General features: G+C 38.1%; 2 protein-coding genes and 2 non-coding genes across 4 annotated transcripts; 2 read left to right on the top strand and 2 right to left on the bottom strand.

Annotated features, from left to right (window-relative positions):
• Positions 1 to 30,661: 30,661 nt before the first annotated feature.
• LOC140009842 (uncharacterized) lies at positions 30,662 to 36,004 on the top strand. The gene is made up of 5 exons (XM_072056177.1): positions 30,662 to 30,901; positions 31,655 to 32,209; positions 32,324 to 33,410; positions 33,669 to 33,761; positions 34,926 to 36,004. The coding sequence occupies exons 1-5, from the start codon at positions 30,662 to 30,664 to the stop codon at positions 36,002 to 36,004; spliced, it is 3,054 nt and encodes a 1,017-aa protein (XP_071912278.1).
• Positions 31,199 to 31,305, bottom strand: LOC113713097 (small nucleolar RNA R71). Its single transcript, XR_003453430.2, has one exon. It is a non-coding gene; the product is annotated as a small nucleolar RNA R71 (small nucleolar RNA).
• Positions 36,005 to 52,224: 16,220 nt separating the features above from the next.
• On the bottom strand, positions 52,225 to 57,567 carry LOC140009841 (uncharacterized). Its single transcript, XM_072056176.1, has 5 exons — positions 57,328 to 57,567; positions 56,020 to 56,574; positions 54,819 to 55,905; positions 54,468 to 54,560; positions 52,225 to 53,303 (listed from the first exon to the last, which is right to left on the bottom strand). Exons 1-5 carry the CDS (start codon positions 57,565 to 57,567, stop codon positions 52,225 to 52,227), a joined length of 3,054 nt encoding a protein of 1,017 aa, XP_071912277.1.
• LOC140010078 (small nucleolar RNA R71) lies at positions 56,924 to 57,030 on the top strand. Its single transcript, XR_011817345.1, has one exon. It is a non-coding gene; the product is annotated as a small nucleolar RNA R71 (small nucleolar RNA).
• Positions 57,568 to 72,089: the final 14,522 nt, after the last annotated feature.

Below are 72,089 nucleotides of genomic sequence, written 5' to 3'. Positions count from 1 at the left end.
ATGTTTTGGAAAAAGCTAAATCAGTACGGATCCTAGTGAATAAACGTGATAAACTGGATAAACTGACCAAACGGACTACTGGGAAAAACCTTAAAATAGTGAGGGTATTTTGGTCTTTTCACAGACTACGTTGCTCCGATTGAGCTGAAATTTTTTAGGCACCTATAAAATACCATTCTGTACAACTTTTATGTTTTAACCTAAGGCCAATTCAGCCTCTAACATGCAGCAACAAAACCGGGCAGAAAGAGGGGAAATTTTCCAGAAATCTGGAAATTTCAGTTTTCAATGCAACCTTCCTTGATTTCTTACTTCCAACACTACCAAAACCCCTTATATAACCTTAAATACAACCTATATGAATCATACATCAAGTTTGGCAGTAAATCCCCAAAACCCTAACTTGTTTATTTCATCCAATAATCATCACAATCACTTGCACATCTTGAAAGCAAGCCAAAACTTAAGCTAAATAACATCTTAACGCAAGATTTAAAAGATCAAGGACCATGATCAGATTTAATACCTCAAAGACAAGCTTGGATGAGTGATAATCCACCTCCTTTGAAAATTTCTAATTCCTCTAGCTTCCCAACTCACAATTAACACTTTAATCGGTTTGGAAATCGATTTTCTCACTTGATTTGGCTAAGATTCAAGAAGAAAGAAGTTTTCTTTTGCTCTCCCTTTCTCTCTCTCTTTTGGTCGGCCAGCAGCAGAAAAAATGAAGAGGAAAGTGCAAAATTTGGAAATAAGAAGAAAGACCAACTCTTGGTCAAGAAACTCTAGGTGTCGCCACCACCACTTTTCATTTTTCTCTTTCCTTTTCCTTGTTATTTTAGCCTCAATTTTCGGTCAAAGGCAGATGACAATTAAGAAGATATTTTGCTCAAATATCAATAAGCTTGTATGGTAAGAAAGTGGTGGTCAAGTGGTGCGTTCAATCGGTAGTGCACGGTACCCGTCGGTTCGCGCCGTTTTTCTTAAAAACACACGTACTAGGGTTTTTACTTCCTATTCACCAACTCTATATCATTGCTCCTAATCACATATTATTTCTCACTTAAAAGTCACTTTTAATCACCAAATTTGATCCTTGCTCAGTACCGAAAATTCATCCGGCGATAAATCACGAAAACCCTAATTTTGCTCCAATCTTGAAACCAAAAGTGAAACCCTACTTTCTAGGTTTATTTACACTTATTGTGGAATAATTGGGTAGTAGGGCTTTAATAAATAATAATTTCCAAATAAAAGGGCATTTTTGAGAAAAAATATGAGAAATTTGCGGGTCCTCACACAGGCAGAGGAGCTCAGTCCAGGGGTGGTTCAGCCGGAAGTGGCCAAGGCGGAAACTTCCAGAAAGGTTTAGATTCGGCATCCCGTGGGCCTTGTGGGTACTGCGGAAAGCCGAATCACTCTGAAGATAATTGCTGGAAGAAGGGAGGTAAATGTCTGCGTTGCGGAAGCGTAGACCACAAGCTTGCTACCTGTCCACTCTTAAAGCAAGACGAAAAGGGAGCTCAAATCACGCCAAAGACCAATACGGGACAGGACAAGGGGAATGGGATGAAACCTAAGGTGCCGGCTCGAGTATATTCATTAGAACCCCAACAGGTCCCAGATTCCTCAGAGGTCGTAGAAGGTACGATCCCTATTTTCCACCGTTTTACCAAAGTTTTAATTGATCCTGGTGCCACTCATTCCTTTGTTAACCCTGATTTCATGTGTGGCATCGATATAAAACCTGCTAGTTTACCATACGATCTAGAAGTAAGTACACCTACGGGGAATCAACGTTTGGTTACTAGTATGGTTTATAGGGATTGTAAAGTGTGGATAGGAGAGAAGAGATTATTAGGGGACTTGATAAGTTTGGTCATTAAGGGGTATGATGTGATTTTGGGTATGGACTGGCTAGCCAAGTATAATGCCCAACTGGATTGTAAAACAAAAGCGGTAGAATTCCGCATCCCTGGTGAGGCAACTTTAAGGTTGGACATAAGGGGTAGGTTAGCCTCATCTGCTTTGATTTCGGGCATTTGGGCTAGGAAACTGCTAAGTAGAGGGGCGCAAGGATTTTTGGCCTTTCTGATCAATACCCCTTCGGATAAGTTAAAGATGGAGGACGTGCCCATAGTGAAGGAATTTTCGGACGTGTTTCCTGATGAGCTAGTAGCTCTACCTCCGGAAAGAGAGATTGAATTCAAAATAGACCTGCTATCGGGATCCTTACCTATCTCAAAAACACCCTACCGAATGGCTCCTGCTGAGCTCAAGGAGCTAAAGATGCAATTACAGGACCTTCTGGAGCGGGGATTCATTCAAGAGAGTGGGTCTCCTTGGGGAGCTCCTGTGCTATTTGTGAAGAAAAAGGACGGTGGTTTGAGGATGTGTATCGATTATCGGGGCCTGAATAATATTACGGTGAAAAATAAGTATCCACTGCCCCACATAGATGAGTTGTTTGACCAATTGCAAGGAGCGGTGGTTTTCTCGAAACTAGATCTCCGCCAAGGGTATTATCAGCTATTAATCAGGAAGGAGGACATTCCGAAAACTGCTTTCAACTCAAGATACGGGCATTACGAGTTTGCAGTTATGCCCTTTGGATTAACGAATGCTCCTGCCGCCTTCATGGATTTAATGCATAGGGTTTTTAAACCCTATCTGGATCGCTTTGTCGTGGTCTTCATCGATGACATTCTAGTCTATTCCAAGACGCGTGAAAAGCATGAGCAGCACTTGAGGATTGTTTTACAAACCCTAAGAGACCATCAACTGTACGCCAAGTTCAGCAAGTGCGAATTTTGGCTGGAGAAAATTGCTTTTCTGGGACACGTAATTTCTCAAGAGGGTATTTCAGTTGACCCTGCAAAAGTAGAAGCTGTGACTAATTGGAAGAGGCCAGAAAATCCCACCGAGGTCCGCAGCTTTCTAGGACTGGCTGGCTATTACCGGCGTTTCATCAAGGACTTTTCTAAACTAGCTGGTCCTCTAACCGACTTGACGAAGAAACATGGTCGATTCATTTGGAATGCCCAAAGTGAGACAAGTTTTCAAGAATTAAAGAAAAGATTGACCATGGCTCCAGTGCTAGTCTTACCAAACGGGATGGACGGATTTGCTGTGTATACTGACGCATCGCGGGAAGGTCTAGGATGTGTGCTAATGCAGAACCGAAATGTGATATCTTTTGCCTCGAGAAAGTTAAAACCCCACGAGCAGAATTATCCAACCCACGATCTGGAGTTAGCCGCAGTTATTTTTGCTCTGAAGAAATAGAGACACTACCTATATGGGGTAACCTTCGAGGTTTACTCCGATCACAAAAGTCTTAGGTACCTCTTCTCACAGAAGGAATTAAACATGAGGCAGCGACGGTGGATGGAATTTCTGGAGGATTACGACTGTACCATCAACTACCATCCAGGAAAGGCGAACGTAGTGGCCGATACTTTGAGTCGCAAGGCACAAGTAGCCGGGTTAATGATTAAAGAGTGGAATTTACTAGAGTCGGTTTGCGAGTGGAAACCCTACCTTAGGAATCATAAAGTGATTTTTGGTAACATTAAGATAACCTCCACTCTCTTGGAGAGGATTAACGAAGCTCAAAAAGAAGATGTGATGGTACGGAAGTGGGGAGAGAAAGTGGAAAAAGGGGAGACGACTGATTTCAATTTCAGTCCTGAGGGTATTTTAAAATACCGGAACCGAATAGTGGTACCGAAGGATGAGTCGTTGAAAACAGAAATTTTGGCGGAAGCTCATCAGTCCAAGTATACAATCCATCCGGGTAGCAGCAAGATGTATCAGGACCTGAAAGGAACCTATTGGCGTGATAATATGAAAAAGGAAATCGCTCTGTACGTGCAGAAATGTCTCATTTGCCAACAAGTTAAGGCAGAGCATCAAAAACCATCGGGTTTGTTACAACCCCTTGAGATACCCGAGTGGAAGTGGGAAAACATTACCATGGATTTTGTCTCAGGTTTGCCGCGAACGCAAAGAGGGCACGATGCCGTTTGGGTGATCGTCGATCGATTAACCAAATCAGCCCATTTCTTGCCAGTAAACATGAAGTACTCCATGGACAAATTGGCTCAACTGTACATGGACGAGATTGTAAAGCTACATGGTGTTCCTGTGAGCATCGTCTCCGATCGAGATCCATATTTCGTATCTCGATTTTGGCAGAAATTCCAAGAAACTCTAGGAACGAAACTCAACTTGAGCACGACCTATCACCCTCAGACGGATGGACAATCGGAGCGAACAATCCAAACTCTCGAGGACATGCTACAGACTTGCATTCTAGATTTTGGAGGCAACTGGGGTCAACACATGACCTTAGTAGAGTTTGCATACAACAACAGCTACCATTCGTCGATTCAAATGGCTCCATATGAAGCATTATATGGACGAAAATGCCGGTCACCAATTTACTGGGATGAAGTTGGTGAGAGGAAGGCACTGGATCCAACAACTATTCCATGGATGGAAGAGGCTCGAGAAAAGGTGAAGTTGATACGACAACGACTCCAAACCGCTCAAATCCGACAAAAGAGCTACGCCGATAATCGAAGAAAAGACTTGGAGTTCGAAGTTGGAGACCGTGTTTTCCTCAAGGTTACACCGTTACGGAGTGTCACGGCGGGTAGAGGAAAGAAATTGCAACCGAGGTTCGTCGGACCTTACAAGATCCTGCAGAGGATAGGTGCGGTGGCATATAGACTAGAGCTGCCGTCAAGTCTCTCTAGAATTCACGACGTCTTCCACGTCTCGATACTAAAGAAGTACTATCCCGACCCATCCCATGTCTTACAACCAGAGGAGATCGACGTAGACGAATCGCTTGCTTACGAAGAGAAACCTGTCCAAGTGCTTGACCGGAAAGTCAAAGAACTCAGAAACAAGCAGATTCCGTTAGTGAAGATACTATGGAGAAACCATGGGATAGAGGAAGCTACTTGGGAAGTGGAAGAAGAAATGCGAAAGAAATACCCTAACCTTTTCGTGAGTTGAGGTGAGAAATTTCGAGGGCGACATTCTTTTAAGGGGGAGAGAGTGTGAGAACCCGTAATTTTTCCCATTTTCTAGGTTTTATTATCTTTCATGGCTTGTTTTCTGCATTTTCGTGATTAGGAAAAATTCTAGATACTTTTAAGGAGCAGATATAGTTTTTAGATGATTTTTCTAGTATCGAATAGGTTTTGAGAAATTAAGAGTGTATACCGGACGTGGGACCCACTAGTGCGAAAAGTTCGGAAAAATTCGGCCAACTAGGTTAAGTTTTGGATACTGGAATTAATTTACCGGGTGTTAAGAGATAAGTAGAGGTTGCAATTTGGATTGGTGTGAGAGGAAACAAAGTGATAGGCTTGCATTAAATAGGGTGACAAGTGTCACCATTTGGTTGGATTGACTTGTATGACCACTATTCATTTTCTTACCAATTTTCAAAAATTTATCATTCCAGTGGATTTTGTGGTATTAGATATGGAAGAAGATATATCTATGCCAATTATTCTAGGTAGACCATTTCTAGCTACTGCAGGTACTATTATTGATGTCAAAAATGGCAAGCTTAAGTTTCAAGTAGGTGAAGAAGAGGTAGAATTTAATTTGAATGAAATGGAAAAATACCCTTCTTTTACCGATCATGCTTATTCTATTGGCACAATTGATAAACTAACCCAAGAGATGAGTCAAGTCAACTTTGACTTAGATCCTCTTGAGTATTGTTTAATGAGTTTAGGTAAGCAAGAAGATGTTTGTGAAGAAATTGAAGAATTGGCCAAGTACTTGGATTTTCAAGCACCTTATAAAAGGGGTAATTTGTATGAAAGTCTTGGCCAAGGAAAAGGGTTTTCACAACCTTCAGAAATTGAACCTCCAAGGTTAGAGCTCAAGCCACTTCCGACTCATCTAAGGTATGAATTTCTTGGAGAAAATAAAACTTTACCTGTAATTGTTAGTGCTGACCTTGATGATGAACAGTGTGCAAAGTTGTTAAGAGTTCTAAGAAGGCGTAAGAAGGCAATTGGATGGACAATTTCAGATATTAAAGGTATAAGTCCTTCTATATGCATGCATCGCATTTTATTGGAGGACAATTGCAAACCAGTGGTGGAAACACAAAGAAGACTCAATCCAAACATGAAAGAGGTGGTAAGAAATGAAATTCTTAAGTGGCTTGATGCAGGTATAGTCTTTCCTATCTCCGATAGTGTTTGGATTAGTCCAATTCATGTGGTACCAAAGAAAGGTGGAATAACTACAATCGTGGGTAAAAATGATGAATTGATTCCATCTAGACTTGTGGTAGGGTGGAGAGTGTGTATTGATTATCGTAAGTTAAATACGGTAACAAGAAAAGATCATTTTCCCCTACCATTTCTTGATCAATTATTGCAGCGAATAGCTGGATATGAATTTTACTGTTTTCTTGATGGTTTTTCAGGATATAATCAAATAGCTATAGCTCCAGAGGATCAAGAAAAGACCACATTTACATGTCCTTATGGCACTTTTGCCTTTAGAAGAATGCCATTTGGTTTATGCAATGCTCCTGCAACTTTTCAACGATGCATGATGGCTATTTTTTCTGATTATATTGAGAAAATTATGGAGATATTTATGGATGATTTTTCTGTGTATGGTTCATCTTTTGATCAGTGTCTTCATAATTTGGAATTGATTTTGCAGAGATGCGAGGAAACAAATCTTGTACTGAATTGGGAGAAATGTCATTTTATGGTAAAAGAATGAATTGTCTTAGGACATAAGATTTCCTCCAAGGGAATTGAGGTGGATCAAGCCAAAATAGAAGTCATCGAAAAATTGCCACCCCCAAGCAATGTCAAGGGGATAAGGAGTTTTTTAGGACATGCTGGCTTTTATAGACGTTTTATTAAAGATTTTTCTAAAATAGTAAAGCCATTATGTGATTTATTATGTAAAGATACTCCTTTTCAATTTAATGACAATTGTTTGGTTGCATTTGAAAGGTTGAAGAAGGAATTGATTTCGGCCCCAATTATAACTTCACCCGATTGGTCAATACCATTTGAATTGATGTGTGATGCAAGTGATTATGCAGTTGGAGCAGTTTTGGGACAAAAGAAAGAAGGACGATTGCACGTCATTTACTATGCTAGCAAGTTGCTAAATGAGGCACAACTCAATTATGCAACGACAGAAAAAGAGCTATTGGCAGTGATATTTTCTTTGGACAAATTTAGATCCTATTTAGTAGGATCTAAAGTCATTATATATACGGACCATTCAGCTCTTAAATATTTGCTGCATAAGAAGGATGCAAAACCTAGACTAATTCGGTGGATTCTTTTATTGCAGGAATTTGATGTGGAGATAAAAGACAAAAAGGGATCGGAGAATCTAGTTGCAGATCATTTATCACGTTTGGAATATATCCCAATCAAAGATCAGGTTCCAATTCAAGAGAATTTTCCGGATGAGTTTGTCCTAGCACTTAGAAATTCTCCATGGTATGCAGATTTTGCTAACTACTTGGTCAGTGGAGAGATTCAAAAGGGGTTTAATTATCATCAAAAGAAGAAATTCTTACATGACGTCAAAAGTTACTTTTGGGAGGAACCATTGCTATACAGACATTGTGCTGATGGTATGATACGTAGATGTATTCCTGAAGATGAGGTACATAATGTTTTATATCATTGTCATAACCTTGAAACAGGTGGTCATTTCAGTACTTCAAAAACGGTGGCAAAGGTATGGCAATCAGGATTTTATTGGCCAACTATGTACCGAGATGCTAGGGAATATGTTAAAAATTGTGATGCATGCCAAAGAACTGGAAATATATCTCGAAAAAATGAAATGCCCCTGACTACGTTCTTGGAAGTTGAGTTATTTGATGTATGGGGTATTGATTTTATGGGACCATTTCCGAGTTCATATAATAATAAGTACATTCTCTTAGCAGTCGATTATGTTTCCAAATGGGTGGAGGCCATTCCTTCACAAACTAATGATGCTAAAGTTGTATTTAAGTTCCTTAAGCGGAACATATTTTGCAGATTCGGAGTCCCAAAGGCAATAATAAGCGATGAAGGTAAGCATTTTTGCAATAAAATCATTGACACTTTGTTGCTTAAATATGGATGCAGGCATAAAAAGTCACTCCCTTATCATCCTCAAGCCAATGGCCAAACGGAGTTGGCCAACCGGGAAATTAAGCTCATTTTAGAGAAAACGGTTAACCGCTCGAGGAAAGATTGGTCAAATAAGCTTGAAGACGCTTTATGGGCATATAGAACGGCATTTAAAACTCCATTGGGAATGTCTCCATATAAGCTGGTTTATGGGAAAGCATGTCATTTACCTGTAGAAATAGAACATAAAGCTTATTGGGCTGTTAAGGCTATTAATTTTGATTTTAAATCTGCAGGTGAGAAGAGAATGCTTGAGTTAAGTGAATTGGAGGAATCGCGGCTAATCTCATATGAGAATGCCAAGATTTATAAAGAAAGGGTGAAATTTTGGCATGATAAGCACATTCTTCCTAAACACTTTGAAGAAGGGCAAAAGGTGTTACTATTTAACTCAAGGCTAAAATTATTCCCTGGGAAGCTTAAATCTCGATGGTCCGGGCCATTTGAAGTGGTTAGCATGTTCCCATATGGAGCAGTGGAAATAAAGGGTGAAAATGGTGCCCCATTCAAAGTAAATGGCCAAAGATTGAAGTTGTATTTGGCCGGAGAACAGGTTCCTAAAGGAGTAATTTACTCCTTAGAAAATGCAATGGAGAGTTGAAGAAATTATAGGAGAGCCGAGCCAACGACTATAAACAAAAGCGCTTGTTGGGAGGCAACCCAATAATAATAGTGTATTTGTTTTTTTTTTGTGTTTCTTACATTTTGGTGTGATTTAATGGATTAATTAGATGTATTTCACTTGTTTGTAGGAGATAAGGGAGTTTTATCATCCATCTTGGAGGTGCACTTGAAGAACATGTTGGCAGGGAGTTTTTCTTACCAAATCGCGTTTTAAGTGCTTAAAATTTCTATGCCTATACATACATTGTGCAATTCAAGTGAGTTTTGGTGATACCATGGTTATAAAGGTTCATGGATTCATTTGATGTGTATTTAATGCTCAAAAATGCCATTTTGATATAAAAATGCAAAAATGATCAAAGAACCTCACCCCTTGATTTTCAATGTAAATGTGTTTGTTGTGTTTTGAAAGGATGGATATTGTGTTTAAGGTATATTGCATGTGCGTGGGAGGTTAGAATTGATAACAGGTTTGTCCAATGTGTATTTTGGATTTGGCCGGAAAAAAAATAAAATTGCAGTTTCTGCAGTAAAGTGCAGAGAAATATGGATCCGAGCTCGGATCCTAAAAAACCCAGACAGATATGACCTCGGATCAATAGATCCGAGCTCGGATCTTTGCCAACCCAGATAGATCCGAGGGATCGTCTGTGTTTCTGTTGAGACTGATCCGAGCCCTGTCGGATCCGAGGCCTTCCAGAAAGGATCCGACCTCGGATCGGTTTGCGATATGTGTGGAACCGAGGGTTCGGTTCCTCATTTTCCAGCTTTCCTCTCATTCTCTCTCCCCGAAACCCTAGTTCCCCTTTCTATTCTTCCATTTCATCCGTTTAACCTCTAATCCTTCAACACAAAAACATCCCAAACACTCTTGTGAATATAAATCCTTAACAATTTTGTAGCAAAAACATCAATTTTGTGGGTTTTGATCTTCGAAAAGGGGATTCTGGCCGAACGGAAATTCTTCAATTTGGGGGGTATTTTGGCTCGTTTCTGTGTCAGTTTTTGCATCATTTTCATCCTCCACCATCAATCTACACATTTGAGGTAACAATTTGCGAATTTCTTTGACATTTTATAATTCTTATTTTACATATTTCTAGTTTTTGGGAATATTATGATAAATGCATATTTGTTGGAATTTCTTGATACAATTGTGCTACATTGTGCTTAAATAGATTGTTACTAATATCTTCATGCTTATTTTTGAGAAAACTATGGATTTGGTGATATTTTGTAAGAATTTTTCTCAATTTTTGGGCTTGAGCATTTTAGTGATTTATACTCTTGAATTTTGCTTTCATTAAATATATGAACTTGTTCTGAGGAGCATAAATCACTGTAATATCAATTGAAAATGATATATCATCATTCGAACAATAGCTCATGGGGTAAAAGAGTGTGTTTCCGATCAAGTTAAGCACATTGAACCACTTTTACTTGAGATAAGTAGCATTTGTTTGGATGAATTGGAACTCATGTGAATGTAAATTGAGTGTTATGAATTGGATTGGAGATATTCTCAAGTGTTTGAGTCTCATTCTTGCAAACGGATACACTTTTCAATTGTTAGCACTTAATATGCATGAAATGATTCCTTTATTGGGAATATCCTTTCTAAATGTGGGAATTGGATTTGAGAATTGTTAGGAAGTTATTTGTTTAATTTTGGGTACATTTTGGCAGGGAGTTTAACCCTTTTTCAAGGGGAAACTCTGCCGAAATTTTCTTAAATTCTCATTTCACATGTGTGAGCAAGTTTCTATGATTTCTAATGAATGTTCATCTTATTTTTGAAGAGGAACTATGACTCGCACAAGGAGGGCTCGCATTCGTACTCCTACTCCTTCCTCAAGTGAGGAACACACACCCTCTTTGCATGAGGAGTCACCTGAGGAAGAATCTCCTTCGCCGGAGCCGCCACCTCGCTCTCGCCGGAAGACCACGTCTACTAGCCGTGCCGAGCCACCGCCGGACTACGATACCACACGTTCACCTCGCTTGAAAACCAACAGTGGTATGAAGCCGGACTGGACAAGGAGATCATAATCGAAAAACATTTGGCAGCGGAGGTGGATGCGCATTATCACATTTCGACAGCATTCAATCGACTTGGATGGAAGAACATCCTTCAGTTGCCCAAGTACTACTACCCCAACTTGGTGCGGGAGTTCTACGCCAATGTGGAGAACAAGCAGAGCCACAGTGGCAACCTCATCGTCTCATGGGTTCGAGGCAGGAGAGTGACTCTCAATCGAGATACACTGAGAAGCTTCGTCCAACTCAAAGATGCAGGCGAAGATGTCAAATTGACCAAGGAGTTCACGGCTCGAGACCCTTGGCAGGTGGGGGAGGCGGTTGGACGCCTAAAGGGCCAGTATCGAGAGAGAGGAACTGCAAAGAAGCTTACAGTTTACGCCGATTCTTTCGAGCATAGGTACCACTTGATTTTCTACCTCTTTGCCTTCAATGTGGTACCAAAAAGAAGTGGAAAACGGGAGCTCCGCAACAGTGATCTCTACTTCTTGGACAAGATGATGAATGGTGTGGGTGCGCAGTTGACCGGTATTCCTCTACCCAGCATTATCATCAGCTATATGCGGACCACAGCTCGCATGAGGGCCGGCGAGACTTGCTTCGGATTCCCTCGACTGCTATCCCTCGTGTTTGAGAAGCTCAAGGTTCCTCATGGAACCGAGAGAGCGGTGGTAACTAGGTCTGCCGAGGAGGTAAATGCTTCTATACTCAAGGCTTTGGGTATTTCTACGGATTTTGGAGCTGCTTTGATCCGGGACACAGGAGAAGCTTCAACTTCCACTCAACCTCCGCCTCACAGTGAACCACAAGCAGAAAATCAAGAGACGGAGGCACAGCAGACTCTTCCTCCTCCGATTCCGCGACCACCTCCTCAACCGCGCTCCAAGTGGCAAGAGCTTCTCAATGCTATTTGTTGTATGGAGACGCGAGTCGTCGAGCGCATTGACCAGACGGAGCGGATGATGACTGAGCGCCTCGACCGACATGATCGCCGCCTTCGTGCGATCGAGGATCATTTTCATATCCGACGGTCTCCTACTCCGACACCTTATCAGGAGGAGGGCCATATTGGTACCTCACAGGGTTCTCATGGAGCCGAGGAGGCAGTAGACCCTCGTTCCGAGCAACCATGATACTTTTTAGCGGATTAGATCTTTTATTTCTTTATTTTTCTTTTCTTTTGTTAAGACAAACTTTGTGATTTCAGTTTTCTTTTATTTGAATCATCTTGTGCTACTTATGGTGTTTGGTACCCTTGTTGTCTCAATTTGGGCAGAATTTGGATGATCGTGATGATTAAGGGCTTCAAATTGCATCACCACCTATTTGAGGGAAGTTTCAGTTCTTTTACCTTCCTCTACAATGAGGACATTGTAGATTTTAAGTGTGGGGGAGGGATCACTTTATCGTATGGGTGATTGTGTCTTGAAATGCATGACTTTAGTTGTTTAGAGCTTAAAAATGTTGGAATTATATTTGGAGATATTGTCATGAGGACAATTTTTGTGAAAATGAGGTTGTTGGCAGGGAGTTTCATCCATTTTTATGGGGAAACTCTGTCAAAATTTTTCTAAAATATCTTCCATTTGGATAACAAGCTATGTGTATTTTGGAAAAGTTTAATTCTTATTTGGCTTGAAATGAATTATTATGCAAGTAAGATTTTTACATTTTAGAAAGTATATTTGCTTAAATAAGAAAAGTTATGCTTAGAGTTTTGCAAGATTAATGATATTTATCATTTTTACTTAATTTTATAAGTAAGTGATTGATATAGTCAAAGAAAGGCCAAATTCTTCCTTTAATTATACTTAGAGGGAAAAAGAAATTGAATTTGATTGTTAAAAAAAAAAAAAAAAAAGAGAAAAATATTATTAGTAATTTTCTACTCCAATGATTCACATACTGAGTAACCGGGGGTTGGCATTTACAAATGTCGACATTCGCGTAAAAAGGTATTGGAATTAAGAGTATGATTGGCAATTTAAATGAGTGAAATGTCGAGTAACCGGGAATTTTCACCTAAAAGTGTTGATTTTCGCGTAAAAAGACGTTTTCACTATTTAAATAAAATGAATTGTGAATAAATCCCTCTAAATTGTTAAGTTTTGGGATGAGGAAGGCCATAAAATTGACTATGTGATTTACTTATTTGTGGAATTAGGATAGAATGAGAGAATTGATTTGAATTTGTCAAAATTTAGGCATAATTATTTTTATTTAATTGAATATTATGAGTATTTAGTGTAATCTGAGAAATGGCATAATAATTGGTTTCTAGGTTTTTGAGGAATTAAATTTGACAAGAGTACGCATACTGTTTTCTCTATTGAATATTTGAAGTAAGTTTTGTGTAAAATTGCTTGAGGACAAGCAATGATTCAAGTGTGGGGAAATTTGATAAGTGAATATTTAACGTACATTTTGTACGAATTTGGCATGAATTTTTGGTATGTTTTGAGAAGATTAAAGCCATATTTGAACTCTTTTGGTGATAATTGCTTAAATATTGTTTAAGAGTTAAGAAATTGATAAATGAGTGGATTAATGCGTAATTTTGTGAAATTTTGAAGGTAATTGATGTATGAAATTCATGCACAAGTTGAAAGAAATGTCAGGGTCATCCAGAGGACAAAGTACACAAGAAAGTGGGAGCAAAAATGTAGAAAAAGGGAAGAAGTGAAAAACTGGAAAAATGCTCAACACAGATCCGAGCTCGGATCCGTGTGTACAAGAGGGATCCGACCCCTCGTCTATACTTCTGGCGGAGTGTATCCGAGGTCAGGACGATCCGACCTCGGATCCATCATGGGAAGGCCTCGGATCCTATAATCCGAGCTCGGATCCATTATCACTCCTCGGATCCGAGGCTCGGATCTGTCTCTCTCCTCAGCAAGTGGCACAGCCGTTTTTCTTTACCTTTCTCACAACTTTTACAGCTATTTTGAGGGACAGAAATCGGTGGCACATGCTTCTGCAATAAAAGAGAAGACCAAATGAGTGTGGACAAAAGGAACATCATATCTTTGACTTCTTTTTACAAAATCTAAGTGGAGGAAATTATGAAGTGAGAGGAATGGAATTTCTACCACCTTTTATGCAGAAACACAAGGGAGAAGCAGGGATTACCATACGTAGCTAGTTTTTCATTTTGTAACATTTTTTTCTCTCTAGATAGGAGTACTTGGAGAAGCATTTTTTGGAGAGTTTTCACTTGTAATCATATTGTGCAAGAACATAGCAGGAATTGGAGAGCTTCACCTTCAATTGGCTAAGCTTTCTTTTATCTTTCTTATACTTGTACTTTATGATGTTTTGCATTAATAAACTTGTGAATTTGATTGTTAAATCATTCATGAGTAGCTAAACTCCTTCATCTAGGGAGTAGATGAAACTTATGGCTAAATAATACTAATTGAATGTGATTTACACTTGTTATATCTTGAGTTAACTTGTCTACTTGTGTAGCTGTGATTTCTTGTTATTGATTGATCACCAATAACTTGTTTACAGTTGTTATTGTTCAATGAGAATTGGTAATAACAATGGAAACACATGAGTAGAGCTTGAGTTGTATGTTCATGAAAATAGAAATACACTTAAGTGGATTACTTAGTATTTCATGAATTAAAACAGAGTTGTAGTAGTATTTCACCATGGAAATAGGGAAATCTATATTGCTCTAAGCCATTTCATCATGGAAATGAGACTTGGTAATCTTGGAAATAAATCTCTGGTTAAGCAAGAATAATAGCAAGAAGTAAATCCATTTATTTGTGTAGTTTATGCCATAAGTGGAATCTACATCCCTAGAATCTTCATTAAGTGAAATTTCTCTATTTGCATTCAGCATTTGTTAAACTAGATTTGTATATCAGATTTGTAGATTACAGCATTAGATTTTCTCTGCTCAAAATTAATTGTAAGTCTAAATAATAGAGAGAACAGGGGCTTAGTAATTGTTTAAATTGCTCCTCGTGGGATCGACCCGATACGCATCTTGTACTAAAATTGCGACCTGTATACTTGCAGTCCAACGGGTGTAAAATCGGAATTAAACTTGCATTGATACAAAAAGAACCCGTCAGCTAATTTGGTCTTTTATCATCTTGTCCGGCCTTCCACTTAAGCCCTCATTCGTAGACTACTTCCAAAAGTTCACCCCAAATGAAATTCGATAGCCTACTAGAGTACTAGTCTCGCATAAATTAAATTATCAAGATTCAACGTCCTACGTGTAATTATAAAGGTTTCGACCTAAAATCAATTTCGTCTTAATTCTAGGTTCCCGATGACGCTTAACATCATTAACACTTAAAACTAACTATCGGTATTCCAAGAATTAATATTAAAGCAATAAAATACTCTACATCAGGAAATATTAATTTAACTTGGCAAAAATCAAATAATTCAATAGCCTGCACAATTAAACTATTTGTGACCTAAAAAAAATTATTTTTACATACTTATTTAAGATCAACTAATAATAAAATTTATTAAAAATCAAAAATGCAAATGCGATAAGTATATATATATTCTTTTTTTTTCAAGGTTCTCACAACTGTACTCTCAAATCGATTATTGCCTTCAAACACGTATTCACTAAATCTCACTAAACAAGCTTCGAAAAATTAAATTTAGTAATGGGACATTTTAAAAATATACGTAAGTCATAGTTCCATGTAAATGGTTCTAAAAGGGTTGAAATAAATTATTCGGAGAAAACGGATGAATAAATATTCAAATAAGATAGTAATATTTGATAAAATAAGAAAATTTTCGGGTCCTCACATCCCCCCTGATGAGAATATAAAGATCAAGACCCATTCAAGCACATGGGGAATTGGAAGATTCAAGTGAAGACTAGTTGATTGCACGAATGCTTGAGTTTAGTAGGATTATTTGATTTTCCTCATTGATTTTGGTTATTTCTCGTTTTAAAAAGTCTAGGTAATTAATATAGTTTAATTGCGCCCCATTTGTTAGTAAGTAAGGCCCAAAATCTTTCTTAAGTATGTAGGGTAGTTTGGTCAACTTTTGGATTAGGGTTAATGCTTGTAAGGGCTATAAATAGCCACTTCCTCTTTCTTTGGGATCAGTTTTTGACTATTAAATACAATTAGTGAGTTTTCATTTTCTCTTTGGCAAGAGAGTTGCCTTTGAATACTTGAGAATCTTCTCAAGTTATTCACCCGAACTTATCAATCGAGTATCTCCTTGATTGTGGCGTTCTACTACCTCCAATTTGGTTCGTTAATTCGAGTAGTTACGGGTTGAGATAATATCAAAATTGTTCGTGACTTCTAGGGATTAGTTGGGTCAAATTTCCGCTGCCTAAGCCATGGTGTCTTGGTTGTCTAGATCGGGGTTTCACATCAGTTGGTATCAGAGCTAGTCGACAACCACCAGGTTATATCTTTTTTTTTTCTTTTTTTCATTTATTTCGAGTCATATATGTTTATCCCAATCTGTCCGTTTGTTTAGAACCCAAAAAAAAAAAAAATTTATTACTGTTCATCGTTACTGTTCACTGACACTGTTCATCGTTACTGTTCATCCGAATACAAATCTGTCCAGTCTTGGACACTCTTTCTCCTACCTTTTAGGAAACTTTCCCAAACTCTCTCATCCATTTTTTTTGGAAACTTTCCTAAATTCTCTCATCCATATTTTAGGAAACTCTCCTATATTCTCTTCCTAGATTCTAGGAACACTTTCCTACATTTTCTCCTACATTCTTGTGATTACACTTGTGGAAAGGTTGGTAACGGTTGTTGGACTTGAGCAGCATTTCTCAACTACCTGACCCAACAGGTAAAGGTATTTGGTAAGTCCATTAGAGTGACATCCATATACACGAGTGCGGGTGGATACACGTAAGGGAGCGTGAAAGGCAATATCTTCGGTTTCGTTGCTAACTTTTTACGGGTTCCCTCATACGTCATGGCGAGTATAAGACGCATAAAAGCTAGCCCACAACATTGTCTTCCTGATCCTAAGGGAGTCAAAGAAGTGGCATTACGTGGTGTAGATGAGCAATTGGACCTCGTCAAATCTCAGTTGCTTGGTTGGTTTTATACTCGTTGCGGTGTCAAAGATAAAATTTGTAGCTTGGCCATTGATGGTAGTTGTGAAGTCAATCTTGCAAGTGCTATCATGGTTGAGAAATTAAATCTTCCAACCATTGATCATCTTCAACCGTACAAGTTGACGAGCACTCATGGGGATGTTTGGGTTACTAAGCACACACTTGTAACTATTCAAATCGGCAAATATGTGGATGAGGTGTTGTGTGATGTAGTCCCAATTCAAGTGACACATGTGTTGTTGGGCAAAGCATGGATGTCGAGGCGAGAAGTTCAAATTGACGGACATACTAATAAGTATTCCTTCTTATTTAATAGTCGTCGTCTTGCACTTGTATCACTTACTTATGACCAACTTTGTATTGATCTAGCATGCATGAAAAGTGAGCTTGAGCGTTATAGAATGGAGAAAAAGCTAGATGAGGGAATTGTGCCTGCAGAGGTAAAACCCGAGGAAGTTGAAAGTAATGAGATAAAAGGGTCAGCTGTTGAACTAGAAAAAAAGATGGAAAAATCTAATGAGATGGGTGGTAAAAAGGAAGAAAGAAGAGAAAGTGGGCTGATCTTGAGCAACCCGGTGAAGGCCTATTATTTTCTTAACAAACTTACTTTTGCTTTGTTTAGTGTTTCTTCTTTTATACAGATCAAGCAAAGGCAAGTTGAGCTGATCTTGGTGTTTTCTATTCCAAAATCAATTGTAGACGTTGCAAGCCTCCATGGAGTTGGTACTCCAAGAGTTAAACCCCCTTGGTATCCATTCATGGAACAATGTCAACTCAAATCAGTCCACACCAAAGGGGAGTTGATTCGAGCTCATCTTTAAGGGAACACTCCATATTTTAGGAATGGTTGTGTACCAAGGGTTCGTTTAAAGAACAAGTACCCCAATGACCATTATGATTTTTGTCTTGCTCTTAGTCCACATGCAGCTCCAACATCACCAAATCCGCCTTTGTGCCTTGCAAGTGTGTTCGAGCCGGAGTTCGATTTCACGGGATACACTTCATACCACTTTGAGGACCCTTACCTCATGACCACAAACAATAAAGTTGAGCATGCATTGAAGATGGTTTGTGAGATTCAAGGTTCGACGAGGGTTATTTCCAACTTAGCACATGGGCTTTGCATTGGATGCCATCTGTAGCCATCATAACAAGATTGAGTCGAAGGCATGTAACTCGTCTTGTCACCATTCGTGCTTCAATTTGTGGGCAAATTGCTTTTAAGAGGAGGGGAATGATGAGAATATAAAGACCAAGGCCCATTCAAGCACATGGGGAATTGGAAGATTCAAGTGAAGACTAGTTGATTGCACGAATGCTTGAGTTTAGTAGGATTATTTGATTTTCCTCATTGATTTTGGTTATTTCTCGTTTTAAAAAGTCTAGGTAATTAAGATAGTTTAATTGCGGCCCATTTGTTAGTAAGTAAGGCCCAAAATCTTTCTTAAGTATGTAGGGTAGTTTGGTCAACTTTTGGATTAGGGTTAATGCTTGTAAGGGCTATAAATAGCCCCACTTCCTCTTTGTTTGGGATCAGTTTTTGACTATTAAATACAATTAGTGAGTTTTCACTTTCTCTTTGGCAAGAGAGTTGCCTTTGAATACTTGAGAATCTTCTCAAGTTATTCACCCTAACTTATCAATCGAGTATCTCCTTGATTGTGGCGTTCTACTACCTCCAATTTGGTTCGTTAATTCGAGTAGTTACGGGTTGAGATAATATCAAAATTGTTCGTGACTTCTAGGGATTAGTTGGGTCAAATTTCCGCTGCCTAAGCCATGGTGTCTTGGTTGTCTAGATCGGGGTTTCACATCACCCCCCTCCTTAAAAAGAATTTCGTCATCGAAATTCACACTTAGGATATTATCATACCCATTAATAGTCATGCTTATCAGATCAATCAATAACTTACACTCTCCAATCCATATCTCACAATTTCTATCCATCCAATTAGAAATCACACTTTGATTTCCCCAATAGACATTTTAACTTCCATGTCATAGGGCAAGCGATCACACTTTACTTATACCATTCGTGAAACTAGGGTTTACACAAGAATAATTCGCTCTAGGGTCAATTAAAACTCTAGTCGAAAGATTAAATCTTGTAGTTCGAAACTCGAATAGAATGATATATTTTCAATAGAAGACTGAGTTTACCAAAATTTTCAGACTCAATTTGTCGAAAAATCATTTTCTGGTATTCGATTTTCAAAATTGACAATTTTAGTAATGACCTGGTCTCTTTTGTCCCAAACGACCAATATATATATATATATATATATATTTGGAGTTCAAACGTTCAAAAAAGGTTGAAACATGTCCACAGGACCAATCACAAGATACGTGTAGAATAATTATTAAAATGTCATATGGGAAAACCTCACTAAATACCCAACTAGGTCAATCCATTATAACACTGGTAAGTCTAATCATCTCGTTTATTTTCGACTCATATCCAGCACTAGGATCCCATTGGACTACATAAGACCATCCATCAATCCTTCCTTTCGTGATCCCTCATCTTTCTTAGGAGTGCGGGGTTGCCTAAACCCATACCACCGACCCTTGTCTCTTCTATGGCCGTTCATAGTCTTAAGTATGTCTCAATGCAAAATAAAATAATTATGCGAGGAAACACTTTAAAAAACACAAGACAACATGAAAAACATTTGAAAATAAAAGAACTAACATATATCAACATTTCAAGGTTTGTAAAATTAACAAGTCAGGGGGCATTTTCAAAAATATAGCACACAGGTGCCACAAAAGTACTTTTAGTCACATACGACTAAAGTAAAGTCAAGTGCCTCAAAAGTAGGCCACACAGTCAAACAAAATACAATGGGCTCAGCACTAGTGTCACCACAGTTATTCCTAGTCACAAAAGTCAAAAGCTTATCACCCTAGGTCTAGTCCACAGGAGGGCTATCATGGGGAACCTCCTTCTCAGGATCCTCCTCCTGAACCAGGCTCTGGACAACGTCCATGACGTCATCAATCAACATAGAAGCATTTGCCAAAATCCCGGAAGCCCGATCCCGGACCTCCTCGTCTATCCTAGTAAGTCGAGCCCTAACCCTCTAAACCTCATCACGAGCGACCTCAGCCTTAGTCATCTCGTTGGCTGCCATTCTCTCTAACTCTGCAATCCTATCATTCTGAGCATTCACCATAAAGCTCACGTCCTCAACCTCCTGAAGTAGATCTCGATTCGTGTTCACCAAATCACAACGCTCGTCGTCAAGGGCTAGTACAAGGTGGTTCAGGTATGCACACGTCAACCTACACGGACATCGAGGATACCTATTAGCTGGCGAGTAGCGCACACGAACTCCTCCACCAAGAGTTCGATAGTAAATAGGCCTAGGAGGCTCTACATGGCCATTGGCATGACCATTCCTATTACCAGCAGGGTTCCCATTTACATTTTTCATTCCTGCAAAACAACCAAAATTTCCAGATTAGAAACTTAAAGTCGCTATCTCGCTCAAATATCACTTAGGGTGAGACTAAGTCATCTCATCTCAATTCTTAAGGATAAAGTCTCTAATATATCTCCTCAAATAGATATGTAACCTAGCGCTCAAACACCAATTGCCATTCAAGAAACTCTTAGGTACTAATTCTCTTTAACCACCGGAATACAATAGGTTAATAATCAAGTGAATCCCACGGTCCGGTATCCTAAACTTTTAGCCTAAGATACACTGCAAAGGTCTGAAACCTAGGTTCAGATACCAACTGTGACGCCCCCACTTCTCCCAAGGGCGAATCCAAGGGTATCCGCGGGACACCTGCTCAACTCTCGTCAGGACTCAAAACAATTCCAATTCAAATTTAAAGTCTAATATTAACAATGAAAATCGGAATAAAGGTACGAAATCATTTCCATACATAAATATTCAATCTTTCATCATAATTTCAAACTTACAATCACTTTCCCCAAAATATACAACATCCAAATGTGTATAGTCGATTACAATCAAAACATTAATACAAAAGTGCCTCAAGTCGACATTTCCTTAACTTCTTCCATTCCAGTTCCTGTTAAGGAAAACAAACTAATAGGATGAGTCAATACTCAGTGAGGCCAAGAAAATCATGCAAGCACGTAGGTCAAGTATCAATAACATTTATACCATAAATAAAGCGATAAAGTCAAGTAATTCACGATTAACAATTAAACACACTTGAGTAGGATACAGGAGCTCTCACGAGCTAATTTTCCACTTGCTTCGCCACGGCTCGATTCGATACCCCCTCGTGATGACACTCCGTCATTCGAGTAGGTATTATGTCCGTAGAAACTTCACTTATTACTTCCTCCATGCATCATTCCATCCTCTCGGATCCATAACCAAACACACACGAAAAAGGCAATACTCGCCGAGTATGCCGAACAAGATCTCAAAAGATCAAGTTTTGTTTTGTTATTCTCTCTTGGTTCATCAAGCTTCTCGACCAAGCCCATGCCGGCTCGAGTTGCAAGATTGGCTAAGAGAATTGGACGTCCCCATAAGTCGAGGAGGTTCATTCCACTTGACAACACGACACGCACGATTACACGGCATGCACACGAAAACAAGTATATTTTGCCGATGAGATTCAGTCCAATCGACTTTAAAAAAAATCAAGTTTAATGCAAGTAAAGGAGAGGGTGTGCGATAAAGTACACACTCGTCTCATCAAGTAACATTCATGCATATAAGCAAGATAGATCAAGTAAATACATCAAATCATGCACTTGACACTCACCTAGTCAAAACAAGAGTAGTGCACAATCAAGTATTTTAGGCGTCCCTTGTGAGATCCTCTTGAAGGTCTCCTTGAGTGCCTGAGCAAATAATTTACAATTACATACTATCACATTTAAACCCCTTATTAACAAGAAAGAGATTGTACACTTGTACAATCTAAGAAATTATCATCAAAGAGAGCCTTAATTACTCGTAAATCGAGACTCCAAAGTGGGGTTTAATAATACAAGAAAAATTGATTTTCATCTTTGAAATCAACTGTAAAATGGTCAAGTAATATCGAAGGAAAATGAAGAGTCCTTATAACTCAATTCCCTTTAAGTTCAGAAATTTCAGATTTGAGGTGCATTCTTTGAAAAATCATATCTCACTCTCTGTACGTGCAAAATTGGAAAACTTGTACCATTGGAAAATACTTCCAAAGTACTAAAAGTTCCTAGAAGACACTTTTCTATGATTCTAAATGGAAGACACTCAATTTTCGGCTTAAAGTTGCTGACTGGCACTTCTAAAATAGATTCGGGGTTGGTTTTTGGCAAATTTTGGAAATTCGACAAAATTCACAGAACGTGAACTAGCCTCTCAAATTTGAAACTCCATTAGAGTTACAATCAAAGTTTAAAACACAGCAAGCAGAACTAAAATCGGAGTTTTGAGTGCCAAGATATTGCAGCTCAAAGTTAGCTAAAACTTCCTCATTGATCAAGAATTTCCAGATTTGAAACATGAACTTTGGGACTTCAGTTGGGCATTGTAATGGACTTGGAATAGCACCAAATTTGGTATGATTACACAACCATATAAGGGCTACTCCTTTATCAAATTACATGCAAAAATTCGTACAGGAAGTCAGTTAATAAGACCACTAAAGTTCCAGGAATATCCAAGGCAATTCTGCCTTATGGTTCCGTTTCTTTTTTTTTCGAACCTTTAGCTGATGAAATCATCTCAAACATGGTTCATTTATGAAGGAAAAGTCTAAGAAACATCCAACACACATTTGGAAGGTGATTAACTCCAAAAGTTTCAAAATAACAAGTCCCAATTCGAGCTAAGCCATCGGTTAGCCCAAAATTAGGGTTTTCAATCACTGACGCAGTTCTGTAATTCGGCCACAACTCACTCAATTCAACTTAGAGTTAAGCATGGTTTGTGGCATTGGAAACTAAATTAATAAGGCTACAATTCATCAGAAGAAATCATTTTGAAATTCAGTCCATAACTAGCTCAAATTCAAGCAACAAGTCCCAGCACCTCATTGACTCTCTAGCAGAGCAACAAAACAGGACAGGTAAATTTGAACAACTGGTACGGTTCACTCAAATTGAATCAGGCGATGCATTTTATACCGTTAGAATACTAGAAGTGTTTAGTTACAAATGCCGCAAATGTGACTTGATTTCAACGTCGGAGCAAAGAGTTATGTTTGTTCAAAGTTCGCTGCCAGAGTACCTCTGTACACGTTTTCCAGGTTTGAAGGATTTTCGAAAATGCAACTTTTACCCAACCAAATCAAGTGATTTTTGGTGAAAACTTTCCACACAACCTATACAACATATTTACATCAAAATCAAGGTCATTTAACCACAAAAAAAATTGCACCACGGTTGCGGTAAGAACATGCCAGATTCGGCTCCTATCTCCCTTTGGTTTCCTTTGAGCTTCTTTCCACTTTTTCAACATATAACCACTAGTTTAACACTTAATCAACAGAAATAACATCCAAAATCATCATATCAGCCTAACAAGTCCATTGTGGGATTTCATAGTGCCCACTCATATGATTTTCAACCAACCAAAGTTACCCACATGAAGCTACAAGCTTCTAAGTGTAATTTAACTCACTAAAACTAACATTCAAAGGTTGGATGATGATTACCTCCTAGATGATGATAAATCAGAAAATTTTGGTCACTAGAGCTCCAAGAAAACCGTGAGAATGAAGCCCTCTTTCTAGTCCAAGATGATCTCCAAGTTGGTTTAAGTTTGTACGGTGAATTTGAGGTGAAAAGGTGCAAGACTGAGTGAGATGAGATGGAGTTTTGGTTCCTTCTTCTTCCTTGAGGTTGTTCGACTCCTTTGAGGGAGAAAAGAGAGGTATGGTGCTGATGGAAAGCTTCTTGAAGAAGCTTGGTAGGTAAGGCCTTAAGGTGCACAAATGTGAACTCTCCAATAGTGCGCGTACGCGCGCGTTTCGTGCCCGTTACCTCTCGGGTTTGTTTCACTTGTGCACTAAACCTCTAATGCACTTCCTTTATCACTATTATTATTCACTCTTAATAGTCTAAAAATAAATATCCAAAGTCCCTCAATTAGTCACCCGCACGAAAACGCGAACTTCCGACTTGTGCGCGATAAAACGAAATTTCTAAGAAATTCTTATAACGATAGTATAACTAACTAATACTTAAGTGCTTAATCATAAAAATAACCATTTTAGGGTAAGCCAATAAATAAGTGAATAAACCGATAAAATAAATAAATAAATAGATATAAAAATTACGAGCCCTCAAATCTCCAAGGTCACTGTACTCTCAAATCGATTATTGTCTTCAAACGTGTATTCACTGAATCTCACTAAACGAGCTTCTGAAAATTAAATTTAGTAACGGGACATTTTAAAAATATACGTAAGTCATAGTTCCATGTAAATGGTTCTAAAAGGGTTGAAATAAACTATTCGGAGAAAACGGATGAATAAATATTTAAATAAGCTAGTAATATACGATAAAATAAGAAAATTTTCGAGTCCTCACATGTTGGTGTTAATTATGTGTTAAACATGTGGATATAAGTTAGAAGAGTGAAAAGAAAACCAAAGGAAAGTTGCGTAGGAAGTGGCCGAATTCTGCCCTGTTATTTCCGTGCACTTGGTTCAAAATTTTGTTGCTCAAATGACCTTGAAACTGATGTAGATATGTTTTGTAGGATGTGTGGAAAGTTTTCACCAAAAATCACTTGATTTGGTTGGGTAAAAGTTGAAATTTCAAAAATTTTCAAATATGGAAAACGGTGTCCAGGTGTTCTAGGCAGAGTATCTTTGAACGACCATAACTCTCTGTCCGGATGTCAAACTAGGTTTGACTGACTTCAGACTAGGTTGGACTGACTTTGACCAAGCCCTGACTGGCTTGAATAGTCCATCTAGGTCTTGAGATCTGGCCCCAAACTTACAAACTTCACGAAATCACCCAAAAGTCACCACGAGCTACAAGCTCAAGGGGTTAGTTCCAAAATAGTTCATATACATAGGCCATGTACAAATATGTGTGTAGATTAGGGTTTAGGTCGAGTGCGATAAAGTACACCCTCGCCTAGGTACCCTTTTCATACATATCAAAACACATCAGCAAATAACACGTAAGAATGACCTGAATACTTACTCAAAGATCAAGTATAGTAAAAATGTGAAGATCAAGTCACGTATCTCAGCTAGTAGGCCCCACTGGCACCGTCTAGCCCGTTACCGTCTGAAATAGAAGATTGTACCATATTATATCACAAACGGCTACTAGAATGCATAAATCAAGCAAAATGGCAAAATCGGCACATGCAAGTGCGAAAACGGCAAAATGGACACACGCGCGCGCGGAAACGGCAAACGGAAACGGCCAAATCTGCCATCTCAAACCGTTTTGATCAAAAGTTAGGCTAGGAATGTCAGATTAAGGTGGGTGAGACACCGTTTCGAAGCTACAAGGAAGGGCTAGAACTTTTATTTAGACATCTCAACCCAGATCTCAATAGGTATTGGTCAAAAATGCACAAAATAGTTCCAGCCATTTCATTTTGGGTTGCCAAACAGGCCCTGTTTGAAAGACCGTAACTCACGACTTAGAAATTGGAATCAAGAAATTCCAGAGGTGTTAGAAATCTCATTCATAATGCTATAACTTTCATGTTTGGACCAAAGGCTGAATCATTACAGAGCATGGGGAAAAACGGGTCCAAACATCCCTGTCAGAACTGTCCAAATTCGAAGGCAGTTCTGACAACCGATCTTGTTTTGGTCATAACCGGAGCTACGGAACTCGGATTGGAATGAAATTTATACCGTTTCGAAGCTAAGACCAAGATCTACATTTCTTATGAAGGAATCAACACCCAGTTCGCACGTTATCGAAACAGACATAGCATGGTCAGAAATGAAATAAATCATCAAACACAACCATTACAAGTTCAATAACACAAGATTAAGGCTAACCAACATGTTTAGCATGAAACCTTAATTAGGGTTCATATGGCCGAACCTCAAGGCCTCATCTTTCACTAAATTAATCCATAAAATCAAGTGATAAACATAAGAGACACCGTAATCAATCACAACTAACAACCATTATCATCATTTCCACTATCTCAAGCATCACAAACCATACTTAGCTTTGCATAGGAACTTTCTTAAAATACCCTTGCCTGCTCCATGCCTTGTTCCAGTTTCGACCAATAGCAATTGACTCTGTACTTCGGCCTTTTGACCTGGAAAACCTTCAAACTGGATTCAGATGTCTTCACCAAAGTTGTAGATCTATCTCTTATCTTCAAATGGGTTCAAGAATCATCCCAATCCGATCATTGTAGCTCAAGTTATAGCCGAAATACGAAAATGTGTCAAAACTGTCAAAATACACAAAATCCAAGTAAAAAGTGATAAAAAGCTCATTTAATTGAACAAAAGCATTTTATACCAATTATAGCCAAAATGAATCATTTTCTTCCAATAATATAACAAAAGTGACTAAAAATAATATAAAATATTAGACAATTATTACGTAAATTAGTCACTTATCAAACTCCCCCACACTTAAATCATTGCTTGTCCTCAAGCAATTCACACATAATCAAATGCAATGATTCAAGAGGTGAAACAATATATGCACTTTGTCCAATTTAATTCCTCAAGACTTGGAAAATAATCATTATACAATTATTCAATTTACACTAAATACTCATAATATCAAGTAAAGGAAAGATAATTATACCCTAAATTCAACAAGTTAAACTTAATCTCTTACCCTAACTTAATTTTACAAATAAGCAAATCACATAGTCAATTTATAGTCTTCCTCCTCCTATAATCATCTTTTTCTCAAAATTCTATAACTAAGAGGGATTTATTCATACAAATTTTACTTAAATAGTGAGAATGCCTTTTTACGCGAAAATCGACACTTTTAGGTGAAGATCCCCGGTTACTCAACATTTCACTTATTCAAGTTGCTATGCATACTCTTAATTCAAGTACCTTTTTACGCGAATGTCGACATTTGTAGATGCCAACCCCCGGTTACTTGGTACAAGAATCATTGGAGTAGAAAAATTTTTTTACTTTCTTTTTTTTCTCTTTTTTTTTCTTTTTTTTTTCTTATTATTATTTTTTTAGAAATAAAGGACAATAAATAGATATTCCCTCTTAGAAAATATATAAGACTAATCAAAGGATGAGTATAACCTTTTATCGACTATATCAATCACTTACTTGAAAAATTAAGTAAAGAGAAGAAATCTCATTAAACATGTAAAATTATAGGCATAATTTTCCTTACTTTACCAAATATACTTTCTAAAATGTAAAAATCCTAATTGCATAATAACCATTTCCAAGTTAAATGAGGACTAAACTTTCCAAAATACACATAAAGTTTCAACAATTGGAAGAATTTAAACATTTAAAGTTGGAATACTTTGGCCCTTTTTGAAATAAAAATGAAAAAATTGAAGAACTTTTGGGCCATAGTGAAATATTGGACAAGATGTTAGAAAAATTTTGACGGAGTTTCCCCATATAAATGGAAGAAAACTCCCTGCCAACAAACCCAATTTCAATCAAATTATCCACATGGCAAATAATTCAAACACAATTCCAACATTTCTAAGCATTTAAATCCACAAAATATCATCACCTAGCAAGTAAATGCAAGTTCAATACTTTCCTCCCCCACACTTAAACTTCACATTGTCCTCAATGTGAGAAAAGGAAAATAAATAAGGAGTAAAAGAAAATACTGCTCAATTGAACTTGCGCAATCCGAATCCATGTCCAAGTGATGAATTTCCAACCGTATTTGAGAAAGAATGGAGAGTTCACTTATTGCACCCTGAAAAAGACAAAATCAAAACAAATAAATTTCTTAAAAATAAAAGGTTGCAATCAACAAAATCATGCAATTCAAGGAAAAAGGAAAAATGATCAAGCATGTGGAACCATACAATGTTCAAGGGATAAAAACATGAAATGAGCTAATCTTTGCTAATCAAATATATGCATTAGTATCCAAAGCAAAGGGAAGCTAATTTCACACAAAAAATCCACAATCATGAACAAAATAAGTTCCATTTATACATTTTGTCATCAATGATCAAATCCCCTCAAGTACAAAAGTAATTTCAAAATGGAGGCAAACACACCAAACCAAAATATAAATGACCTTCGTGAAAATTCATGAAATACTAAAAACTATTGAACCACAAAAATTGTAAGTGCATTTATGAATTTCATCAATTAAGGTCATCTTCAATTCACCTCTTCTTTTAGAATTATCTAAGAATTCACAAAATCATTCAATCAAGCACCTTTTCATTCATTAGATAATCTAAATTACTCACATAAATATAAAAAAAAAACTCCCACTAAGCTAATTAAAATGCTACATTGGCCACTTAATATGCAACTTGGTCACCAAGCCAAATTAAGCATAAAATTAGCAAAAATTCACCAAATAATCACAAACTCATGAGTTAAATATCACCAATAATCATCAATAAGCTTAATAAGCATAATGTAAAGCACCAAACTTCACAAAATGAAAAAAAATTTGAAATTGCCCAAAAATAGAAAAAAAAATTTGGCAAAATTCAATTGACAACATTTGGTGAAAATTTGTTACCTCAAACTTGTTGGTTGATGATTATGGATGCCAATGGTGAAGAAACCCCCAAAAATTTCACTCCAATTCGGCCTCAAATGAAGAGTTCAAAAATTTGAAACCCTTGTTCTTCTCAAGCTCAAATCCGAATTTAGACTTGTTTTTGAAGAATTTTTAGCTATGAAATCATCTCTCAAGTGAAAAGGGAGTGTTTTGGTATAGTTGGTTTGAAGATTGGATGGTGAAAAGAGTGAGTTTAGTGAGTAGTGTGTGTTTTAGGTGTTTAACGTACATTTTGTATGAATTTGGCATGAATTTTTGGTATGTTTTGAGAAGATTAAAGCCATATTTAAACTCTTTTGGTGATAATTGCTTAAATATTGTTTAAGAGTTAAGAAATTGATAAATGAGTGATTAATGCGTAATTTTGTGAAATTTTGAAGGTAATTGATGTATGAAATTCATGCACAAGTTGAAAGAAATGTCAGGGTCATCCAGAGGACAAAGTACACAAGAAAGTGGGAGCAAAAATGTAGAAAAAGGGAAGAAGTGAAAAACTGGAAAAATGCTCAACACAGATCCGAGCTCGGATCCGTGTGTACAAGAGGGATCCGACCCCTCGTCTGTACTTCTGGCGGAGTGTATCCGAGGTCAGGACGATCCGACCTCGGATCCATCATGGGAAGGCCTCGGATCCTATAATCCGAGCTCGGATCCATTATCACTCCTCGGATCCGAGGCTCGGATCTGTCTCTCTCCTCAGCAAGTGGCACAGCCGTTTTTCTTTACCTTTCTCACAACTTTTACAGCTATTTTGAGGGACAGAAATCGGTGGCACATGCTTCTGCAATAAAAGAGAAGACCAAATGAGTGTGGACAAAAGGAACATCATATCTTTGACTTCTTTTTACAAAATCTAAGTGGAGGAAATTATGAAGTGAGAGGAATGGAATTTCTACCACCTTTTATGCAGAAACACAAGGGAGAAGCAGGGATTACCATACGTAGCTAGTTTTTCATTTTGTAACATTTTTTTCTCTCTAGATAGGAGTACTTGGAGAAGCATTTTTTGGAGAGTTTTCACTTGTAATCATATTGTGCAAGAACATAGCAGGAATTGGAGAGCTTCACCTTCAATTGGCTAAGCTTTCTTTTATCTTTCTTATACTTGTACTTTATGATGTTTTGCATTAATAAACTTGTGAATTTGATTGTTAAATCATTCATGAGTAGCTAAACTCCTTCATCTAGGGAGTAGATGAAACTTATGGCTAAATAATACTAATTGAATGTGATTTACACTTGTTATATCTTGAGTTAACTTGTCTACTTGTGTAGCTGTGATTTCTTGTTATTGATTGATCACCAATAACTTGTTTACAGTTGTTATTGTTCAATGAGAATTGGTAATAACAATGGAAACACATGAGTAGAGCTTGAGTTGTATGTTCATGAAAATAGAAATACACTTAAGTGGATTACTTAGTATTTCATGAATTAAAACAGAGTTGTAGTAGTATTTCACCATGGAAATAGGGAAATCTATATTGCTCTAAGCCATTTCATCATGGAAATGAGACTTGGTAATCTTGGAAATAAATCTCTGGTTAAGCAAGAATAATAGCAAGAAGTAAATCCATTTATTTGTGTAGTTTATGCCATAAGTGGAATCTACATCCCTAGAATCTTCATTAAGTGAAATTTCTCTATTTGCATTCAGCATTTGTTAAACTAGATTTGTATATCAGATTTGTAGATTACAGCATTAGATTTTCTCTGCTCAAAATTAATTGTAAGTCTAAATAATAGAGAGAACAGGGGCTTAGTAATTGTTTAAATTGCTCCTCGTGGGATCGACCCGATACGCATCTTGTACTAAAATTGTGACCTGTATACTTGCAGTCCAACGGGTGTAAAATCGGAATTAAACTTGCATTGATACAAAAAGAACCCGTCAAGTTTTTGGCGCCGTTGCCGGGGAGCGGCAATATTAGGGCCTAGTCATCTCTATTAATTTAGACATTTTCATTGTTTTTATCCAAGTTGTTGAATTAAAACTGCAAAAATTTCTCTTATTTTTATTTGTAGTGCATGCACCGATCAAATAGAGAAGTTGCACATTTTGATCCTGAAATTGAAAGAACATTGCGGAGACAAAGGAGGAATACACTGCATCAAGAGGAACAAGAGGTTTGGCAGCCAATAGAAGATATCTTGATAGAATTACCATTTGAAGAAGAAATGGCGGAAAATGACCTAAATAGGCGAGTTCTGCGAGATTTTACTATACCGGGAACACAAGGTTCACAAACGAGCATAGCAAGGCCTGCGGTAAATGCTAACAACTTTGAGATTAAACCATCACTTATCCAAATGGTTCAACAATCTCAATTTGGAGGTAATGCAGTAGAAGATCCTAATACACACTTAGCTACATTCTTGGAAATTTGTGATACAATTAAAATGAACGGAGTTAGTGATGATGCTATAAGGCTAAGATTGTTCCCATTTTCATTGAGAGATAAGGCCAAACTTTGGCTACACTCTCATGCTCCCAATACTTTCACTGGATGGGATGAATTATCAAGAGCATTCTTAAATAAGTATTTTCCACCAGGTAAGACTGCTAAGCTTAGGATGGATATCACTAGTTTTAGCCAATTGGAAGGTGAATCATTATATGAGGCATGGGAAAGGTTTAGAGATCTGCTTCGGAAATGTCCACATCATGGACTGCCGGAGTGGTTAATCATACAAACCTTCTATAATGGTTTAGTTTTTTCTACTAAAACTATGATCGATGCAGCTGCAGGTAGAGCTTTAATGGGTAAAACACCCCAAGAAGCTCATAATTTGATAGAAGAAATGGCAGCAAATAACTACCAATGGGCCAATGAGAGAGATAATACAAGACGTCACGCAGGTATGATAGAAATGGACACTCTCAATATGCTGAGTGCTCAAATGAATAATGTGATGAAATTGCTAAGTAGACAAGGTCCAAGTTCATCTAATGCACATGTAGCATGCTGTTCTGTATGTGGAGGTGAACATGATACTAATGAGTGTGTCGATTCTGAACAGGTACAATTCGTCAATAATTACAATCGTAATGCTCAAAATAACCCCTACTCGAATACTTACAATCCGGGATGGAGAAATCATCCAAACTTCGGATGGAAGGATCAAGGAAATCAACCAAGGCCAACCAATCCACCGGGATTTCAATCAAGGCAACAACAAGCTGAAACTAAACCTGGTTGGGAGATGGTAGTGGAAAAGCTCACAAAAGTTACTTCAGACAGATTTGAGCGAGTAGAAGGAAGGTTGGACCAACTCACTACAATGTACAGGAATGTAGAGGTCCAAATTGGTCAAATTGCTAGTTCGTTGAATAATCGAAATCAAGGCGAATTACCTAGCAAAACAGAGGTCAATCCTAAGGAGCATGTGAAAGCCATTACTCTTCGTAGTGGTAAGCAATTAGAAGATCCTCCAGTGATGGAAGTTGAAAAAAATGAGAATGAAAAACAAGAAGGAAAGCAGAGGAACCAAGAGGCGATAGTGGAAGAAAATAGTCGGGAGGAATCAAGAGAAAATCAACCATCATCTTCCGCTACCATTCCAATACCCCCTGCGGTTCCATTTCCACAAAGATTAAAGCAAAATAAGTTTGATAAAGATTTTGAAAAATTTGTTAAACTTTTCAAACAATTGCACATTAACATTCCTTTTGCCGATGCTATTTTGCAGATTCCGTCTTATGCGAAATTTCTCAAGGAAATCATGACTAGAAAAAGAAAGTTGGAAGACTGCGAAACAATAGCATTAACAGAGGAATGTAGTGCAATTATTCAAAATAAGCTACCACCGAAGTTGAAGGATCCAGGGAGTTTTTCTATACCTTGCACCATAGGTAACGTTGATTTTTCTAAAGCATTGTGTGATCTTGGTGCTAGTGTATCATTAATACCTTTAACGGTGGCTAGACAATTGGGTTTGCATGAGCTTAAACGCACAAATATTACTTTGCAACTAGCGGATTGGTCTATTAGATATCCATTGGGAGTGTTGGAGAATGTATTGATAAAAGTTCAAAAATTTATCATTCCAGTGGATTTTGTGGTATTAGATATGGAAGAAGATATATCTATGCCAATTATTCTAGGTAGACCATTTCTAGCTACTGCAGGTACTATTATTGATGTCAAAAATGGCAAGCTTAAGTTTCAAGTAGGTGAAGAAGAGGTAGAATTTAATTTGAATGAAATGGAAAAATACCCTTCTTTTACCGATCATGCTTATTCTATTGGCACAATTGATAAACTAACCCAAGAGATGAGTCAAGTCAACTTTGACTTAGATCCTCTTGAGTATTGTTTAATGAGTTTAGGTAAGCAAGAAGATGTTTGTGAAGAAATTGAAGAATTGGCCAAGTACTTGGATTTTCAAGCACCTTATAAAAGGGGTAATTTGTATGAAAGTCTTGGCCAAGGAAAAGGGTTTTCACAACCTTCAGAAATTGAACCTCCAAGGTTAGAGCTCAAGCCACTTCCGACTCATCTAAGGTATGAATTTCTTGGAGAAAATAAAACTTTACCTGTAATTGTTAGTGCTGACCTTGATGATGAACAGTGTGCAAAGTTGTTAAGAGTTCTAAGAAGGCGTAAGAAGGCAATTGGATGGACAATTTCAGATATTAAAGGTATAAGTCCTTCTATATGCATGCATCGCATTTTATTGGAGGACAATTGCAAACCAGTGGTGGAAACACAAAGAAGACTCAATCCAAACATGAAAGAGGTGGTAAGAAATGAAATTCTTAAGTGGCTTGATGCAGGTATAGTCTTTCCTATCTCCGATAGTGTTTGGATTAGTCCAATTCATGTGGTACCAAAGAAAGGTGGAATAACTACAATCGTGGGTAAAAATGATGAATTGATTCCATCTAGACTTGTGGTAGGGTGGAGAGTGTGTATTGATTATCGTAAGTTAAATACGGTAACAAGAAAAGATCATTTTCCCCTACCATTTCTTGATCAATTATTGCAGCGAATAGCTGGATATGAATTTTACTGTTTTCTTGATGGTTTTTCAGGATATAATCAAATAGCTATAGCTCCAGAGGATCAAGAAAAGACCACATTTACATGTCCTTATGGCACTTTTGCCTTTAGAAGAATGCCATTTGGTTTATGCAATGCTCCTGCAACTTTTCAACGATGCATGATGGCTATTTTTTCTGATTATATTGAGAAAATTATGGAGATATTTATGGATGATTTTTCTGTGTATGGTTCATCTTTTGATCAGTGTCTTCATAATTTGGAATTGATTTTGCAGAGATGCGAGGAAACAAATCTTGTACTGAATTGGGAGAAATGTCATTTTATGGTAAAAGAATGAATTGTCTTAGGACATAAGATTTCCTCCAAGGGAATTGAGGTGGATCAAGCCAAAATAGAAGTCATCGAAAAATTGCCACCCCCAAGCAATGTCAAGGGGATAAGGAGTTTTTTAGGACATGCTGGCTTTTATAGACGTTTTATTAAAGATTTTTCTAAAATAGTAAAGCCATTATGTGATTTATTATGTAAAGATACTCCTTTTCAATTTAATGACAATTGTTTGGTTGCATTTGAAAGGTTGAAGAAGGAATTGATTTCGGCCCCAATTATAACTTCACCCGATTGGTCAATACCATTTGAATTGATGTGTGATGCAAGTGATTATGCAGTTGGAGCAGTTTTGGGACAAAAGAAAGAAGGACGATTGCACGTCATTTACTATGCTAGCAAGTTGCTAAATGAGGCACAACTCAATTATGCAACGACAGAAAAAGAGCTATTGGCAGTGATATTTTCTTTGGACAAATTTAGATCCTATTTAGTAGGATCTAAAGTCATTATATATACGGACCATTCAGCTCTTAAATATTTGCTGCATAAGAAGGATGCAAAACCTAGACTAATTCGGTGGATTCTTTTATTGCAGGAATTTGATGTGGAGATAAAAGACAAAAAGGGATCGGAGAATCTAGTTGCAGATCATTTATCACGTTTGGAATATATCCCAATCAAAGATCAGGTTCCAATTCAAGAGAATTTTCCGGATGAGTTTGTCCTAGCACTTAGAAATTCTCCATGGTATGCAGATTTTGCTAACTACTTGGTCAGTGGAGAGATTCAAAAGGGGTTTAATTATCATCAAAAGAAGAAATTCTTACATGACGTCAAAAGTTACTTTTGGGAGGAACCATTGCTATACAGACATTGTGCTGATGGTATGATACGTAGATGTATTCCTGAAGATGAGGTACATAATGTTTTATATCATTGTCATAACCTTGAAACAGGTGGTCATTTCAGTACTTCAAAAACGGTGGCAAAGGTATGGCAATCAGGATTTTATTGGCCAACTATGTACCGAGATGCTAGGGAATATGTTAAAAATTGTGATGCATGCCAAAGAACTGGAAATATATCTCGAAAAAATGAAATGCCCCTGACTACGTTCTTGGAAGTTGAGTTATTTGATGTATGGGGTATTGATTTTATGGGACCATTTCCGAGTTCATATAATAATAAGTACATTCTCTTAGCAGTCGATTATGTTTCCAAATGGGTGGAGGCCATTCCTTCACAAACTAATGATGCTAAAGTTGTATTTAAGTTCCTTAAGCGGAACATATTTTGCAGATTCGGAGTCCCAAAGGCAATAATAAGCGATGAAGGTAAGCATTTTTGCAATAAAATCATTGACACTTTGTTGCTTAAATATGGATGCAGGCATAAAAAGTCACTCCCTTATCATCCTCAAGCCAATGGCCAAACGGAGTTGGCCAACCGGGAAATTAAGCTCATTTTAGAGAAAACGGTTAACCGCTCGAGGAAAGATTGGTCAAATAAGCTTGAAGACGCTTTATGGGCATATAGAACGGCATTTAAAACTCCATTGGGAATGTCTCCATATAAGCTGGTTTATGGGAAAGCATGTCATTTACCTGTAGAAATAGAACATAAAGCTTATTGGGCTGTTAAGGCTATTAATTTTGATTTTAAATCTGCAGGTGAGAAGAGAATGCTTGAGTTAAGTGAATTGGAGGAATCGCGGCTAATCTCATATGAGAATGCCAAGATTTATAAAGAAAGGGTGAAATTTTGGCATGATAAGCACATTCTTCCTAAACACTTTGAAGAAGGGCAAAAGGTGTTACTATTTAACTCAAGGCTAAAATTATTCCCTGGGAAGCTTAAATCTCGATGGTCCGGGCCATTTGAAGTGGTTAGCATGTTCCCATATGGAGCAGTGGAAATAAAGGGTGAAAATGGTGCCCCATTCAAAGTAAATGGCCAAAGATTGAAGTTGTATTTGGCCGGAGAACAGGTTCCTAAAGGAGTAATTTACTCCTTAGAAAATGCAATGGAGAGTTGAAGAAATTATAGGAGAGCCGAGCCAACGACTATAAACAAAAGCGCTTGTTGGGAGGCAACCCAATAATAATAGTGTATTTGTTTTTTTTTTGTGTTTCTTACATTTTGGTGTGATTTAATGGATTAATTAGATGTATTTCACTTGTTTGTAGGAGATAAGGGAGTTTTATCATCCATCTTGGAGGTGCACTTGAAGAACATGTTGGCAGGGAGTTTTTCTTACCAAATCGCGTTTTAAGTGCTTAAAATTTCTATGCCTATACATACATTGTGCAATTCAAGTGAGTTTTGGTGATACCATGGTTATAAAGGTTCATGGATTCATTTGATGTGTATTTAATGCTCAAAAATGCCATTTTGATATAAAAATGCAAAAATGATCAAAGAACCTCACCCCTTGATTTTCAATGTAAATGTGTTTGTTGTGTTTTGAAAGGATGGATATTGTGTTTAAGGTATATTGCATGTGCGTGGGAGGTTAGAATTGATAACAGGTTTGTCCAATGTGTATTTTGGATTTGGCCGGAAAAAAAATAAAATTGCAGTTTCTGCAGTAAAGTGCAGAGAAATATGGATCCGAGCTCGGATCCTAAAAAACCCAGACAGATATGACCTCGGATCAATAGATCCGAGCTCGGATCTTTGCCAACCCAGATAGATCCGAGGGATCGTCTGTGTTTCTGTTGAGACTGATCCGAGCCCTGTCGGATCCGAGGCCTTCCAGAAAGGATCCGACCTCGGATCGGTTTGCGATATGTGTGGAACCGAGGGTTCGGTTCCTCATTTTCCAGCTTTCCTCTCATTCTCTCTCCCCGAAACCCTAGTTCCCCTTTCTATTCTTCCATTTCATCCGTTTAACCTCTAATCCTTCAACACAAAAACATCCCAAACACTCTTGTGAATATAAATCCTTAACAATTTTGTAGCAAAAACATCAATTTTGTGGGTTTTGATCTTCGAAAAGGGGATTCTGGCCGAACGGAAATTCTTCAATTTGGGGGGTATTTTGGCTCGTTTCTGTGTCAGTTTTTGCATCATTTTCATCCTCCACCATCAATCTACACATTTGAGGTAACAATTTGCGAATTTCTTTGACATTTTATAATTCTTATTTTACATATTTCTAGTTTTTGGGAATATTATGATAAATGCATATTTGTTGGAATTTCTTGATACAATTGTGCTACATTGTGCTTAAATAGATTGTTACTAATATCTTCATGCTTATTTTTGAGAAAACTATGGATTTGGTGATATTTTGTAAGAATTTTTCTCAATTTTTGGGCTTGAGCATTTTAGTGATTTATACTCTTGAATTTTGCTTTCATTAAATATATGAACTTGTTCTGAGGAGCATAAATCACTGTAATATCAATTGAAAATGATATATCATCATTCGAACAATAGCTCATGGGGTAAAAGAGTGTGTTTCCGATCAAGTTAAGCACATTGAACCACTTTTACTTGAGATAAGTAGCATTTGTTTGGATGAATTGGAACTCATGTGAATGTAAATTGAGTGTTATGAATTGGATTGGAGATATTCTCAAGTGTTTGAGTCTCATTCTTGCAAACGGATACACTTTTCAATTGTTAGCACTTAATATGCATGAAATGATTCCTTTATTGGGAATATCCTTTCTAAATGTGGGAATTGGATTTGAGAATTGTTAGGAAGTTATTTGTTTAATTTTGGGTACATTTTGGCAGGGAGTTTAACCCTTTTTCAAGGGGAAACTCTGCCGAAATTTTCTTAAATTCTCATTTCACATGTGTGAGCAAGTTTCTATGATTTCTAATGAATGTTCATCTTATTTTTGAAGAGGAACTATGACTCGCACAAGGAGGGCTCGCATTCGTACTCCTACTCCTTCCTCAAGTGAGGAACACACACCCTCTTTGCATGAGGAGTCACCTGAGGAAGAATCTCCTTCGCCGGAGCCGCCACCTCGCTCTCGCCGGAAGACCACGTCTACTAGCCGTGCCGAGCCACCGCCGGACTACGATACCACACGTTCACCTCGCTTGAAAACCAACAGTGGTATGAAGCCGGACTGGACAAGGAGATCATAATCGAAAAACATTTGGCAGCGGAGGTGGATGCGCATTATCACATTTCGACAGCATTCAATCGACTTGGATGGAAGAACATCCTTCAGTTGCCCAAGTACTACTACCCCAACTTGGTGCGGGAGTTCTACGCCAATGTGGAGAACAAGCAGAGCCACAGTGGCAACCTCATCGTCTCATGGGTTCGAGGCAGGAGAGTGACTCTCAATCGAGATACACTGAGAAGCTTCGTCCAACTCAAAGATGCAGGCGAAGATGTCAAATTGACCAAGGAGTTCACGGCTCGAGACCCTTGGCAGGTGGGGGAGGCGGTTGGACGCCTAAAGGGCCAGTATCGAGAGAGAGGAACTGCAAAGAAGCTTACAGTTTACGCCGATTCTTTCGAGCATAGGTACCACTTGATTTTCTACCTCTTTGCCTTCAATGTGGTACCAAAAAGAAGTGGAAAACGGGAGCTCCGCAACAGTGATCTCTACTTCTTGGACAAGATGATGAATGGTGTGGGTGCGCAGTTGACCGGTATTCCTCTACCCAGCATTATCATCAGCTATATGCGGACCACAGCTCGCATGAGGGCCGGCGAGACTTGCTTCGGATTCCCTCGACTGCTATCCCTCGTGTTTGAGAAGCTCAAGGTTCCTCATGGAACCGAGAGAGCGGTGGTAACTAGGTCTGCCGAGGAGGTAAATGCTTCTATACTCAAGGCTTTGGGTATTTCTACGGATTTTGGAGCTGCTTTGATCCGGGACACAGGAGAAGCTTCAACTTCCACTCAACCTCCGCCTCACAGTGAACCACAAGCAGAAAATCAAGAGACGGAGGCACAGCAGACTCTTCCTCCTCCGATTCCGCGACCACCTCCTCAACCGCGCTCCAAGTGGCAAGAGCTTCTCAATGCTATTTGTTGTATGGAGACGCGAGTCGTCGAGCGCATTGACCAGACGGAGCGGATGATGACTGAGCGCCTCGACCGACATGATCGCCGCCTTCGTGCGATCGAGGATCATTTTCATATCCGACGGTCTCCTACTCCGACACCTTATCAGGAGGAGGGCCATATTGGTACCTCACAGGGTTCTCATGGAGCCGAGGAGGCAGTAGACCCTCGTTCCGAGCAACCATGATACTTTTTAGCGGATTAGATCTTTTATTTCTTTATTTTTCTTTTCTTTTGTTAAGACAAACTTTGTGATTTCAGTTTTCTTTTATTTGAATCATCTTGTGCTACTTATGGTGTTTGGTACCCTTGTTGTCTCAATTTGGGCAGAATTTGGATGATCGTGATGATTAAGGGCTTCAAATTGCATCACCACCTATTTGAGGGAAGTTTCAGTTCTTTTACCTTCCTCTACAATGAGGACATTGTAGATTTTAAGTGTGGGGGAGGGATCACTTTATCGTATGGGTGATTGTGTCTTGAAATGCATGACTTTAGTTGTTTAGAGCTTAAAAATGTTGGAATTATATTTGGAGATATTGTCATGAGGACAATTTTTGTGAAAATGAGGTTGTTGGCAGGGAGTTTCATCCATTTTTATGGGGAAACTCTGTCAAAATTTTTCTAAAATATCTTCCATTTGGATAACAAGCTATGTGTATTTTGGAAAAGTTTAATTCTTATTTGGCTTGAAATGAATTATTATGCAAGTAAGATTTTTACATTTTAGAAAGTATATTTGCTTAAATAAGAAAAGTTATGCTTAGAGTTTTGCAAGATTAATGATATTTATCATTTTTACTTAATTTTATAAGTAAGTGATTGATATAGTCAAAGAAAGGCCAAATTCTTCCTTTAATTATACTTAGAGGGAAAAAGAAATTGAATTTGATTGTTAAAAAAAAAAAAAAAAAAGAGAAAAATATTATTAGTAATTTTCTACTCCAATGATTCACATACTGAGTAACCGGGGGTTGGCATTTACAAATGTCGACATTCGCGTAAAAAGGTATTGGAATTAAGAGTATGATTGGCAATTTAAATGAGTGAAATGTCGAGTAACCGGGAATTTTCACCTAAAAGTGTTGATTTTCGCGTAAAAAGACGTTTTCACTATTTAAATAAAATGAATTGTGAATAAATCCCTCTAAATTGTTAAGTTTTGGGATGAGGAAGGCCATAAAATTGACTATGTGATTTACTTATTTGTGGAATTAGGATAGAATGAGAGAATTGATTTGAATTTGTCAAAATTTAGGCATAATTATTTTTATTTAATTGAATATTATGAGTATTTAGTGTAATCTGAGAAATGGCATAATAATTGGTTTCTAGGTTTTTGAGGAATTAAATTTGACAAGAGTACGCATACTGTTTTCTCTATTGAATATTTGAAGTAAGTTTTGTGTAAAATTGCTTGAGGACAAGCAATGATTCAAGTGTGGGGAAATTTGATAAGTGAATATTTAACGTACATTTTGTACGAATTTGGCATGAATTTTTGGTATGTTTTGAGAAGATTAAAGCCATATTTGAACTCTTTTGGTGATAATTGCTTAAATATTGTTTAAGAGTTAAGAAATTGATAAATGAGTGGATTAATGCGTAATTTTGTGAAATTTTGAAGGTAATTGATGTATGAAATTCATGCACAAGTTGAAAGAAATGTCAGGGTCATCCAGAGGACAAAGTACACAAGAAAGTGGGAGCAAAAATGTAGAAAAAGGGAAGAAGTGAAAAACTGGAAAAATGCTCAACACAGATCCGAGCTCGGATCCGTGTGTACAAGAGGGATCCGACCCCTCGTCTATACTTCTGGCGGAGTGTATCCGAGGTCAGGACGATCCGACCTCGGATCCATCATGGGAAGGCCTCGGATCCTATAATCCGAGCTCGGATCCATTATCACTCCTCGGATCCGAGGCTCGGATCTGTCTCTCTCCTCAGCAAGTGGCACAGCCGTTTTTCTTTACCTTTCTCACAACTTTTACAGCTATTTTGAGGGACAGAAATCGGTGGCACATGCTTCTGCAATAAAAGAGAAGACCAAATGAGTGTGGACAAAAGGAACATCATATCTTTGACTTCTTTTTACAAAATCTAAGTGGAGGAAATTATGAAGTGAGAGGAATGGAATTTCTACCACCTTTTATGCAGAAACACAAGGGAGAAGCAGGGATTACCATACGTAGCTAGTTTTTCATTTTGTAACATTTTTTTCTCTCTAGATAGGAGTACTTGGAGAAGCATTTTTTGGAGAGTTTTCACTTGTAATCATATTGTGCAAGAACATAGCAGGAATTGGAGAGCTTCACCTTCAATTGGCTAAGCTTTCTTTTATCTTTCTTATACTTGTACTTTATGATGTTTTGCATTAATAAACTTGTGAATTTGATTGTTAAATCATTCATGAGTAGCTAAACTCCTTCATCTAGGGAGTAGATGAAACTTATGGCTAAATAATACTAATTGAATGTGATTTACACTTGTTATATCTTGAGTTAACTTGTCTACTTGTGTAGCTGTGATTTCTTGTTATTGATTGATCACCAATAACTTGTTTACAGTTGTTATTGTTCAATGAGAATTGGTAATAACAATGGAAACACATGAGTAGAGCTTGAGTTGTATGTTCATGAAAATAGAAATACACTTAAGTGGATTACTTAGTATTTCATGAATTAAAACAGAGTTGTAGTAGTATTTCACCATGGAAATAGGGAAATCTATATTGCTCTAAGCCATTTCATCATGGAAATGAGACTTGGTAATCTTGGAAATAAATCTCTGGTTAAGCAAGAATAATAGCAAGAAGTAAATCCATTTATTTGTGTAGTTTATGCCATAAGTGGAATCTACATCCCTAGAATCTTCATTAAGTGAAATTTCTCTATTTGCATTCAGCATTTGTTAAACTAGATTTGTATATCAGATTTGTAGATTACAGCATTAGATTTTCTCTGCTCAAAATTAATTGTAAGTCTAAATAATAGAGAGAACAGGGGCTTAGTAATTGTTTAAATTGCTCCTCGTGGGATCGACCCGATACGCATCTTGTACTAAAATTGCGACCTGTATACTTGCAGTCCAACGGGTGTAAAATCGGAATTAAACTTGCATTGATACAAAAAGAACCCGTCAGCTAATTTGGTCTTTTATCATCTTGTCCGGCCTTCCACTTAAGCCCTCATTCGTAGACTACTTCCAAAAGTTCACCCCAAATGAAATTCGATAGCCTACTAGAGTACTAGTCTCGCATAAATTAAATTATCAAGATTCAACGTCCTACGTGTAATTATAAAGGTTTCGACCTAAAATCAATTTCGTCTTAATTCTAGGTTCCCGATGACGCTTAACATCATTAACACTTAAAACTAACTATCGGTATTCCAAGAATTAATATTAAAGCAATAAAATACTCTACATCAGGAAATATTAATTTAACTTGGCAAAAATCAAATAATTCAATAGCCTGCACAATTAAACTATTTGTGACCTAAAAAAAATTATTTTTACATACTTATTTAAGATCAACTAATAATAAAATTTATTAAAAATCAAAAATGCAAATGCGATAAGTATATATATATTCTTTTTTTTTCAAGGTTCTCACAACTGTACTCTCAAATCGATTATTGCCTTCAAACACGTATTCACTAAATCTCACTAAACAAGCTTCGAAAAATTAAATTTAGTAATGGGACATTTTAAAAATATACGTAAGTCATAGTTCCATGTAAATGGTTCTAAAAGGGTTGAAATAAATTATTCGGAGAAAACGGATGAATAAATATTCAAATAAGATAGTAATATTTGATAAAATAAGAAAATTTTCGGGTCCTCACATCCCCCCTGATGAGAATATAAAGATCAAGACCCATTCAAGCACATGGGGAATTGGAAGATTCAAGTGAAGACTAGTTGATTGCACGAATGCTTGAGTTTAGTAGGATTATTTGATTTTCCTCATTGATTTTGGTTATTTCTCGTTTTAAAAAGTCTAGGTAATTAATATAGTTTAATTGCGCCCCATTTGTTAGTAAGTAAGGCCCAAAATCTTTCTTAAGTATGTAGGGTAGTTTGGTCAACTTTTGGATTAGGGTTAATGCTTGTAAGGGCTATAAATAGCCACTTCCTCTTTCTTTGGGATCAGTTTTTGACTATTAAATACAATTAGTGAGTTTTCATTTTCTCTTTGGCAAGAGAGTTGCCTTTGAATACTTGAGAATCTTCTCAAGTTATTCACCCGAACTTATCAATCGAGTATCTCCTTGATTGTGGCGTTCTACTACCTCCAATTTGGTTCGTTAATTCGAGTAGTTACGGGTTGAGATAATATCAAAATTGTTCGTGACTTCTAGGGATTAGTTGGGTCAAATTTCCGCTGCCTAAGCCATGGTGTCTTGGTTGTCTAGATCGGGGTTTCACATCAGTTGGTATCAGAGCTAGTCGACAACCACCAGGTTATATCTTTTTTTTTTCTTTTTTTCATTTATTTCGAGTCATATATGTTTATCCCAATCTGTCCGTTTGTTTAGAACCCAAAAAAAAAAAAAATTTATTACTGTTCATCGTTACTGTTCACTGACACTGTTCATCGTTACTGTTCATCCGAATACAAATCTGTCCAGTCTTGGACACTCTTTCTCCTACCTTTTAGGAAACTTTCCCAAACTCTCTCATCCATTTTTTTTGGAAACTTTCCTAAATTCTCTCATCCATATTTTAGGAAACTCTCCTATATTCTCTTCCTAGATTCTAGGAACACTTTCCTACATTTTCTCCTACATTCTTGTGATTACACTTGTGGAAAGGTTGGTAACGGTTGTTGGACTTGAGCAGCATTTCTCAACTACCTGACCCAACAGGTAAAGGTATTTGGTAAGTCCATTAGAGTGACATCCATATACACGAGTGCGGGTGGATACACGTAAGGGAGCGTGAAAGGCAATATCTTCGGTTTCGTTGCTAACTTTTTACGGGTTCCCTCATACGTCATGGCGAGTATAAGACGCATAAAAGCTAGCCCACAACATTGTCTTCCTGATCCTAAGGGAGTCAAAGAAGTGGCATTACGTGGTGTAGATGAGCAATTGGACCTCGTCAAATCTCAGTTGCTTGGTTGGTTTTATACTCGTTGCGGTGTCAAAGATAAAATTTGTAGCTTGGCCATTGATGGTAGTTGTGAAGTCAATCTTGCAAGTGCTATCATGGTTGAGAAATTAAATCTTCCAACCATTGATCATCTTCAACCGTACAAGTTGACGAGCACTCATGGGGATGTTTGGGTTACTAAGCACACACTTGTAACTATTCAAATCGGCAAATATGTGGATGAGGTGTTGTGTGATGTAGTCCCAATTCAAGTGACACATGTGTTGTTGGGCAAAGCATGGATGTCGAGGCGAGAAGTTCAAATTGACGGACATACTAATAAGTATTCCTTCTTATTTAATAGTCGTCGTCTTGCACTTGTATCACTTACTTATGACCAACTTTGTATTGATCTAGCATGCATGAAAAGTGAGCTTGAGCGTTATAGAATGGAGAAAAAGCTAGATGAGGGAATTGTGCCTGCAGAGGTAAAACCCGAGGAAGTTGAAAGTAATGAGATAAAAGGGTCAGCTGTTGAACTAGAAAAAAAGATGGAAAAATCTAATGAGATGGGTGGTAAAAAGGAAGAAAGAAGAGAAAGTGGGCTGATCTTGAGCAACCCGGTGAAGGCCTATTATTTTCTTAACAAACTTACTTTTGCTTTGTTTAGTGTTTCTTCTTTTATACAGATCAAGCAAAGGCAAGTTGAGCTGATCTTGGTGTTTTCTATTCCAAAATCAATTGTAGACGTTGCAAGCCTCCATGGAGTTGGTACTCCAAGAGTTAAACCCCCTTGGTATCCATTCATGGAACAATGTCAACTCAAATCAGTCCACACCAAAGGGGAGTTGATTCGAGCTCATCTTTAAGGGAACACTCCATATTTTAGGAATGGTTGTGTACCAAGGGTTCGTTTAAAGAACAAGTACCCCAATGACCATTATGATTTTTGTCTTGCTCTTAGTCCACATGCAGCTCCAACATCACCAAATCCGCCTTTGTGCCTTGCAAGTGTGTTCGAGCCGGAGTTCGATTTCACGGGATACACTTCATACCACTTTGAGGACCCTTACCTCATGACCACAAACAATAAAGTTGAGCATGCATTGAAGATGGTTTGTGAGATTCAAGGTTCGACGAGGGTTATTTCCAACTTAGCACATGGGCTTTGCATTGGATGCCATCTGTAGCCATCATAACAAGATTGAGTCGAAGGCATGTAACTCGTCTTGTCACCATTCGTGCTTCAATTTGTGGGCAAATTGCTTTTAAGAGGAGGGGAATGATGAGAATATAAAGACCAAGGCCCATTCAAGCACATGGGGAATTGGAAGATTCAAGTGAAGACTAGTTGATTGCACGAATGCTTGAGTTTAGTAGGATTATTTGATTTTCCTCATTGATTTTGGTTATTTCTCGTTTTAAAAAGTCTAGGTAATTAAGATAGTTTAATTGCGGCCCATTTGTTAGTAAGTAAGGCCCAAAATCTTTCTTAAGTATGTAGGGTAGTTTGGTCAACTTTTGGATTAGGGTTAATGCTTGTAAGGGCTATAAATAGCCCCACTTCCTCTTTGTTTGGGATCAGTTTTTGACTATTAAATACAATTAGTGAGTTTTCACTTTCTCTTTGGCAAGAGAGTTGCCTTTGAATACTTGAGAATCTTCTCAAGTTATTCACCCTAACTTATCAATCGAGTATCTCCTTGATTGTGGCGTTCTACTACCTCCAATTTGGTTCGTTAATTCGAGTAGTTACGGGTTGAGATAATATCAAAATTGTTCGTGACTTCTAGGGATTAGTTGGGTCAAATTTCCGCTGCCTAAGCCATGGTGTCTTGGTTGTCTAGATCGGGGTTTCACATCACCCCCCTCCTTAAAAAGAATTTCGTCATCGAAATTCACACTTAGGATATTATCATACCCATTAATAGTCATGCTTATCAGATCAATCAATAACTTACACTCTCCAATCCATATCTCACAATTTCTATCCATCCAATTAGAAATCACACTTTGATTTCCCCAATAGACATTTTAACTTCCATGTCATAGGGCAAGCGATCACACTTTACTTATACCATTCGTGAAACTAGGGTTTACACAAGAATAATTCGCTCTAGGGTCAATTAAAACTCTAGTCGAAAGATTAAATCTTGTAGTTCGAAACTCGAATAGAATGATATATTTTCAATAGAAGACTGAGTTTACCAAAATTTTCAGACTCAATTTGTCGAAAAATCATTTTCTGGTATTCGATTTTCAAAATTGACAATTTTAGTAATGACCTGGTCTCTTTTGTCCCAAACGACCAATATATATATATATATATATATATTTGGAGTTCAAACGTTCAAAAAAGGTTGAAACATGTCCACAGGACCAATCACAAGATACGTGTAGAATAATTATTAAAATGTCATATGGGAAAACCTCACTAAATACCCAACTAGGTCAATCCATTATAACACTGGTAAGTCTAATCATCTCGTTTATTTTCGACTCATATCCAGCACTAGGATCCCATTGGACTACATAAGACCATCCATCAATCCTTCCTTTCGTGATCCCTCATCTTTCTTAGGAGTGCGGGGTTGCCTAAACCCATACCACCGACCCTTGTCTCTTCTATGGCCGTTCATAGTCTTAAGTATGTCTCAATGCAAAATAAAATAATTATGCGAGGAAACACTTTAAAAAACACAAGACAACATGAAAAACATTTGAAAATAAAAGAACTAACATATATCAACATTTCAAGGTTTGTAAAATTAACAAGTCAGGGGGCATTTTCAAAAATATAGCACACAGGTGCCACAAAAGTACTTTTAGTCACATACGACTAAAGTAAAGTCAAGTGCCTCAAAAGTAGGCCACACAGTCAAACAAAATACAATGGGCTCAGCACTAGTGTCACCACAGTTATTCCTAGTCACAAAAGTCAAAAGCTTATCACCCTAGGTCTAGTCCACAGGAGGGCTATCATGGGGAACCTCCTTCTCAGGATCCTCCTCCTGAACCAGGCTCTGGACAACGTCCATGACGTCATCAATCAACATAGAAGCATTTGCCAAAATCCCGGAAGCCCGATCCCGGACCTCCTCGTCTATCCTAGTAAGTCGAGCCCTAACCCTCTAAACCTCATCACGAGCGACCTCAGCCTTAGTCATCTCGTTGGCTGCCATTCTCTCTAACTCTGCAATCCTATCATTCTGAGCATTCACCATAAAGCTCACGTCCTCAACCTCCTGAAGTAGATCTCGATTCGTGTTCACCAAATCACAACGCTCGTCGTCAAGGGCTAGTACAAGGTGGTTCAGGTATGCACACGTCAACCTACACGGACATCGAGGATACCTATTAGCTGGCGAGTAGCGCACACGAACTCCTCCACCAAGAGTTCGATAGTAAATAGGCCTAGGAGGCTCTACATGGCCATTGGCATGACCATTCCTATTACCAGCAGGGTTCCCATTTACATTTTTCATTCCTGCAAAACAACCAAAATTTCCAGATTAGAAACTTAAAGTCGCTATCTCGCTCAAATATCACTTAGGGTGAGACTAAGTCATCTCATCTCAATTCTTAAGGATAAAGTCTCTAATATATCTCCTCAAATAGATATGTAACCTAGCGCTCAAACACCAATTGCCATTCAAGAAACTCTTAGGTACTAATTCTCTTTAACCACCGGAATACAATAGGTTAATAATCAAGTGAATCCCACGGTCCGGTATCCTAAACTTTTAGCCTAAGATACACTGCAAAGGTCTGAAACCTAGGTTCAGATACCAACTGTGACGCCCCCACTTCTCCCAAGGGCGAATCCAAGGGTATCCGCGGGACACCTGCTCAACTCTCGTCAGGACTCAAAACAATTCCAATTCAAATTTAAAGTCTAATATTAACAATGAAAATCGGAATAAAGGTACGAAATCATTTCCATACATAAATATTCAATCTTTCATCATAATTTCAAACTTACAATCACTTTCCCCAAAATATACAACATCCAAATGTGTATAGTCGATTACAATCAAAACATTAATACAAAAGTGCCTCAAGTCGACATTTCCTTAACTTCTTCCATTCCAGTTCCTGTTAAGGAAAACAAACTAATAGGATGAGTCAATACTCAGTGAGGCCAAGAAAATCATGCAAGCACGTAGGTCAAGTATCAATAACATTTATACCATAAATAAAGCGATAAAGTCAAGTAATTCACGATTAACAATTAAACACACTTGAGTAGGATACAGGAGCTCTCACGAGCTAATTTTCCACTTGCTTCGCCACGGCTCGATTCGATACCCCCTCGTGATGACACTCCGTCATTCGAGTAGGTATTATGTCCGTAGAAACTTCACTTATTACTTCCTCCATGCATCATTCCATCCTCTCGGATCCATAACCAAACACACACGAAAAAGGCAATACTCGCCGAGTATGCCGAACAAGATCTCAAAAGATCAAGTTTTGTTTTGTTATTCTCTCTTGGTTCATCAAGCTTCTCGACCAAGCCCATGCCGGCTCGAGTTGCAAGATTGGCTAAGAGAATTGGACGTCCCCATAAGTCGAGGAGGTTCATTCCACTTGACAACACGACACGCACGATTACACGGCATGCACACGAAAACAAGTATATTTTGCCGATGAGATTCAGTCCAATCGACTTTAAAAAAAATCAAGTTTAATGCAAGTAAAGGAGAGGGTGTGCGATAAAGTACACACTCGTCTCATCAAGTAACATTCATGCATATAAGCAAGATAGATCAAGTAAATACATCAAATCATGCACTTGACACTCACCTAGTCAAAACAAGAGTAGTGCACAATCAAGTATTTTAGGCGTCCCTTGTGAGATCCTCTTGAAGGTCTCCTTGAGTGCCTGAGCAAATAATTTACAATTACATACTATCACATTTAAACCCCTTATTAACAAGAAAGAGATTGTACACTTGTACAATCTAAGAAATTATCATCAAAGAGAGCCTTAATTACTCGTAAATCGAGACTCCAAAGTGGGGTTTAATAATACAAGAAAAATTGATTTTCATCTTTGAAATCAACTGTAAAATGGTCAAGTAATATCGAAGGAAAATGAAGAGTCCTTATAACTCAATTCCCTTTAAGTTCAGAAATTTCAGATTTGAGGTGCATTCTTTGAAAAATCATATCTCACTCTCTCGGTTGAGGAGGTGGTCGCGGAATCGGAGGAGGAAGAGTCTGCTGTGCCTCCGTCTCTTGATTTTCTGCTTGTGGTTCACTGTGAGGCGGAGGTTGAGTGGAAGTTGAAGCTTCTCCTGTGTCCCGGATCAAAGCAGCTCCAAAATCCGTAGAAATACCCAAAGCCTTGAGTATAGAAGCATTTACCTCCTCGGCAGACCTAGTTACCACCGCTCTCTCGGTTCCATGAGGAACCTTGAGCTTCTCAAACACGAGGGATAGCAGTCGAGGGAATCCGAAGCAAGTCTCGCCGGCCCTCATGCGAGCTGTGGTCCGCATATAGCTGATGATAATGCTGGGTAGAGGAATACCGGTCAACTGCGCACCCACACCATTCATCATCTTGTCCAAGAAGTAGAGATCACTGTTGCGGAGCTCCCGTTTTCCACTTCTTTTTGGTACCACATTGAAGGCAAAGAGGTAGAAAATCAAGTGGTACCTATGCTCGAAAGAATCGGCGTAAACTGTAAGCTTCTTTGCAGTTCCTCTCTCTCGATACTGGCCCTTTAGGCGTCCAACCGCCTCCCCCACCTGCCAAGGGTCTCGAGCCGTGAACTCCTTGGTCAATTTGACATCTTCGCCTGCATCTTTGAGTTGGACGAAGCTTCTCAGTGTATCTCGATTGAGAGTCACTCTCCTGCCTCGAACCCATGAGACGATGAGGTTGCCACTGTGGCTCTGCTTGTTCTCCACATTGGCGTAGAACTCCCGCACCAAGTTGGGGTAGTAGTACTTGGGCAACTGAAGGATGTTCTTCCATCCAAGTCGATTGAATGCTGTCGAAATGTGATAATGCGCATCCACCTCCGCTGCCAAATGTTTTTCGATTATGATCTCCTTGTCCAGTCCGGCTTCATACCACTGTTGGTTTTCAAGCGAGGTGAACGTGTGGTATCGTAGTCCGGCGGTGGCTCGGCACGGCTAGTAGACGTGGTCTTCCGGCGAGAGCGAGGTGGCGGCTCCGGCGAAGGAGATTCTTCCTCAGGTGACTCCTCATGCAAAGAGGGTGTGTGTTCCTCACTTGAGGAAGGAGTAGGAGTACGAATGCGAGCCCTCCTTGTGCGAGTCATAGTTCCTCTTCAAAAATAAGATGAACATTCATTAGAAATCATAGAAACTTGCTCACACATGTGAAATGAGAATTTAAGAAAATTTCGGCAGAGTTTCCCCTTGAAAAAGGGTTAAACTCCCTGCCAAAATGTACCCAAAATTAAACAAATAACTTCCTAACAATTCTCAAATCCAATTCCCACATTTAGAAAGGATATTCCCAATAAAGGAATCATTTCATGCATATTAAGTGCTAACAATTGAAAAGTGTATCCGTTTGCAAGAATGAGACTCAAACACTTGAGAATATCTCCAATCCAATTCATAACACTCAATTTACATTCACATGAGTTCCAATTCATCCAAACAAATGCTACTTATCTCAAGTAAAAGTGGTTCAATGTGCTTAACTTGATCGGAAACACACTCTTTTACCCCATGAGCTATTGTTCGAATGATGATATATCATTTTCAATTGATATTACAGTGATTTATGCTCCTCAGAACAAGTTCATATATTTAATGAAAGCAAAATTCAAGAGTATAAATCACTAAAATGCTCAAGCCCAAAAATTGAGAAAAATTCTTACAAAATATCACCAAATCCATAGTTTTCTCAAAAATAAGCATGAAGATATTAGTAACAATCTATTTAAGCACAATGTAGCACAATTGTATCAAGAAATTCCAACAAATATGCATTTATCATAATATTCCCAAAAACTAGAAATATGTAAAATAAGAATTATAAAATGTCAAAGAAATTCGCAAATTGTTACCTCAAATGTGTAGATTGATGGTGGAGGATGAAAATGATGCAAAAACTGACACAGAAACGAGCCAAAATACCCCCCAAATTGAAGAATTTCCGTTCGGCCAGAATCCCCTTTTCGAAGATCAAAACCCACAAAATTGATGTTTTTGCTACAAAATTTAAGGATTTATATTCACAAGAGTGTTTGGGATGTTTTTGTGTTGAAGGATTAGAGGTTAAACGGATGAAATGGAAGAATAGAAAGGGGAACTAGGGTTTCGGGGAGAGAGAATGAGAGGAAAGCTGGAAAATGAGGAACCGAACCCTCGGTTCCACACATATCGCAAACCGATCCGAGGTCGGATCCTTTCTGGAAGGCCTCGGATCCGACAGGGCTCGGATCAGTCTCAACAGAAACACAGACGATCCCTCGGATCTATCTGGGTTGGCAAAGATCCGAGCTCGGATCTATTGATCCGAGGTCATATCTGTCTGGGTTTTTTAGGATCCGAGCTCGGATCCATATTTCTCTGCACTTTACTGCAGAAACTGCAATTTTATTTTTTTTCCGGCCAAATCCAAAATACACATTGGACAAACCTGTTATCAATTCTAACCTCCCACGCACATGCAATATACCTTAAACACAATATCCATCCTTTCAAAACACAACAAACACATTTACATTGAAAATCAAGGGGTGAGGTTCTTTGATCATTTTTGCATTTTTATATCAAAATGGCATTTTTGAGCATTAAATACACATCAAATGAATCCATGAACCTTTATAACCATGGTATCACCAAAACTCACTTGAATTGCACAATGTATGTATAGGCATAGAAATTTTAAGCACTTAAAACGCGATTTGGTAAGAAAAACTCCCTGCCAACATGTTCTTCAAGTGCACCTCCAAGATGGATGATAAAACTCCCTTATCTCCTACAAACAAGTGAAATACATCTAATTAATCCATTAAATCACACCAAAATGTAAGAAACACAAAAAAAAAACAAATACACTATTATTATTGGGTTGCCTCCCAACAAGCGCTTTTGTTTATAGTCGTTGGCTCGGCTCTCCTATAATTTCTTCAACTCTCCATTGCATTTTCTAAGGAGTAAATTACTCCTTTAGGAACCTGTTCTCCGGCCAAATACAACTTCAATCTTTGGCCATTTACTTTGAATGGGGCACCATTTTCACCCTTTATTTCCACTGCTCCATATGGGAACATGCTAACCACTTCAAATGGCCCGGACCATCGAGATTTAAGCTTCCCAGGGAATAATTTTAGCCTTGAGTTAAATAGTAACACCTTTTGCCCTTCTTCAAAGTGTTTAGGAAGAATGTGCTTATCATGCCAAAATTTCACCCTTTCTTTATAAATCTTGGCATTCTCATATGAGATTAGCCGCGATTCCTCCAATTCACTTAACTCAAGCATTCTCTTCTCACCTGCAGATTTAAAATCAAAATTAATAGCCTTAACAGCCCAATAAGCTTTATGTTCTATTTCTACAGGTAAATGACATGCTTTCCCATAAACCAGCTTATATGGAGACATTCCCAATGGAGTTTTAAATGCCGTTCTATATGCCCATAAAGCGTCTTCAAGCTTATTTGACCAATCTTTCCTCGAGCGGTTAACCGTTTTCTCTAAAATGAGCTTAATTTCCCGGTTGGCCAACTCCGTTTGGCCATTGGCTTGAGGATGATAAGGGAGTGACTTTTTATGCCTGCATCCATATTTAAGCAACAAAGTGTCAATGATTTTATTGCAAAAATGCTTACCTTCATCGCTTATTATTGCCTTTGGGACTCCGAATCTGCAAAATATGTTCCGCTTAAGGAACTTAAATACAACTTTAGCATCATTAGTTTGTGAAGGAATGGCCTCCACCCATTTGGAAACATAATCGACTGCTAAGAGAATGTACTTATTATTATATGAACTCGGAAATGGTCCCATAAAATCAATACCCCATACATCAAATAACTCAACTTCCAAGAACGTAGTCAGGGGCATTTCATTTTTTCGAGATATATTTCCAGTTCTTTGGCATGCATCACAATTTTTAACATATTCCCTAGCATCTCGGTACATAGTTGGCCAATAAAATCCTGATTGCCATACCTTTGCCACCGTTTTTGAAGTACTGAAATGACCACCTGTTTCAAGGTTATGACAATGATATAAAACATTATGTACCTCATCTTCAGGAATACATCTACGTATCATACCATCAGCACAATGTCTGTATAGCAATGGTTCCTCCCAAAAGTAACTTTTGACGTCATGTAAGAATTTCTTCTTTTGATGATAATTAAACCCCTTTTGAATCTCTCCACTGACCAAGTAGTTAGCAAAATCTGCATACCATGGAGAATTTCTAAGTGCTAGGACAAACTCATCCGGAAAATTCTCTTGAATTGGAACCTGATCTTTGATTGGGATATATTCCAAACGTGATAAATGATCTGCAACTAGATTCTCCGATCCCTTTTTGTCTTTTATCTCCACATCAAATTCCTGCAATAAAAGAATCCACCGAATTAGTCTAGGTTTTGCATCCTTCTTATGCAGCAAATATTTAAGAGCTGAATGGTCCGTATATATAATGACTTTAGATCCTACTAAATAGGATCTAAATTTGTCCAAAGAAAATATCACTGCCAATAGCTCTTTTTCTGTCGTTGCATAATTGAGTTGTGCCTCATTTAGCAACTTGCTAGCATAGTAAATGACGTGCAATCGTCCTTCTTTCTTTTGTCCCAAAACTGCTCCAACTGCATAATCACTTGCATCACACATCAATTCAAATGGTATTGACCAATCGGGTGAAGTTATAATTGGGGCCGAAATCAATTCCTTCTTCAACCTTTCAAATGCAACCAAACAATTGTCATTAAATTGAAAAGGAGTATCTTTACATAATAAATCACATAATGGCTTTACTATTTTAGAAAAATCTTTAATAAAACGTCTATAAAAGCCAGCATGTCCTAAAAAACTCCTTATCCCCTTGACATTGCTTGGGGGTGGCAATTTTTCGATGACTTCTATTTTGGCTTGATCCACCTCAATTCCCTTGGAGGAAATCTTATGTCCTAAGACAATTCATTCTTTTACCATAAAATGACATTTCTCCCAATTCAGTACAAGATTTGTTTCCTCGCATCTCTGCAAAATCAATTCCAAATTATGAAGACACTGATCAAAAGATGAACCATACACAGAAAAATCATCCATAAATATCTCCATAATTTTCTCAATATAATCAGAAAAAATAGCCATCATGCATCGTTGAAAAGTTGCAGGAGCATTGCATAAACCAAATGGCATTCTTCTAAAGGCAAAAGTGCCATAAGGACATGTAAATGTGGTCTTTTCTTGATCCTCTGGAGCTATAGCTATTTGATTATATCCTGAAAAACCATCAAGAAAACAGTAAAATTCATATCCAGCTATTCGCTGCAATAATTGATCAAGAAATGGTAGGGGAAAATGATCTTTTCTTGTTACCGTATTTAACTTACGATAATCAATACACACTCTCCACCCTACCACAAGTCTAGATGGAATCAATTCATCATTTTTACCCACGATTGTAGTTATTCCACCTTTCTTTGGTACCACATGAATTGGACTAATCCAAACACTATCGGAGATAGGAAAGACTATACCTGCATCAAGCCACTTAAGAATTTCATTTCTTACCACCTCTTTCATGTTTGGATTGAGTCTTCTTTGTGTTTCCACCACTGGTTTGCAATTGTCCTCCAATAAAATGCGATGCATGCATATAGAAGGACTTATACCTTTAATATCTGAAATTGTCCATCCAATTGCCTTCTTACGCCTTCTTAGAACTCTTAACAACTTTGCACACTGTTCATCATCAAGGTCAGCACTAACAATTACAGGTAAAGTTTTATTTTCTCCAAGAAATTCATACCTTAGATGAGTCGGAAGTGGCTTGAGCTCTAACCTTGGAGGTTCAATTTCTGAAGGTTGTGAAAACCCTTTTCCTTGGCCAAGACTTTCATACAAATTACCCCTTTTATAAGGTGCTTGAAAATCCAAGTACTTGGCCAATTCTTCAATTTCTTCACAAACATCTTCTTGCTTACCTAAACTCATTAAACAATACTCAAGAGGATCTAAGTCAAAGTTGACTTGACTCATCTCTTGGGTTAGTTTATCAATTGTGCCAATAGAATAAGCATGATCGGTAAAAGAAGGGTATTTTTCCATTTCATTCAAATTAAATTCTACCTCTTCTTCACCTACTTGAAACTTAAGCTTGCCATTTTTGACATCAATAATAGTACCTGCAGTAGCTAGAAATGGTCTACCTAGAATAATTGGCATAGATATATCTTCTTCCATATCTAATACCACAAAATCCACTGGAATGATAAATTTTTGAACTTTTATCAATACATTCTCCAACACTCCCAATGGATATCTAATAGACCAATCCGCTAGTTGCAAAGTAATATTTGTGCGTTTAAGCTCATGCAAACCCAATTGTCTAGCCACCGTTAAAGGTATTAATGATACACTAGCACCAAGATCACACAATGCTTTAGAAAAATCAACGTTACCTATGGTGCAAGGTATAGAAAAACTCCCTGGATCCTTCAACTTCGGTGGTAGCTTATTTTGAATAATTGCACTACATTCCTCTGTTAATGCTATTGTTTCGCAGTCTTCCAACTTTCTTTTTCTAGTCATGATTTCCTTGAGAAATTTCGCATAAGACGGAATCTGCAAAATAGCATCGGCAAAAGGAATGTTAATGTGCAATTGTTTGAAAAGTTTAACAAATTTTTCAAAATCTTTATCAAACTTATTTTGCTTTAATCTTTGTGGAAATGGAACCGCAGGGGGTATTGGAATGGTAGCGGAAGATGATGGTTGATTTTCTCTTGATTCCTCCCGACTATTTTCTTCCACTATCGCCTCTTGGTTCCTCTGCTTTCCTTCTTGTTTTTCATTCTCATTTTTTTCAACTTCCATCACTGGAGGATCTTCTAATTGCTTACCACTACGAAGAGTAATGGCTTTCACATGCTCCTTAGGATTGACCTCTGTTTTGCTAGGTAATTCGCCTTGATTTCGATTATTCAACGAACTAGCAATTTGACCAATTTGGACCTCTACATTCCTGTACATTGTAGTGAGTTGGTCCAACCTTCCTTCTACTCGCTCAAATCTGTCTGAAGTAACTTTTGTGAGCTTTTCCACTACCATCTCCCAACCAGGTTTAGTTTCAGCTTGTTGTTGCCTTGATTGAAATCCCGGTGGATTGGTTGGCCTTGGTTGATTTCCTTGATCCTTCCATCCGAAGTTTGGATGATTTCTCCATCCCGGATTGTAAGTATTCGAGTAGGGGTTATTTTGAGCATTACGATTGTAATTATTGACGAATTGTACCTGTTCAGAATCGACACACTCATTAGTATCATGTTCACCTCCACATACAGAACAGCATGCTACATGTGCATTAGATGAACTTGGACCTTGTCTACTTAGCAATTTCATCACATTATTCATTTGAGCACTCAGCATATTGAGAGTGTCCATTTCTATCATACCTGCGTGACGTCTTGTATTATCTCTCTCATTGGCCCATTGGTAGTTATTTGCTGCCATTTCTTCTATCAAATTATGAGCTTCTTGGGGTGTTTTACCCATTAAAGCTCTACCTGCAGCTGCATCGATCATAGTTTTAGTAGAAAAAACTAAACCATTATAGAAGGTTTGTATGATTAACCACTCCGGCAGTCCATGATGTGGACATTTCCGAAGCAGATCTCTAAACCTTTCCCATGCCTCATATAATGATTCACCTTCCAATTGGCTAAAACTAGTGATATCCATCCTAAGCTTAGCAGTCTTACCTGGTGGAAAATACTTATTTAAGAATGCTCTTGATAATTCATCCCATCCAGTGAAAGTATTGGGAGCATGAGAGTGTAGCCAAAGTTTGGCCTTATCTCTCAATGAAAATGGGAACAATCTTAGCCTTATAGCATCATCACTAACTCCGTTCATTTTAATTGTATCACAAATTTCCAAGAATGTAGCTAAGTGTGTATTAGGATCTTCTACTGCATTACCTCCAAATTGAGATTGTTGAACCATTTGGATAAGTGATGGTTTAATCTCAAAGTTGTTAGCATTTACCGCAGGCCTTGCTATGCTCGTTTGTGAACCTTGTGTTCCCGGTATAGTAAAATCTCGCAGAACTCGCCTATTTAGGTCATTTTCCGCCATTTCTTCTTCAAATGGTAATTCTATCAAGATATCTTCTATTGGCTGCCAAACCTCTTGTTCCTCTTGATGCAGTGTATTCCTCCTTTGTCTCCGCAATGTTCTTTCAATTTCAGGATCAAAATGTGCAACTTCTCTATTTGATCGGTGCATGCACTACAAATAAAAATAAGAGAAATTTTTGCAGTTTTAATTCAACAACTTGGATAAAAACAATGAAAATGTCTAAATTAATAGAGATGACTAGGCCCTAATATTGCCGCTCCCCGGCAACGGCGCCAAAAACTTGACGGGTTCTTTTTGTATCAATGCAAGTTTAATTCCGATTTTACACCCGTTGGACTGCAAGTATACAGGTCACAATTTTAGTACAAGATGCGTATCGGGTCGATCCCACGAGGAGCAATTTAAACAATTACTAAGCCCCTGTTCTCTCTATTATTTAGACTTACAATTAATTTTGAGCAGAGAAAATCTAATGCTGTAATCTACAAATCTGATATACAAATCTAGTTTAACAAATGCTGAATGCAAATAGAGAAATTTCACTTAATGAAGATTCTAGGGATGTAGATTCCACTTATGGCATAAACTACACAAATAAATGGATTTACTTCTTGCTATTATTCTTGCTTAACCAGAGATTTATTTCCAAGATTACCAAGTCTCATTTCCATGATGAAATGGCTTAGAGCAATATAGATTTCCCTATTTCCATGGTGAAATACTACTACAACTCTGTTTTAATTCATGAAATACTAAGTAATCCACTTAAGTGTATTTCTATTTTCATGAACATACAACTCAAGCTCTACTCATGTGTTTCCATTGTTATTACCAATTCTCATTGAACAATAACAACTGTAAACAAGTTATTGGTGATCAATCAATAACAAGAAATCACAGCTACACAAGTAGACAAGTTAACTCAAGATATAACAAGTGTAAATCACATTCAATTAGTATTATTTAGCCATAAGTTTCATCTACTCCCTAGATGAAGGAGTTTAGCTACTCATGAATGATTTAACAATCAAATTCACAAGTTTATTAATGCAAAACATCATAAAGTACAAGTATAAGAAAGATAAAAGAAAGCTTAGCCAATTGAAGGTGAAGCTCTCCAATTCCTGCTATGTTCTTGCACAATATGATTACAAGTGAAAACTCTCCAAAAAATGCTTCTCCAAGTACTCCTATCTAGAGAGAAAAAAATGTTACAAAATGAAAAACTAGCTACGTATGGTAATCCCTGCTTCTCCCTTGTGTTTCTGCATAAAAGGTGGTAGAAATTCCATTCCTCTCACTTCATAATTTCCTCCACTTAGATTTTGTAAAAAGAAGTCAAAGATATGATGTTCCTTTTGTCCACACTCATTTGGTCTTCTCTTTTATTGCAGAAGCATGTGCCACCGATTTCTGTCCCTCAAAATAGCTGTAAAAGTTGTGAGAAAGGTAAAGAAAAACGGCTGTGCCACTTGCTGAGGAGAGAGACAGATCCGAGCCTCGGATCCGAGGAGTGATAATGGATCCGAGCTCGGATTATAGGATCCGAGGCCTTCCCATGATGGATCCGAGGTCGGATCGTCCTGACCTCGGATACACTCCGCCAGAAGTACAGACGAGGGGTCGGATCCCTCTTGTACACACGGATCCGAGCTCGGATCTGTGTTGAGCATTTTTCCAGTTTTTCACTTCTTCCCTTTTTCTACATTTTTGCTCCCACTTTCTTGTGTACTTTGTCCTCTGGATGACCCTGACATTTCTTTCAACTTGTGCATGAATTTCATACATCAATTACCTTCAAAATTTCACAAAATTACGCATTAATCCACTCATTTATCAATTTCTTAACTCTTAAACAATATTTAAGCAATTATCACCAAAAGAGTTCAAATATGGCTTTAATCTTCTCAAAACATACCAAAAATTCATGCCAAATTCGTACAAAATGTACGTTAAATATTCACTTATCATTAGCCTTCCTCCATCTCAAATTAACCATGCAGCCATGGAACCTTCTTGAACAAGCTTCAAATACAAACATCTCCATCTTGCCTATTCCACTCTTCATTTCAGCACTCCACCATCTATAATACCGACTTAGCTCCACTCAACACATTTCACTATATACATTCCACTTCACGCACTCCATTTTACCAACCCCAAATCACCACAGCATTTCATTTCCATTCCCTTTGTCTGCCAAGAGCTGTCCGAGAGAGTGAAATGGGAGAGAGAGCCGAGCTATCTACTTTCTTTTCCTTCCTGCCCGTAAGTTAAAAAAAAAAAGAGACTTGCTGTTCATTCTCCACTCCATCCGTGAGCTGGTGAAGAGGACCGAGAGCTAAATTTCCTCCATTCTAGTCACAAGCTTGAGCAAGGGAGAGGGAGAGTTGGCGGACTGCATTTCTGGACAGTCCGAGAGCAGAAAAATATTTCAGCTGCTAGTCGCGTGTGTTGAGCTTCAAGCTGAGGTAAATTCTGCACCTAAACTAGTTGATTATAGGTAGATGATGTTGGTTATGAGCATGCATGTAGGGGTTGTGCGGTTGGATGAAGAATTAAGACTTAGGAAAAATCTGATTTTGAAGAAATTGGATTGCCGAGAGTTTGTGCTGGAATTGCAGCTTTAATTGGTCAATTTGTGGAAATCAGAGTTTAATTGTGTATTTAGCTAACTAAAAACTGGATGGTTATGCTTTGCATGAGGTTAATCAGCCGTGAGAAAATCAGAAAATTGAAGGGATACAAAATCTGCTTGCATGCAAGCCAACCGAGAAGAATTGAATGAATTTCTGGTTGGATGGTAGTTTTTGATGTTGTCTGAGCTTGGTTTTGGATCAAAACTGATAGATAGCTGATTATTTTGATCATGCATGTAGCTGAAATGAGTCGTGGATAATAAAAAAAAAGAAAAGAAAACTGAAAATGTGGCCGAGAGAGGGGAGTTGAGCATTTGATCAGTTTTCCTTTGAATCTCAGCTGAGATTTTCATACTGGATGTTTAAGATTAGCTTGTAGCTTGCTAATCACCTTTTGTATTTTGAGTTAAAGTAAAAATTGAAGAAAATTATGGACAAAGCACTATAAGTTAAATTGTTATATTGCTGGAAATTGTATAAGGATGCTAGCCGAATTAGTTGAGACTTTTGGTGAGATTATTTTCTGGAATTGTGTGTTATTTGTTTTGGTTTTGGTTGGACAGATTATGAGCTATGTGTTTAGTGTTTCAAGCAAGTGAAAGATGGAGATTTGATGGACGTCTTGAATTGTCATTGCTGGAATTTTACTTGGTTATCGAAACAAGGGAAAAATCTGAATTTTTAGAGTTATTTGTGAGTTAAGTTGGCCGTGACTTTCCTTTTTGTTTTGGTTTGAAATTTTGATTGAATTGTAGTAGGAAGTGATTGTTTGTTGTCAAGAGCTAATGATTGATGAAGCTCTTGGCCATTTGAGTAATTTTTACAAGAGTTAAATTTTTGGTGGAATTGTTTAAGTGGTTTGGCCGAAATGTACTTGGAAGGTCCATGAATTGTGATTTGGAATTGTTTTGATATCTTGGACTTTGTTGGTTTAATTTTGATTAGAATTGAATCTGTTGAGACCTAGGGCTAATGATTGACGAAACCCTAGTGAAATTGATGTTGGAATTGTGATTTTTGCCATATTGGCAAATTGGAATATAAGGTGCAAATGAATAGGAATCGTGAAGTCCGTTTTGGTCCTTTGAACTCGAGTCACTTTTAAACCAAGCTTTGTTGAAATATTTTGTCCTAGTATCAAGCTATAGAAATTGAGTATAGTACGATAATGCTAAAATTCAGGTGTCGAGACTTTTTAAAACCTTGCTAACTAGTTAATTATTTCCTTTGCTTAAACTAGCTTTATTACTTTTAGGAATTAATTGCACTAACTTTCAAACTCTAAATTTTTCATAAAATTGTCCCTGACTAGTTGTTTTAGAGGAAAACTGTCAAAAACACGAGATTTCAATAACTTTAAATGAAAAGGTTTAGAAAACTTGTTCGGCAAGAAAACTTATTTGAAGTAGATTAGTTCTAGTTGCACCTCTACAAAGAAATTTATCTTTAAAGAAACCATACGAAATATTTTATCACTTTTCCTAGTTTTAATTTTAAGAGAATTGTTGATTTATTTTGAGGAAATAAACTAGTTATATATAAGATAATCTTTTATATATAAATCAAGAACTTGCATCGTAAAACTTATAGTTTTAAAACTTGGTCTTTTAGGGTTTAGCGAGGACGTGGACTTCGATCCCCAGCTTGACTTTTGAGCTTCACTTTTGGGTGAGTATCCGTGCTTGTTCTATGATTAACTGGTTAAAGTGCTTTCTTGACTGTTATGTGATAATTGGAATGTGGTTTTCCTGATCCATCGAAGTGGGCAATGTGTACTTTATCGCATTAGCTCTTTCGAGTGGTGAATTGTTTGAAATGTTTACTCGAATATCCTGCTTGCACTAGTTAAGTACTGAGAGGGGGAATGTACCACACCTGAGGGTGGGAGGGCCTCTTATCCTAACTTAAGTACCAAAATCTTGCAATTGTTGACTGGAGCGTGGACTCGTCAACTCAACTACCAGGCAGGGGAATGTACCACACCTTAGGGTGGGAGGGCCTCTTATCCTGACTTGGTAACCACTTGTTGTGACGTCGTTGGGTGAATCCCTCGACTAGGCTATAAAAAGGTATACTCGAGTAATACCAAACCCTCTCGTGAGAAGGACGGACCCGGTGGGAGTAAGTTGGTTGGAGCGTGTTAAGGAAAAATAACGAATCTACATGGACCTTAGATAGTGAGAGTTGATTGAGGGTCAACTGCGATTAATTTTGATCAAGCTTGTGGAAAATGGCTCCTGAGAGCCTTGTATCCTACTCTGTGCTGTTAAACGCTTTCCTACTTGTTGAATTTAAGCTTAGGGTTATTATTTGCTATTTGTTTTATATGATTGCATGTTTGGGGCACCACTGAGCTTTAGCTCACCCCACATTATTTGTTTTCCTGAACAGGTTTTGGCATTTGAGAGACTTGAAGTCAGCCTTTAGCTTTTGTAAATGTTATTTCGAATAGGACTATGTATCTTTTGTCTTGGGTTGTCACTTGATACTGGAAAAGTACAAACCCTAAGTTTTGGCTTGTATGAATGTATTTGAACTTTATGAGTTCACTTTGTGGTTTGTAGTGTATAAATGTAGTTTTGTGTTAAACTGGTTGGAGGTGTACTTAAGAGTGAACGTTCGGACGTCCAATGGCAATGTTATCTCTGAAGTTAATGTGTTCCTAGTATTCTGGTCGTTTAAAGGTTTGGCTTGTTCGGGTGACAAATTTTGTTTTGGTTTAAGTTATACGTGAAAAGGGTTTAGTCGGTTTCCTTACGTGAGTCCTGGCGAGAGTTAGGCAGGCGACCTGCCAACCCTCTGGTTCGCCTTAGGGAGAAGTGGGGCCGCCACAGGTGGTATCAGAGCCTAGGTTAGGAAAATTATTTGAAAGATATAATAGATATATTAGAAACCCTGAACCTTTTAAAAGTTAAGAAGTGAGTTGATCAGACATATCCTAAGTAGTACTTGAGCAAGTTAGCTATTTAAGTATTAACTCTTGGATTCTGGTTAATTTTGCAGGTATGGAAAACGGAAACGAACATGCTAATGGTAACGGATTGGCTAACGGACATGTAGAGCCTCTTAGGTCCATCTCCTATAGGCCACGAGGCGGAGGATCTCGTATACGTTATACACCAGCTGATAGGCACCCCCGATGTCAGTGTAGGGTCACATATGCCTACCCTAACGAGTTAGTGCTGTTTTTAGACGATGAGCGTCGCCAGCTGAGGGATGCTAATCACATTTTGACCCAGGACGTCGAGGAGTTGAGCATCATGGTTGATACTCAGCTTGACCGCATAGCTGAGCTTGAGCAGAGATTAGCAGCCGAGAGGGCTAGGTCAGAGGCTGCTCGTGAGGAGTTAGTGAGACAGAGGTCTCGATTGACTCGAGTAGCTGAGGAGGTACGAGATAGGAGTGCGGGTATTAGGGCTGACGCCACTATGATGATAGACGAGGTCATGGGTATTATTCAGGGAACTGCTCAGGCGGGTGTTGAGGAGGACCCGGAGGAGGATCCGGAGGAGGACCCTGAGGAGGACGTTGCTCCTGGCAGCCCTGCTGAGGGTTAGACTAGGTTTGATTTGCTTGTAACTAAGTATCTAGGATTAGATAGGGTGATACTAGTTAGGTCATAGCATTTTGTCTAGCTGGATGACCTACTTTTGAGGCACTACATCCCTATTTTTGGTTTAAGGGATTGTTTGTATATATTTGTTAGACTTGTGTGCCATACTTTTGGAAAGCACCCTAACTTGCTATTTGTATGAACCTCGTTATGTGATTATATGTTAAGTGTTTTACTTTTCTTTTCTTCAATGTTTGTGTTGATGTTATAAAAGAAAAAAAAATTTAAGGTAATTAATTAAATTGTCCTCGCTTAATTGCTTCATTTTATCAATAGGCATAATTAGGCTATGGATCGTCATAGTTAGAGGTAGAGAACGTGGGAGATCAACTAGACAACACCCCGAGGTTGGTGGTGATAGGGAACCTGAGGTCAATCAAGACCATGGTCAAGGGAGCGTGGCCGGAGACCCAGTAGCCATCGCGATCAATAGAATAACTGATGTCTTAGAGTGCATGACTGAGCACCAAGCCCTTGGGGCGGTGCATCACCAAGGAGGCCCAATCGATACTGAGGATCGGGCATTAGAGAGATTCTTGAAGTTTGGACCTCCTAAGTTCTATGGAGGCCCAGAACCTGAGGTAGCAGAAGGTTGGTGGGAGAGGATCTCTGACATTTTTGCAGCTCTAAATTATACGGAGGAGAGACAAGTGACTTTCGCAGCATTTCAGTTTGAGGGAACTGCTCGTTCCTGGTGGAACCTAATTAGGGTCAATTGGGACAGGAATCATATTCCTAGGACCTGGGCGAATTTCACGAGGGAATTCAATGTCAAGTTTCTTCCCCCTCTTATCCAAGAGAAAAGAGAGGATGACTTCATCAAGTGTAAGCAGGGGGCGGTGAGTGTCGCCGAATATAAGATTCAATTCACGAAATTGTCCCGTTTTGCCCCTGAATTGGTAGCCACGGAGCAAAGGCATATAAGGAGATTTGTGCAAGGACTAAACGTGGAGATCCAGGAGGGATTAACTGCTATTCGGATAGACACTTTTGCTGATGCTGTGGAGAGAGCTCAAAGGGTTGAAGTTGTCAAAGCTCAAGTAAAAACCTTCCAGGCCAAGAAAAGATTTGGCTCTAGTAGCAGTCGAGAGCCGATTTATGCAAATGCTCCACCGGCCAAAGTGGGTCGAGGAACGGGTGGAATAAATAGTCCGGGAGCACCACGAGGTGCTCTAGCGAGAAGAGCTGGGGCAAGAGGTGCCAGGGGAAGAGATATCGGAACTAGAGGAGAACCAATTGGAAGGAGTCAAATTAGGAACGCTCCGCAAGGAGGTCATGTGACCACTTCTCAGGTAACTTGTGGGTATTGCAGGAAAGCTGGCCATACTGAGAACGGATGCTGGAGGAAAGAAGGAAAGTGCTTGAGGTGCGGAAGCAGCGAGTACCAGTTTGCCGGTTGTCCAAAAAACCAAGAAGATGGTACCCCGAGTGCTAGGCAAGCCACTTCTGGAGGAAGTAGGCCGAAAGTTCCTGCCAGGGTGTACGCCGTAGACGACCAACCCGTACCTGATTCCTCGGAAGTCGTGGAAGGTACTCTTCCAATCTTTCACCGATTAGCTAGAGTACTAATTGATCCTGGCGCAACTCATTCATTTGTGAATCCAACTTTTATGTCCGGAATTGATGTAAAACCTGTTAGATTACCCTTTGATCTTGAAGTTAGGACACCCTTGGGTAATAAAAGCATAATCACTAGCCTGGCCTATAAGAACTGCGAATTCTGGGTTGGAGAACGTAGGATACTAGTAGATCTAGTCAGTTTGGACATCAAAGGTTATGATGTTATTATAGGAATGGATTTTCTAGCTCATTACCATGCTAATCTTGATTGTAGAGCAAAAGTTGTAGAATTTTGGATTCCCGGGGAAGCAACCCTGAAATTGGATGTGAAAGGCAGGTTAGCATCGTCTGCTTTGATTTCTGGAATTCGGGCAAGGAGAATTTTGTATAAAGGAGCGCAAGGTTTCTTAGCCTTGCTGATTAACGCACCCAGTGATCAAGTAAAATTGGAAGATATACCAGTGGTAAAGGAATTTCCAAATGTGTTTTCCAAAGAATTAAAAACATTACCTCCAGAGAGAGAAGTGGAGTTCAAGATTGAACTAATGCCGGAAATGGCCCTAATTTCTAAGACTCCGTACCGAATGGCTCCTGCAGAGCTAAGGGAATTGAAAATTCAATTACAGGACTTGTTGGAGAGAGGTTTTGTTAGAGAGAGTGATTCGCCATGGGGAGCACCTGTTCTATTTGTTAAGAAAAAGGATGAAAGTTTAAGGTTATGTATTGATTAACGAGAATTAAATGAAGGTACAATTAAGAATAAATACCCTCTACCATTGATTGACAGTTTATTCGATCAGCTGCAAGGATCAGTAGTTTTCTCTAAGTTGGATTTGAGGCAAGGGTATTATCAGTTGAAAATTAAGAAGGAAGACATACCTAAGACTGCTTTTAATACAAGATATGGACATTTTGAGTTTACAGTCATGCCATTTGGATTAACCAATGCACCAGCTGCCTTCATGGACTTAATGCAGAGAGTCTTTAAAAAGTACTTGGATCGGTTTGTAGTAGTTTTTATTGATGATATTCTAGTGTATTCTAAGACTCGAGAAGAACATGCTAAACACTTAGAGATAGTTCTGCAGATCTTAAGGGAGCATAAATTGTATGCTAAATTTAGCAAGTTCGAGTTTTGGCAGGAAGAAATTTCTTTTCTGGGACACAAAGTTTCTAAAGATGGAATTGCTGTGGACTCGGCAAAAGTTGAGGCAGTCACAATGTGGAAACAGCCAGAAACTCCAACTGAGGTCAGAAGTTTCTTGGGTCTAGTAGGTTATTACAGGCGGTTCATCAAGGACTTTTCGAAGATTGCTGGACCTATGACAGAGCTGACAAAGAAAAATAATAAGTTCATTTGGACTTCGAAGTGCGAATCGAGCTTTCAGGAATTAAAGAAGCGTTTAACATCAGCTCCTGTGTTGGCATTGCCTGACGGAGTAGAAAGTTATGTCGTATACTCTGATGCCTCTAGGGAAGGTCTAGGATGTATACTAATGCAAAAGGGTAAGGTAGTTGCCTATGCCTCTAGAAAATTGAAGCCTCACGAACAAAATTACCCAACGGATGACCTAGAACTGGCCGCAGTGGTCTTTGCCTTAAAGAAATGGAGGCATTACTTGTATGGTGTGACCTTTGAAGTTTTTACGGACCACAAGAGCCTTAAATACTTGTTCTCCCAAAAGGAATTGAATTTGAGACAGAGGCGATGGGTAGAATTTTTAGAGGATTATGATTGTTCTATCAACTACCACCCTGGAAAAGCCAACGTGGTAGCAGACGCTCTAAGTAGAAAAGCCCAAGTAGCGGGGTTAATGGTAAAAGAATGGGACATGTTAGAGGAGGTTAGTAGTTGGAACCCTCGCTTGGAGAAATTGAAGATTTTATTTGGGAACCTGTCGTTGAAATCACCATTATTGGAGCGTATTAAGGAGGCATAGAAAACGGACCCTATAATCCAGAAAAAGTTGGAGAAAGTACAAAACGGAGAAACCCTAGACTTTAAATTAGGGTCTGAAGGAGTGTTAAGGTTTCGAGATCGAATTGTGGTTCCAGTTAATGAAAGATTAAGGAAAGAAATTCTAGAAGAATCACATCGATCGAGGTATACAATACACCCATGAGTGAACAAGATGTATCACGATGTGAAAGAGTTATACTGGTAGGACGGTTTGAAAAAGGACGTGGCAGATTTGTACAAAAATGTCTGATATGCCAACAAGTAAAAGCTGAACATCAGAAACCCTCTGGTCTATTGCAGCCACTAGAAATTCCCGAATGGAAATGGGAACACATAACCATGGATTTTGTAATGGGATTGCCTTGAAGTCAAAAAGGATTTGATGCGGTTTGGGTGATAGTTGACAGGCTTACCAAGTCCGCACATTTTCTACCGGTGAGTATGAGCTTTTCTTTGGAAAAACTGGCCAAGTTGTACACAGAAGAGATCATGAGATTGCATGGTATTCCTATAAGCATTGTGTCTGATAGAGATCCAAGGTTTGTTTCACGTTTCTGGCAGAAATTTCAAGAGACATTGGGGACCAAGTTGAAGTTTAGTACCGCTTATCATTCCCAAACAGACGGGCAGTCAGAAAGGACAATTCAGACTTTGGAGGATATGCTGAGGACGTGTATATTGGATTTTGGAGGTAAATGGAGCCAGTATATGACCTTAGTAGAATTTGCCTATAATAACAGCTATCATGCTTCAATTCAAATGGCACCTTATGAGGCATTGTATGGGAGAAGGTGTCGATCTCCGATTCATTGGGATGAAGTAGGAGAGAACAAAATTTTAGATCCAACGGTTATACCTTGGATGGAAGAAGCTCATGAGAAAGTGAAACTAATTAGGGAAAGGCTTCGAATTGCCCAGAGTCGACAAAAGAGCTACGCCGACACAAGGAGAAAAGATTTGGAATTCGAAGTAGGAGACAAGGTTTTTCTAAAAGTTAAACCATTGAAGGGCGGGGTAGTGTCCAAAAAGGTAAAAAGCTAAATCCGAGGTATATTGGACCTTTTGAAATTCTGAAACGAATCGGTAAAGTGGCGTATCAGTTGAAGTTGCCTTCGAGCATGGCCAAGATTCACAATGTATTTCATGTTTCTATGCTTAAGAAATATCACCCCGACCCAAGCCATGTGCTACAATTGGAAGGAATTGAGGTGGATGAGTCGTTAACTTATGAGGAAGGACCAGTTAAGATTTTGGATAGAGAAGTGAAAGAATTGAGAGGTAAGAAAATTTCTTTGGTAAAGATTCTATGGAAAAATCATGGAATAGAGGAAGCAACTTGGGAACTGGAAAAAGATATGCAAAGGAAATACCCCGAATTATTTCATTAGAAGGTGAGAATTTTGAGGACAAAATTCATTTAAGGGGGGGAGGATGTGAGAACCTTGAAAAAAAAAGAATATATATATATACTTGTCGCATTTGCATTTTTTATTTTTAATAAATTTTATTATTAGTTGATCTTAAATAAGTATGTAAAAATAATTTTTTTTAGGTCACAAATAGTTTAATTGTGTAGGATATTGAATTATTTGATTTTTGCCAAGTTAAATTAATATTTTTTGATGTAGAGTATTTTATTGCTTTAATATTAATTCTTGGAATACCGATAGTTAGTTTTAAGTTTTAATGATGTTAAGTGTCATCGGGAACCTAGAATTAAGACGAAATTGATTTTAGGTCAAAACCTTTATAATTACACGTAGGACGTTGAATCTTGATAATTTAATTTATGCGAGACTAGTACTCTAGTAGGCTATCGAATTTCATTTGGGGTGAAATTTTGGAAGTAGTCTACGAATGAGGGCTTAAGTGGAAGGCTGGACAAGATGATAAAAGACCAAATTAGCCTTCCTCCATCTCAAATTAACCATGCAGCCATGGAACCTTCTTGAACAAGCTTCAAATACAAACATCTCCATCTTGCCGATTCCACTCTTCATTTCAGCACTCCACCATCTATAATACCGACTTAGCTCGACTAAACACATTTCACTATATACATTCCACTTCACGCACTCCATTTTACCAACCCCAAATCACCACAGCATTTCATTTCCATTCCCTTTGTCTGCCAAGAGCTGTCCGAGAGAGTGAAATGGGAGAGAGAGCCGAGCTATCTACTTTCTTTTCCTTCCTGCCCGTAAGTTAAAAAAAAAAAAGACTTGCTGTTCATTCTCCACTCCATCCGTGAGCTGGTGAAGAGGACCAAGAGCTAAATTTCCTCCATTCTAGTCGCAAGCTTGAGCAAGGGAGAGGGAGAGTTGGCGGACTGCATTTCTGGACTGTCCGAGAGCAGAAAAATATTTCAGCTGCTAGTCGCGTGTGTTGAGCTTCAAGCTGAGGTAAATTCTGGACCTAAACTAGTTGATTATAGGTAGATGATGTTGGTTATGAGCATGCATGTAGGGGTTGTGCGGTTGGATGAAGAATTAAGACTTAGGAAAAATCTGATTTTGAAGAAATTGGATTGCCGAGAGTTTGAGCTGGAATTGCAGCTTTAATTGGTCAATTTGTGGAAATCTGAGTTTAATTGTGTATTAAGCTAACAAAAAACTGGATGGTTATGCTTTGCATGAGGTTAATCAGTCGTGAGAAAATCAGAAAATTGAAGGGATACAAAATCTGCTTGCATGCAAGCCAACCGAGAAGAATTGAATGAATTTCTGGTTGGATGGTAGTTTTTGATGTTGTCTGAGCTTGGTTTTGGATCAAAACTGATAGATAGCTGATTATTTTGATCATGCATGTAGCTGAAATGAGTCGTGGATAATAAAAAAAAAGAAAAGAAAACTGAAAATGTGGCCGAGAGAGGGGAGTTGAGCATTTGATCAGTTTTCCTATGAATCTCAGCTGAGATTTTTATACTGGATGTTTAAGATTAGCTTGTAGCTTGCTAATCACCTTTTGTATTTTGAGTTAAAGTAAAAATTGAAGAAAATTATGGACAAAGCACTATAAGTTAAATTGTTATATTGCTGGAAATTGTATAAGGATGCTAGCCGAATTAGTTGAGACTTTTGGTGAGATTATTTTCTGGAATTGTGTGTTATTTGTTTTGGTTTTGGTTGGACAGATTATGAGCTATGTGTTTAGTGTTTCAAGCAAGTGAAAGATGGAGATTTGATGGACGTCTTGAATTGTCATTGCTGGAATTTTACTTGGTTATCGAAACAAGGGAAAAATCTGAATTTTTAGAGTTATTTGTGAGTTAAGTTGGCCGTGACTTTCCTTTTTGTTTTGGTTTGAAATTTTGATTGAATTGTAGTAGGAAGTGATTGTTTGTTGTCAAGAGCTAATGATTGATGAAACTCTTGGCCATTTGAGTAATTTTTACAAGAGTTAAATTTTTGGTGGAATTGTTTAAGTGGTTTGGCCGAAATGTACTTGGAAGGTCCATGAATTGTGATTTGGAATTGTTTTGATATCTTGGACTTTGTTGGTTTAATTTTGATTAGAATTGAATCTGTTGAGACCTAGGGCTAATGATTGACGAAACCCTAGTGAAATTGATGTTGGAATTGTGATTTTTGCCATATTGGCAAATTGGAATATAAGGTGCAAATGAATAGGAATCGTGAAGTCCGTTTTGGTCCTTTGAACTCGAGTCACTTTTAAACCAAGCTTTGTTGAAATATTTTGTCCTAGTATCAAGCTATAGAAATTGAGACTAGTACGATAATGCTAAAATTCAGGTGTCGAGACTTTTTAAAACCTTGCTAACTAGTTAATTATTTCCTTTGCTTAAACTAGCTTTATTACTTTTAGGAATTAATTGCACTAACTTTCAAACTCTAAATTTTTCATAAAATTGTCCCTGACTAGTTGTTTTAGAGGAAAACTGTCAAAAACACGAGATTTCAATAACTTTAAATGAAAAGGTTTAGAAAACTTGTTCGGCAAGAAAACTTATTTGAAGTAGATTAGTTCTAGTTGCACCTCAAGAAAGAAATTTATCTTTAAAGAAACCATACGAAATATTTTATCACTTTTACTAGTTTTAATTTTAAGAGAATTGTTGATTTATTTCGAGGAAATAAACTAGTTATATATCAGATAATCTTTTATATATAAATCAAGAACTTGCATCGTAAAACTTATAGTTTTAAAACTTGGTCTTTTAGGGTTTAGCGAGGACGTGGACTTCGATCCCCAGCTTGACTTTTGAGCTTCACTTTTGGGTGAGTATCCGTGCTTGTTCTATGATTAACTGGTTAAAGTGCTTTCTTGACTGTTATGTGATAATTGGAATGTGGTTTTCCTGATCCATCGAAGTGGGCAATGTGTACTTTATCGCATTAGCTCTTTCGAGTGGTGAATTGTTTGAAATGTTTACTCGAATATCCTGCTTGCACTAGTTAAGTACTGAGAGGGGGAATGTACCACACCTGAGGGTGGGAGGGCCTCTTATCCTAACTCAAGTACCAAAATCTTGCAATTGTTGACTGGAGCGTGGACTCGTCAACTCAACTACCAGGCAGGGGAATGTACCACACCTTAGGAAGGGAGGGCATCTTATCCTGACTTGGTAACCACTTGTTGTGACGTCGTTAGGTGAATCCCTCGACTAGGCTATAAAAAGGTATACTCGAGTAATACCAAACCCTCTCGTGAGAAGGACGGGCTCGGTGGGAGTAAGTTGGTTGGAGCGTGTTAAGGAAAAATAACGAATCTACATGGACCCTAGATAGTGAGAGTTGACGGAGGGTCAACTGCTATTAATTTTGATCAAGCTTGTGGAAAATGGCTCCTGAGAGCCCTGTATCCTACTCTGTGTTGTTAAATGCTTTCCTGCTTGTTGAATTTAAGTTTGGGGTTATTATTTGCTATTTGTTTTATA

The sequence above is a fragment of the Coffea arabica genome, chromosome 6e (assembly GCF_036785885.1).
Source record: "Coffea arabica cultivar ET-39 chromosome 6e, Coffea Arabica ET-39 HiFi, whole genome shotgun sequence".
NCBI classification, from domain to species: Eukaryota; Viridiplantae; Streptophyta; class Magnoliopsida; order Gentianales; family Rubiaceae; genus Coffea; species Coffea arabica.
This window is presented reverse-complemented; position numbering and strand designations above follow the sequence as displayed.

What these genes read in the sequence shown, in the direction of transcription:
- LOC140009842 (XM_072056177.1), top strand. Translation starts at nt 30,662, where the DNA reads ATGCACCGATCAAATAGAGAAGTTGCACATTTTGATCCTGAAATTGAA. An exon ending in TCTTAAGTGGCTTGATGCAG is followed by an intron (nt 33,411 to 33,668) that starts GTATAGTCTTTC and finishes ATGGTTTTTCAG; the next exon opens with GATATAATCAAATAGCTATA. An exon ending in CTTTAGAAGAATGCCATTTG is followed by an intron (nt 33,762 to 34,925) that starts GTTTATGCAATG and finishes ACCTTGAAACAG; the next exon opens with GTGGTCATTTCAGTACTTCA.
- LOC140009841 (XM_072056176.1), bottom strand. Translation starts at nt 57,567, where the DNA reads ATGCACCGATCAAATAGAGAAGTTGCACATTTTGATCCTGAAATTGAA. An exon ending in CCATTCCAATACCCCCTGCG is followed by an intron (nt 55,906 to 56,019) that starts GTTCCATTTCCA and finishes GCTATTTTGCAG; the next exon opens with ATTCCGTCTTATGCGAAATT. An exon ending in CTTTAGAAGAATGCCATTTG is followed by an intron (nt 53,304 to 54,467) that starts GTTTATGCAATG and finishes ACCTTGAAACAG; the next exon opens with GTGGTCATTTCAGTACTTCA.